The sequence below is a fragment of the Garra rufa genome, chromosome 25 (assembly GCF_049309525.1).
Source record: "Garra rufa chromosome 25, GarRuf1.0, whole genome shotgun sequence".
Taxonomy (NCBI): domain Eukaryota; kingdom Metazoa; phylum Chordata; class Actinopteri; order Cypriniformes; family Cyprinidae; genus Garra; species Garra rufa.
In genome coordinates, this window is record NC_133385.1 from 31197989 (window position 1) to 31264157 (window position 66169).

Here is a 66169-nt window from a genome sequence, read left to right on the forward strand (position 1 = left end):
AATTATGAACAGTCTGCCTGTCCAGTTCTTCCAAATGTGTCTGATTTTGAATGGTCTCTACCGCTTCAGTGAATGCATCTAAAATTCTAACCTTTTCTCTGTCCAGTAACTTCCAAAGAGGCCATCAATGAACTTTCAACACTGTCTGTCGTGGCCATGGAGACAATTAATGAACTCTCTGTGTCATCTACCTTGGTCCTTGGGAACGTAAATACACTGTCTGTTTCCTATGTTTCAGTTCCTCTGTGGTCTCAGTCTCAGCCTTGGTTTCCTGATCTGTCTGCTCCAATGTGGGGGTCTTCTGCTCCATCTGCTCCACCGTGGTGGACTTCTGCACTGTCTGATCTGCTGTGATGGTCTTCAGGTATGTCTGCTTCGCCTGCTCAGCCATGGTGGTTTGGTTTTCTGCCCTGCTCTGATGGTCTTCTGCTCCATCTGCTCTGCCCTGGTGGTCTTTTGCCGTGCTCTGGTGGTCTTCTGCTCCATCTGCTCTATCTGCTCCACCGTGGTGGCCTTCTGCCCTGCTCCGATGGTCTTTTGCTCCATCTGCTCTGCCATGGGGATCTTCAGACCAGTCTGCTCTGCTGTGGTGATCGTGAAGATCTTTGGACCTGCTTTGCCAGTTCCGTCATGGGTCTTTGCTCTGCCGTCTCCGCTCTGGCTCCTTGATCTGCTAGCTCCACCCTAGCTCCCTGCTTTGCCGGCTTCACTCTGGCTCCTAGCTCTGCCCTTGTTCCCTATTCTGTTGGCCCTGCCTCAGGCCCCAGGTCCTCCACCTCCACATGAACCTGGCCCTTCATCCCTCCCCCTGTTCTACCTCCGCTCCACAGCCCTCCTGGATTGTACAGTGTTGGGAGCATCTGAAAGCCACTCCTTGGGAAGTCACCCAGCACCACTTTTTTCACGAACTGTTACATCTCTCCCCTGACTGCATTTTCCAGAACCCATTGTACTACATTGATGACGGTCTCACCTGCAGCCAATCACACACACTATAAAAACCAGACTCAAACCACCATTCAGGGCTGAGTATTGTTTACGCTTATTTCTGTGTTTAGCAATAGCAACATTTCTGAGACATTCCGAGTTTTCTTAGTCGAGTCTAGTCTTGTTATGTGTTTCAGCCATGTTTTGATCCTAGCCTGTTTACCTCGTCTTGTCTCTTCTCTGCCTGCCCTAAACTACATTTCCTGTCTTGGATTATCTCTTTGCCTTGCCATTTCTGAGTTTGTCTGCACCTCGTCTGGACTATTGCCTGCTTGTGGGTTACCCATTTGTTACTCGCTTTGGTTTACTCTTTTGTTGTACCCTGTCTAGATCTGTTTGCTAGTATTGACCACTGCCTGTTTTGACCATGTCTTGAAATAAAGCTTTGCATATGGATCCGCACGCCTCTCGTGGCGCTGACTCTGTAACAATAAAAGACAAGGATGAGAAAGAAATGCTCAGCTACTCATCTGCAGTGATGTGTGTTGCTGTAGCACTGTCATGTAACATCTTAAAGTCTTAGAGTCTATAACACCCTCTCACACGTTATTTTTGTTTGTTTGTTTGTTTGTTTGTTTGTTTGTTTGTTTGTTTGTTTTTTACATTTTTTGAAGAGCAAAATATACATACTGTATATGGTTTCAGTAACTAGATGCATTTACACTTTTTTTTTTACAATTTTACCAAGAATGCATCTCGGACCACCTCCTGAAGTGGTTTGAGTGTTTGGATTTAAATGTATCTCAAAAGCGTTTTGAAGGGCTAAATGAGATCACAAATGCACTCGTTGACAGCAGGTGGTGATTTTGGAACAGCAGTGATAGTCTTTCCTCAGATACTGCTGTAAACAAAGCAGCACTACACTTCTAAACACTACTTTAATATGCATTATACTGAGGTAAGATGAAAAGAAAATACCATCTAAATTTTTCTAAAGACAGTCAGTTCCCCTCAGAGATGTATTCATATTAAGGTTTTTTTCCCCCAATATTTCTCAACAGTGAGCTGGTCTGCCTACTACACAGGCCTTTGTAAACACCCTGTTTACAGACTTCGTAATATGCTTGCAATAGAGTTTCTTTGTGGAACAGAGATTGGCATTAGCAATAAAATGAATAAAATACAGCTGTAAGTGTTTACCATTCCATGAATAATATTCACTTTTAGGAGGTGTTCGAGGAGATGTTTCAAACTCATTTGAAGAAATGCTTGGAGTGATAGGGAGTGCTGTGACATTTGGACATATAAAGAATAAAAACACATTAACTGCTCACAAGGGCATCTGTTCATACATTTAAGTACTGTGTTATAGTACATTATTTAAAAAAAAATGACATACAGGATATAACCATTTTAACTGGTGAGACTGATGTTTGATACCCATGATGTGATTGTAAATGTTAGTACTGACCTGTATCAGTCTGTGCATTTAACCCCTGATGACAGAAGCAAAGTACATAATTAATACATTTTAAAGAGATTTGAGTCTAGGTCACAAAAACGACTTACACTTTTCCTTTGACTTGTTAACAATCAAATTCAGATTTTACTTTAGACTTTAGTAAACAATGACAGCCAATAGCCGTATAGCCTTATAGCCTCCTGCAATACATTAACTTCAACTCAATAATATTATAAATTAAAAATTATATAAACAAAATCAAAATGTATTTAAAACATCAGTAGTTGACCACTGTGCTGTACAAAACTTTGCTAAAAAGACAGAAATAAATATATACAGTTTTGACCGCAATACACTAAAGAGGAGAGAAAAAACATTAATAACAAATCCCTATACCAGGGCTATTCAATTAGATTCATTTGAGGGCCGGATTATCGAACTGAAAATTTGAAGGGGGTGGGGGTCATCCCGATCTCTTTCTAGGGGGCCTATACAATTACATTGAAATGCATATTCACTAAAATGAACTAATATTGCCAACACCAACATCTATAAAAGGTTAACATTAATGCTGTTTGTCAATAAAATAAAATAAAATAAAATAAAATTAAATTAAATTAAATTAAATTAAATTAAATTAAATAAATAAATAAAAATCGCACATTTTTCTGTAATTAATCATGATTGAAAGACGTGACGTATTGTCAAGTATGGTGACCCATACTCAAAATTAATCGCATAAATTAATCTGATTAACTGCATATTTATATTGTCTTTATATATTATATATGTATTTATATACACCTCCAAATTAAGGTAGAAACATGTGTTTAATGGCATCTTTTTGCCAAGTAGCCTATGATTAATGAAGTATTGATATCAATACTGCTACTGGTGTCTCTATTAAATGAATTTTCTCTCAGTTTTACATATTAGTTATGTTCATTCAAAATTACAGTATAATTGAAAGACAATATTTTCAACATTTAATAGGCTTTGAAATATACAACAACTTTTTATTTAGGTGATTTTAAAACAATCCTCACATAAACTATAAATTGTATATGTATAAACTATACAGGTTATTATTGCCATATACTGGTTATAATCGTATACTGGTTATAATCGTTATTTTATGTATTTTCAATTTTAAATAAGTGTGTTTACCACAAAGTTTTGATTACCACAAAGATTTTGGCCATCCAAATAACACTCAAATTGTATCATAAGAGCTTTAAAGTGCTGAAAATGGTTGTGCAAAATGCTTAAGTCACTGAAAAGTGCTTGAATTTCTCTCTCAAAAGGTTGTACAAACCCTGAAATGTATACTGTAATAACATTCGACTACGCTTAAATTGGCGTTACTTCTGGTTTTCTGACATAGCCTATATCAGCGCTGTTTGTAACAGAATTCTGAGCAGGATTTGAATGATTCTCACTAGATCTTTCAGCAGACATAATTAATTCTGGGCAAATTCAAATACTTTTTACTGGCGAAATCAACTTTGGTTCCCGAGGCTGTTCTGAGCTCGGACAAGTTTGTTTGCGTTGCGGTCCGAGCTGATAAACGGTCCGCGCTGCGCAGCTCAAACGTGGTGTGCTTTGGTTTCTCTTTCGTTTTGTTTGCCGCTTGATGTTTCTCATGTGAAACAGAAATAGCAGCGCTAATGAGTTAAACAACGCGGTGGTCGCGCCAGTGCGACCGCTCACAAAAATTAGTCGCACCGGCAGAAAACATGCGACCATTTGGTCGCAGTCTGGAGCCGTACAGTACAAGCGCTTGTCAAATCTGCCGTCTATTCATGTTGCGGTCTCCGGTAGATTGTTGATCTGTTTCGACCTCACTCTGACCGTCACTAACGGTCTAAATAGAATGATATCCTTTGTTCCGCCTTCTCTCGAGACCTTATGTAAACAAAGTCATGCCCATGACCCCGGAGGCGGAACTCCCGCATGTATAAAAGCGGATTTTACTTCCGGCTCGTTCTCTTTACCTTTCTCGCCTTAAGAGACCTGGTACAGGTAAGAATGATCTAATATATATTTTCACCATTCAATTCTTCACCCAGACGGTGCAGGTGCCTTGTGTCCCTGTGAATTGTGTGTGTTTTGTGAGTATTGTAATTTTTTCAGACCCTATATCACTGTTCGCAGTTGTTGGGGTTCATAAAAGGCCTGCTAGGTACGTTCGCGTACTGGTGTGGGTCTTTGGATTTGTGTGAGCTTCATATATTTCACTGCTGTTCGCAGCTAGTGTATTGTGTGTGGTTTACCTGCTGCGCCAAGAGCGTTATGGCTTCCCAGAGCTGCAGGCTTTGCCACTCGGAGATGGACCCTCGTGATGGGCATAGGGAATGTCCTTCATGCTTGGGGGTTGGGCATTTGAAAGAGGATGTGGATAATCCCTGTGCTGCAGCTTGTGATCTTCCTAGAGACGAACGAATTCGCCGTGCTAATAGGGCATGCAATTCTGTACCTGAGCGCGGTAGGGAGAGGGAACGTTCATCGGACAGGCGTGGTCATAAACGCCCACGCAAGCACTCACGTGATCATCATGATTCCACACACAAATCTGGCCGTGAGACTGTGACTGAGGCCACTAAATGTCCAACCCCAGTTCCAACAACTGGAGGTGATAACACAGACACTCATCTGCAGATCCTGGCAGCTATTCAGAGTCTATCACAGAGAATGGATCAGTTTGAAGCTCGATCCTCCTCCTCATCCCTACCTCCTGGTAAGGAAGGCATTCCGAAAGGTGGGCAACATTCCCGTCCTGAGGGAGATGCGAAGGATGCTGACGTGTTATCACTTCTTGCTCCCTGCTCTCTTTTAGATGATGCACAGCAGTCAGAAGAAGGAAGCCAATGCGAGGGAACCCATTCAGATTCGGCAGAAGTTGATGACGAATCAACGTTAAAAGAAGACTTTCCTTCAAATACTCTTATTACTAGGGTATTTAGTGCAGCCAAGATTGTTGGCCTGCAGTCCCCATTGCCTGATCCTGCGCCTATTGGGGGTCTATGGGAAGGCATATTTCAGACTAGTTCGGTACCTTCTATTCCGGTGGCAGACGACTATACTTCCATGTTGAGAACAGCTTGGAAGAAACCATCTCAAAAGCCTCAATTTAATGCAGGCTGTAGACGGTTGGCTAATGCCCATTACCCTACTGAAGCTGGATTGGGAGATATGCCGCCAGTAGAACAAGTGATAGCGGCATGGACTGCCCTAGGTCCTGTCCGTGCTTCTGCTAACCCTCGCTGTCCCAGAAAAGAATGTGCCAAAACTGACCGTCTGGTTTCACGGTCCTTTAATGCTGCTGCACGTGCGGCTCGTACAGGCAATGCTTTAACGATCCTACTAGCAGCTTTGCGAAAGACATTAAGCACGGATGACCAAGATTCTAAGAATCTTGTGGACTTAGCTTTGTCCGCTCACTCTCAGTTGACACGTGATGTGGGGGAGGCAATGTCTTCAGCCATTTTATGTTGTAGACAGATATGGCTAGCACAAACTGCCTTGCCTGACGCTATAAGGGGTGAGTTTGCCAGTAACGCCTGGTCATGTGTTTCATCCGGACTCTCAAGAGGTGCTGGATAGAGCAGAACACTCTATCACAATGAGAGAAACTGTTCAGCGAGCCTGTCATAAATCTCCCACAGCCTCCAGACAGAAATCCCAGAGGACGCAACAACCAGCTTGGTCTAATCGAATAAATAGTGGTCCAACTGTTGTTCAAGGGCACAGCTTTCGTACTCAAAGACAAAATCCTACCACACATTCCCGGAGAACATCTCAGTCCCGAGGGGGGAACCAACAGGGAAGCTCACGGAGATATGCAGGCCGAGAGGGCAGACCTACATAGGGATCAGGGGCAGATCGTCGACTGTTCCTCCCAACTTTTGCGGGCCAGTTGGGAGAAAGTGGTCTCAGACCCTTGGGTTTTATCCACCATAACTCACGGGTACAGACTACAGTTTCGACGGCGCCCCCCACCCTTTTCAAAAGTCCGAATGACTGTCGTCAAGGACCTACTATTAAAATCCATACTAGTAGAAGAGATAGAAAATCTCTTACAAAAAGGAGCAATTTCGGAAGTGCCCTCAGACGCACAGCAGACTGGATATTATTCAACTTATTTCCTAGTGCCAAAAAAAGTCGGTGGTCATCGTCCCGTTTTAGATCTCCGGGGCCTCAACCAGTATTTGAAAGTTCTTCCATTCAAAATGATCCATACGAAAACAGTAATGCAGTCCATAAGTGCAGGAGAATGGTTCACATCTTTGGATTTGAAAGATGCTTATTTTCATGTTCCAATCTGTCCAGAGCACAGGCCCTTCCTTCGCTTTGCATTTCAGGGCCAAGCCTTTCAGTTCAGGGTTCTCCCATTCGGTCTATCATTAGCACCAAGAATCTTCACTTGGGCCTTAGCTCCCCTTCAGTTACGAGGGATCAAAATCCTCCCATATCTGGACGATTGGCTAATCTGTGCTCCTTCCCAGGAGCAGGTGTTTCAGAACACAGAAATAATTCTAGCTCATATTCAGTTCCTGGGATTCACAGTGAACTGGAAGAAGAGCAGTCTTCAGCCGAAACAGTAGGTGGATTTCCTGGGTCTACATTTCAATTCTATGACAATGGAGGCATGTCTTACTCCTCGGAGAATAGACAGCCTAGAAAAAGCAATAAGTCATTTCCAGCCAGGGAAGGTTGTGACAGCACACAGGGTCCAGAAGCTGTTAGGTATGATGACCGCAGCATCGGTAGTAATCCCCTTGGGTCTGCTGAGGGCACGCCCTATGCAACGATGGTTCAACTCTTTCCGTCTTCATCCAAGAAAGGACCGGAAGAAGAGCCTACGTGTATCTCAGGCCAGCATGCAAGCCTTACCCTGGAGGAACAGGAGCTTCCTTCGCAGCGGAGCCCTACTGGGCAATATTCCCCACAGGAGATCAGTGATCACAACAGATGCATCACTGACGGGTTGGGGAGCTGTGTGGGAAGGCAGGTCAGTGAGGGGGAAGTGGGAGTTCCCTTGGTCATCAGAACATGTAAATGTGCTAGAACTGAGGGCTGTTCATCTTGCTCTCGAGGCTCTATTACCAGTTATACACCACAAACATGTACTAATAAGAACAGACAATACCTCTGTTGTTTACCACATAAATCACCAAGGAGGGACCAAATCACTAAGAAGCCTTTAGGTGGCGACAGATCTATTAACTTGGGCATGTCCACGGCTGTCCTCGCTAAGAGCAATCCACATTCCAGGTATAGCGAACAGAGCAGCCGACATTCTGTCCAGGACGGGGCCTCTCCCGGGGGAGTGGCGGCTACACACGGAGGTGGTAGCCCAAATCTGGGCCCTATATGGAACAGCCCAGGTGGATCTTTTCGCATCCGCAGAAATGACCCATTGCCCGAAATGGTACTCTCTCACAGTACAAAACGGCAGTCTGGGCCGGGATGCTCTGTCACAAGAATGGCCGACAGGCTTATTGTACGCTTCCCCCCCCTTTCCTCTAATACCGCTAGTTCTTCGGAGAATCAGGGAAGGTCGCTACATGATTTTGCTAATAGCTCCTCGTTGGTCGGGAAGACCATGGTTTCCAGATATGATCCAGCTGATTCAGGGTCACCCGTGGCAGCTGCCATCACGGGCGGATCTTCTGTCACAAGTGGGTGGTCAAATTTGGCATCCGAACCCAATGGCTCTGCGCTTGTGGGTATGGTCCTTGCAGAGCCCATCCCTCAACAGTTAGATGAAACTGTGCAGGAGACTCTAAACAATGCTAGAGCCCCATCTACTCGTGCTAATTATGCCATTAAATGGAGAATCTTTTCAGAATGGTGTTTGGGCTCAGGAGTGGATCCAGTAAATTGTTCTGTGCCGTTTGTTCTTCATTTCTTGCAATCGCAACTAGACTCAGGGAAGGCAGCTAGCACAATCAAGGTCTATGCCTCAGCTATCTGTGCATTTCACGGGGGGGCGGGGGGGGGCTGACACACATTGGTATGCCAGTTTTTGAAGGGGGTTCGTCGCCTCTTTCCAAATTGCACTTTGCGGGCACCAAGCTGGGACCTGCCTTTCGTATTAGACTCTCTCACCAAGCCCCCTTATGAACCGATGGCTAACACAGATCTTAAAACCTTGTCTCTTAAAACAGCTTTCCTCTTGGCCATCTGCTCCGCTAAAAGAGTAGGGGAGTTATGTGCTCTATCTGTTAGCGACGATTGTCTACGTTGGAATCCAGATGGAACAGGAGTGTCACTTTGGCCAAACCCTGCCTTCTTGCCAAAAGTAATTAACACTCAGTTTAAGAATCAGATTCTGGAGATGAATCAGTTTCAACCTCCTCCGTCACTGACAGAGCAGGAGGGCTTGCTCACCCTATGTCCAGTTAGGGCATTACGCACTTATGTAAATGTTACTCAGCCCTTGAGGAAATGTCATTCTCAGCTCTTGGTTTGCTATGGAAAGAGTAGGCTAGGGTTGCCACTTTCAAAGCAGCGTTTATCACACTGGTTGGTTGAAGTTATCTCTCATGCTTATACAGTGAGAGGATTGCCAGTTCCTGTAGGAGTACGGGCCCACTCAACCAGAAGCATAGCTACTTCTTGGGCTGCACTAAAGGGAGTTCAAGTAGAGGATATTTGTGCAGCAGCGTCATGGTCTACGCCATGCACATTCACAAAATTTTACAGTGTTGATGTGACTAGTGCAACACCAGTGAGCACTGCTGTTTTAATGTCGGTTGCCCAGCGAGGATCTAATGGTACGGATTCTGCAGTTCCTCACGACCCTGTTGACACAAGTCATCCTATGTAGACCGTTAGTGATGGTCAGAGTGAGGTCGAAACAGATCGTGAGTTACGGATGTAACTGTGGATCTGTGAGACCGAAGGATGACCGTCACTAATCCTTGTCGCTTGGAACTCTGGGGCGTTCAAGGTAAGAGAACGAGCCGGAAGAGTCATGGGCATGACTTTGTTTACATAAGGTCTCGAGAGAAGGCGGAACGAAGGATATCATTCTATTTAGACCGTTAGTGGCGGTCATCCTTCGGTCTCACAGATCCACAGTTACATCCGTAACTCACGTTCTTGGCTCTCTTGCTTTTCTTTTTTGGCTGGCCCGGGCCAGTGTTGCCGCCTAGTGGACAAACTAATTAGTGCAAAAACAATTCAAGCCACCTGCGCGTACTTCTCCCTTGGGCTGGACGAAGATGATTGGCTGGCCGGATTGGGCCCACGGGCCACCAATTGAATAGCCCTGCCCTATACTCTAAGGACAGTTAAAAGCCTTGAAAAAAGGTAAGTGTTTAACTTAGATATAAATTTGGATTCTGAAGAAACTAATCGGAGGGAGAATGGAAAACTATTCCATAATTTTAGCCCAGCAATTTAAAAGGCATGGTCACCCCTCAACTTCAGTCTAGATCTAGGGACCATCAGCACTCTTTTCTCAGAAGACCTCAGTGGTCTAGCAGATGTATTTGTACACAAATGCATGGATCACTCTCTCTAACTCTTGAAATGACAAAAAACTATTGGCTTTTGATAGCAATCTTAATTGGAAGAAACTGGATTTGACTACAGAATTGATCTGTTTATCGAACCTGAGTGTAGAATCAAAGGTAACACCCAAAAATCCCACAGAGAGTTTTCTGCTGGTATCCAGATCTGGACCCCAGAGGAAGCATCTATAATGAGAACAGGGCCCGTATTCGCAAAACATCTTAAGGCTAAAAGTAGCTCATAACTTGCTGATTTAGGAGAAAATCTTAAAAATAATGGGCGTGTCAGTCCTAAATTTAGGACTCATAAGTTTTTGCTCTAAGTGTGTTTCACAAAGCGTTTAGCGTTAAAACTAGCTCCTAAATCTGTGCAACGTAAAGACTGATTTATACGCGTCCGCAAGTTCGCTTGGGTTTGTGAAATCACCCATTTCGCGTGGCGGTGTGCACGGCTTCTCGAGTGAACTGTTCGCGTATCACCCCATTGCTCACAAATTTTTTTTTGTTTTAGCTTAAGAGTTCTCCTAAATGGCAGTTTTTAGCTAAGAGTTTTCTTTTAAAATCTATTCACAAACCTGCTGAGACAAACTTTTACTAAGGAATAGAGAGAAGTCTTAAGCAAAGAGTAAGAGCGAGGTTGACCTCGTTACTATGGATGATGTCGACATGCTTAATAACTATGCACACAATGATTGGCTGACAGGGGAGGAGTCTCTGTCAGACATTTATTCATAGAAATATTGTAACGTGCACTATAAAGGTTTTAAAATAAAAATGATGCCATATTCAAATAAAAGTTTTAAAATGCAGGCTACAGTAAGTGTCACAAATTAAACGTGTATCTTCAGCCTCATGTGCGCTCCTCGTATACAGTTAGCGGCTATGCAAATAAACAGCCTTTTAATTAACAGGGTAGAATAATCATAGGTGATAGTAAGGCATGTAAACGTAAAAGAAAACCAAACTGGATGCGATAACAACTCTTACTTCTTGCCCAACTTGCCCAACTTGCCCAAGGATATAATCAAGGGAAAACCTCAAAAACGTCTAGTTTACGTATGTAACCCTGGTTCCCTGAGGACAGGGAATGAGACGCTGCGTCCTGGTGGACACTATGGGAACTGCCTTCAGCATGACCGGTTCTGAAACAAGCTATAGATCAACGACAGTGAACTTGACACTGGTCGGCGCTAACCTATGACGTCATCAACCAGGCACCTGCTAGTATAAAGATGGGTGCCTGTGAGCACATCACAATCTTTTTGTCTGACGGAGACATACGCAGGGCCCGAGGCATGGCCCCGAGACGCAGCGTCTCATTCCCTGTCCTCAGGGAACCAGGGTTACATACTTAACCTAGACGTTCCCTTCCGGAGGGAACTCTACGCTGCGTCCTGGTGGACACTATGGGAATGTTAATACCAACGCCGCCATGCCGAGGGATAAGTGATCAACTGACTGATTGAGGAGTCAATAAGGAACATCACCTCTGCTTCAGCGAAAGTCGCTGGGGCCCAAGCCTGAGCTCGACGTCACAGGTCAGCTCAGGGTGTCACGGCTAGCTCGGCTACCTGCGCACGGAACTCTTAAGCGTGGAGGCCTAGAGAGGACCTACACAAAGCTTACACAAAGCCTTCATACCGAGCGGAGTTCTAGAGAATGGAGGTTTCAGCAGAACAAATGTCTGCTTTAGTAAGAGAAAAAACCTAACAACATTCTGTGCTAACAGGTATAAAAGAGTGCAGACCTATCTACACTCAATACTGGAGGTAGTCAGTGAGGCTGAATAGCCTGTGCAACAGAACTACCTGAGTGGAGTTTCTGAGGAGTGGCGGCTTCAGCGAAAGGAAGCCTGGCAACACTCTGTGCCTCGCAACGGATAACTCTAAGAGTGGAGGTCTCATGACCCATCTACACTTCAACACTGGGGGTAGTCAGTGAGGCTGAATAGCCTGTGCAACAGAACTACCTGAGTGGAGTTTCTGAGGAGTGGCGGCTTCAGTGAAAAGAAAGCCTGGCAACACTCTGCACCTAGCAGAGGACAACTCTAAGAGTGGAGGTCTATGACCTATCTACACTCAATACTAGAGGTAGTCAGCGAGGCTGAATAGCCTGTGTGACAGAACTACCTGTTTCTAGTGGGATCTCTGGAGGCAGCGAAGGACTCTAAGAGTGGAGGTCTCATGACCTATCTACACTTCAACACCGACGGTAATCAGCGAGGCTGAATAGCCTATGCGACAGTACTACCTGAGTGGAGTCTGGAGAGTGGAGGCTTCAGCGAGAGGAAGCCTGGCAACACTCTATGCTTAGCAGAGAAAGACTCTAAGAGTGGAGGTCTCATGACCTAGCTACACTTCAACACTGAAGGTAATCAGTGAGGCTGAATAGCCTATTCGACAGTACTACCTGAGTGGAGTCTGGAGAGTGGAGGCTTCAGCGAGAGGAAGCCTGGCAACAGTCTGTGCTTAGCAAAGAAAAACTCTTAGAGTAGAGGTCTCATGACCTAGCTACACTTCAACACTGAAGGTAATCCGCAAGGCTGAATAGCCTATGTGACTACTACCTGCGTGGAGCTTTTCTGGAGAGTGGAGGCCAGCGGAAGCCTCGACACTCAATCCTGCTAGCAGTGCTACCTGGATTGGAGTTGGAAAAACTAAAAGGTTTTGTAAAAAAACAACTCAAAGATGGGAACGGAGGATCCCCTGCGTGACCCACACCATATAGGATTTAGAAAAGGACCCACCGGTCGGGGGAGACCTTTACCACTAACGTGGATTTCAGAAAAATGCCCAGTAAATGCATTTACCACTCATGTGGATTTTAAGGAGTGCCCAAAGACTTGCGTGAGAAAACACCACAAATGTGGGTTTGAAGAGGTGCCCAAAGCATAGCGAGAGGATCACCTAATTGCAATCTCTAGGCGGTAGCAGAGCCTGACAGCGGAGCTTCTGGAGAGGGGAGGCTTCAGCAGAAAGACTCTCTAAAGCGAGAGGAAGCCTACGACGCTCCCCTTAGGGAAACTCTTCATAGTGGAGGCCTCAAAGTAAAACGCTCTAAGCGAGGGGAGGCCTGACTACACTCGACGCTCAAAGAAGTGACAAAGCTCACAGTAGAGCTAAAATGCAGAAAGCATTTATTTTATAGCTCTGTGTAGTGGAGGCTCCGAGATTGCATCTCTAAAGAGAGAAACCTACAACACTAGATTTTTGGTGAGTGATAGATAGCACTCCCCCAAAAAACATAGTCAGCGAGGCACCCAGGGGCCTACCAGCTGCCATAACTGTGAGAGTGAAGGTCTCAGTACTGTGGCTGTGACAGAGAGGAGACCTATTACACTGTGCTATCAGTGGAGTTGAAAAAACGTAATGGTTTTGGAACCAACTCGAGGATGGGCACGGAGGATTCCCCTGCGTGGTCCACACCGTATAGGATTTCAGAAAGGGACCCCACCCTCATAGGAAGTGCCTAAGTAGTGCACTTACCACCCATGTGGATTTTAAGGAATGCTCAACGATTTGCGTGAGTAGTCACCACTAATGTGGGTTTGAGGAGGTGCTCAGAGCATAGCGAGGAAGACACCAATATTATTTCTGGCGATAGCAAAGCCCGGAAGCGGAGCTTCGGTGAGGGGAGGCTTCAACAGACAGACTCTCTAGAGCGCAACAAAGCCTGACAACGCTCAGCTAAGGAAGCTCTTCAGAGTGGAGGCCTCAATTTGAACACCCTCTAGAGGAGGGGAGGCCTAACTACACTCAACGCTTGAAGTGACAGGCTCACAAAAGGGCTCATATGCTAAAAGCAGAGCTATGCATATATATATATATATTTTTTTTTTTTGTTCTAACCTGTATTTCTGGAGGGTGGAGGCTAAACAGAAATACCTCAAGCAAGAGGGAGCCTGGCGACACTCAATCCAATAAAGCTCTCACGAGTGGAGGTCAAAGAGTGTGACCTAGCTACACTCAACGCTAAGAAGTATTATCTCACATACGAGTCCACACGTTAGTAGGACTCCGTAGAGAGGAGGCTTTAAAAAGACATCCCTGAGGGGAGAGAAGCCTAACTATACTCAATTCTGGCAGAGGGGCTTTAGCACGATGCCAAAAGGTAGTTTAGCGAGGCCCAAAACGGGGCCTACAGCCACAAAATGTGAGATTTTTAATTTTGGATCTACTTAAAAGCGGGGCTTTAAAGAGAGCGGAGGCTTCAGTAAAAGTCTCTCTCTCAGAGAGGAAGCCTGACAACGCTATGTTCACCCTATCACAGAAACTCCTAGGAGTGGAGGTCTCACTTACATGTATACCAAATATTCACAGGGAAGGGACCTGGCTACACTCATGCAAAAAGAGTATAACTTTTAGCAGGGTTTCAGCGAGCGGAGGCTTCAGCAGAGCGTTTTTTTGTTTTTTGTTTTTTTTGCTTGAAGCGGCCTTACAACGCTCAAGAGGGGTTTTCTGTTAACATTTTAATATGTATACGTATGCTAAGGTAATGTCTGTACCCAGCTCAATCTAGCGGAGGCTTCAGGCCTAACAACGCTTAACCCAAAGGGGAAATAACTACAAGTGGAGGTCTCTACACACTGCTAGAAACGAGGGGAGACCTAACTACACTCAGCACTTGGGGGCAGTAGAGCTCAAGAGGAGCTCGAAAACTACAATAACAGTCAGCCAAGCGGAGCTGGTAGACAAACAAACATACATATACACATAAAACATTTTTATTTCTTAAAGTGTACTGTTCACATACCGGGCCATCAGAGTATCAATCTCATCATCGGCCCAGCCCCAGAGTCTTTGGCGAGGGGAAAAAAGGAGGGGCAGGCAGCCAAACAGACGTGAGGGGAACCGGGAGAGGAGACTCTAGGTACCCGATCCGGGCCTGCCACCACGCCTGCTCCGGATCGTCTCCCTTAGATCCACTCTCCTATTCCGCGCATCACGCCTCCTCTGGGACCGACTCCTCTTGGGGGGAGGGCCCCGAGTGTCCACACTGGCAACCTGGCCTCGTCTCTGGCCCCTGGACCAAGACGGGCCTGGCTTTCCCCGGTGTTCGGGTGGGGGCATGGACCGGCGAGGGATGCATGACTTGAAAGCCGTGAGCGCGCCTTCGCCTCTCTGAATTTCTCGACCACCGCCTCGACGCATGTGCCGAATAACTCAGAAGGCGAGACCGGCGCATCGAGGAGAAAGCGTTTCTCTTTCTCCCCGATGTCCGCCAGGTTCACCCACAAATGTCTCTCCGTGGCCACCAACGCCGACATGGACCTGCCCACCGCGGTCGCTGTCTGTCTGGTGGCCCTCAGAGAGAGGTCCGTGGTGCGGCGCAGCTCAGCCACCTCCTCTGGGGAAAGCCCCAGACCTCGGTCCAGATCTTTCAGTAGATCTGCCTGGTACGCCTGCAACACTGCCACCGTGTGCAGAGCAGCACCAGCCTGACCCACTGCCGCATATGCCCTGCCATTCAGCCGAGATGTTTCTCTCAAAGGCTTGGATGGCAGGGTCGGAGCCTTCAGCGTCGATGTCCCTCCCGCTGAGAGATAGTTCGCAAACATCTGCTCAATAGGAGGCATCGACGTATATCCGCGCCCATGCATTCCCTCGACATCAGCATAATTCACATGCTGATGCCTGTGAATGCGGGCCGAATATGGTCTGTCCCATGACTTCTCGATCTCTTTATGCAGATCAGGAAGAAATGGGAGGCTCACGGGAGTTGGTTTGTTATGGCCGGGAAGAAACCGCTCGTCCAATCTACCCAGAGCGGCTTCTTCCCCGGCGCGCTTCCACTGGAGGTCTAATCGGGCAGCCGAGTGGTCCATAACCGACATCAACTCCTCATATGCGGGGCAGGAAGGCTGCATGGGCTCAGAAAGCTCATATTCTTCCATATCAGCCTCCTGCTCGCCCTGGCTTGAAGCCAAAAGAGCACTCGCTGCAGGATCGGAAGATGTGAGAGACAACACATCTCCCGCTAGCAGCGTGTCCTCGTTTCCGGCTGACGAGTGCGAGAGACTAATCCCTCTCTCAAACTCGTCAGCCAGCTCCACCTGTGATCCCCACGATCTCAGCCGCCGGGCAGCCTCAGCCGCCGCGGGACCCGAGCCGCGTGGGGCAGATGGATGTCCCAATCCCCTCGAGAAAAGAGACAAACAAGAACGGAGTTTCTTCACGGTGAAACTCTCACAATGAACGCACTCCGCTCCTTCTAGAGCAGAGCGCACGTGCTCTTCACCCAAACACACCACACAAAGGTCGTGTGCGTCATCAGGTGTCAGATTTCTCTGACACGGATCCGCACACTTCCTAAACAGTTTCTCTCTAGGCATCGCTGTACTCACTCGCTTAGAAAAAAGATGGTGATGTGCTCACAGGCACCCGTCTTTATACTAGCAGGCGCCTGGTTGATGACGTCATAGGCTAGCGCCGGCCAGTGTCAAGTTCACTGTCGTTGTTCTATAGCTTGTTTCAGAACCGGTCATGCTGAGTGCAGTTCCCATAGTGTCCACCAGGACGCAGCGTAGAGTTCCCTCCGGAAGGGAACTAAAAAAGATGTGTGGGAAAACATGTGTGCAAATAAATGCAGCTTTCCCACTTTTGTCCAGAAGCAAAGATGACTGTGAAAAGCGCTGGTATTCTTTGCAAAGTCAGGCAAATTAAGGCAGAGATTGCAGAATTTAAGTGACAAACAACTGCTACAGCTAAACGGACATTACTTTCAAGTTGCCGATAATGTGTTCATGTAACCTTAATCAGTGGCGGAGCTAGAATTTTTTACATGGGGTGGCCAGGGGGTGGCCACTGCTATTTCAGGGGGTCCTCACACACGAACTCTACTCATAAAATGTATAGGAATTCATAAGGAATTCTAAAGTTTTATTTGCAAAAATAATGCTGAGTTCATTTACAAAAACATTAGAATAAAGAAAAAACAACTAAACAAAAAATACTGCAATTAGAGCATACATCAAACTCGATTTGAAAACAAAAACACAATTTTAGTCATCACTTACAAACTTATCCTAGTTATGTTTAAAACAACATAATTCTGCTGTTCTGATGAGAACTGGCAAAACGTTTCACAAATGCATCCATGTTGAGGGAGCGTGCACTCCTTGACTCAACACTGAGAATCCCTAGGTGACTTAACCTGTCAGGACTCGGGTATGATCTGTCCGTTTTCTGGGGGATTTTTATATTTTTATTGTGTCTACTCATTTTATTCGTTTCGTCTCATTTTTATCCTTTATTATTCGTTTGGGTTTCCCTCTCTCCCTCTCTTTTCTTTTGGAGCTTTCCCATTTTTGTTTCGGCGCCAGCTGATTGCCGTCTGCAATCAGCGCGCTGCTTGTTTAGCGCACCTGCTTCGTCTTACCTTTTTGATTAGGCTGTCTATTTCTTCTGGCTGTTTTTATTGTTTGTTGTCAGTGTGTTTTGAGAGTTTGCGAGCTCACCTTCGTCTGTCTCAAGTTTATCTAGATTTTCCTCTGCCCAGTTGGTGTAACGTTTGCTTTATCTTCAGTGCTCGTTCTTCTCGGATTGTCTCAGTGGATCTGACCCGTGCTCTGGAATTCGACGCTGTTTCTGGCTACCGTTATCATCTCTGTCTGCACCTCTCTCGACCCTTCTCCGTTCGACTATTCTCCTGCCTGCTGATTCGGATTCGTTGCCCTTCTTCTCGCCTGGCGCTCTCGGAAGCTGAGCGCTCTGTCTGGACGTGGTTTTGGTTTTTTTGGACATTTTGGAACTGAGTTTTTTCTGTCTTCGGACTAGTTATTTTTTGCTCTTGCCTTTTGCCAGTGAACCGGCTAATAAATTTGTTTCTCTGCCTCATCTGCTCTTGGGTCCTTATCTGTCCTGACACCACACACTGACCAACAATGGACCCAGCGGAGGAATCGTCTTTGCAGTCTGCTCTGGAACTTCAGGGAGCGATGTTGGGCCGTCACGAACAGGAACTGTCATCCACTCGCCGTTCAGTGGACAACTTGTCGGCTCAGTTCGTGGGGTTGGTGGAACGCCTTGATCGACTCGCGCTTACTGGTTTCACCTCAGCGCCCTCGACGGTCTGCCCGCCTTCACTGTCACCTGAGCCGCGAGTGAATAATCCTCCCACGTATGCCGGTGAGCCTAAAAGTTGTAAATCGTTCCTCATTCAGTGCGAGGTTGTTTTTTCTCTTCAGCCTCGAACCTACGCATCGGAGACTTCAAGAGTGGCGTTCGTCATTTCTTTGCTTTCTGGCAGAGCGCGCGAATGGGGCACCGCTGTTTGGGACTCGCAGGACAGGTGCTGTTTTGATTTTGAAAGTTTTAAAGGGGAGATGATTAAGACTTTTGATCAATCTGTTTTTGGCAAGGAGGCATCCAGGCTGTTGGCGTCCATTCATCTGTGGCAGATTATTCAGTGGAGTTTCGTACCCTGGCCGCTACTTGTGGCTGGAATGCTGAGGCGCTGATTGCACGTTTTTTAGAAGGACTTAACGACACCTTCAAAGATGAACTGTACGCTCGCGAGGTCCCGGATCGTCTAGACGATTTAATTAGCCTTGCCCTTCGATTGGATGCCAGGAGAGAGCTGCGCCGTCGTGCTCGGATGCGCACCGAGCCTCTCGCTTCTACTCCTCTTGCCCCAAGCTCAGAAGAATGCGAACCCATGCAGGTTGACCGTTTGCGCCTAACAGCCAAGGAAAAACAGCGCCGCCTGCTGGAGGGTCTTTGCCTGTACTGCGGAGCTCAAGGTCATCATGTTCAGTCCTGCACTGTTAAACAGTCTCGTTCTCTACAAAGGGTTAATATGGGTGGTATGGCCATTTCCTCCACTCATGTGTCACGTACCATGCTGCCTGTGTCCATAATCACTAAACATTCTTCTTTTAAGGCTTCAGCTCTCATTGATTCGGGAGCAGAGGGCAACTTCGTAGATGAGGAGTGGGCGCGTGTCCGGGGAATTCTCTTCCAACCCCTTCCCTCACCAATCGTTGCTCATGGGTTTGACGGTCGGCCTCTCATGAGGCTCTCACACATCACGGACTCGGTGAGTCTCCTTACCTCGGGGAATCATCGGGAGGAGCTCAGGTTTTTAGTGTGCAGGTCCCCGTCTGCCCCTATAGTTCTGGGTCACCCCTGGCTTATTCGCCATGGGCCGTTCATTAACTGGGCAGACAGTTCAATTAATTCTTGGAGTTTATATTGTCATACACACTGTCTTGTGGCTGCTCCCTCTCCTGTTTCTGTTTCTGTGTCCCTACAGGAGGAGGAGACTGATCTCTCCCGAGTTCCTTCCTGTTACCATGATCTGCGGGCGGTGTTTAGCAGGTCCCGGGCCGTCTCTCTCCCACCCCATCGACCGTATGACTGTGCCATCGACCTCCTTCCTGGTACTTCTCCGCCTCGCGGTCGGCTTTACTCCCTCTCCGCGCCTGAGCGGGAGGCTATGGAGAAGTATTTAAATGATTCTCTGGCCGCCGGTATTATTCGTCCTTCCTCTTCTCCGGCTGGAGCGGGGTTCTTCTTTGTGAAAAAGAAAGATGGCTCTCTGCGTCCCTGTATTGACTATCGAGGGTTGAATGACATCACTGTTAAGAACCGGTACCCCCTGCCGTTGATGTCCTCGGCCTTCGACCTCTTGCAGGGAGCAGAGTTTTTCACAAAGTTGGACCTTCGCAACGCTTACCATCTAGTTCGGATAAGGGAAGGAGACGAATGGAAGACCGCTTTTAACACCCCCCGGGGGCACTTTGAATATCGTGTTCTCCCCTTTGGCCTTTCCAACGCCCCAGCGGTCTTCCAAGCACTTGTCAACGACGTGCTGAGGGACATGATCGATAGGTTTGTTTTTGTCTACTTAGATGATATTTTAATTTTTTCTCCCTCTCGTCAGGATCATGTCCAGCATGTTCGGCAAGTGCTTCAACGGCTGCTAGAGAATCAGCTGTTTGTCAAGGCGGAGAAGTGCGAGTTCCACGTTAAGTCTGTTTCGTTCTTGGGACACATTATTTCGGTGGAGGGGATTCGCATGGACCCTGCTAAGGTGAGAGCCGTCTCCGACTGGCCGACACCTGACTCCCGAAAAGCCTTACAACGGTTCCTGGGTTTCGCCAATTTTTATCGGCGGTTCATCAGGAACTTCGGACAGGTGTCGGCCCCTTTGACGGCATTGACCTCCACCAAGATCAAATTTTGTTGGTCAGCCGCCGCCCAAGCGGCGTTTGATGAACTTAAACACAGGTTCACTTCAGCCCCCATTTTAGTAACTCCTGACCCCTCTCGTCAATTTGTGGTGGAGGTCGATGCGTCAGAGGTGGGCGTTGGGGCCGTGCTCTCCCAGGTATCCCCTCAAGATAACAAATTACATCCTTGTGCTTTCTATTCACACCGTTTGTCTCCCGCAGAACGAAACTACGACATCGGTGACCGGGAGTTGTTGGCTGTTCGACTGGCTTTGGGGGAGTGGCGTCACTGGCTGGAGGGAACGGCCCTTCCTTTCCTGGTGTGGACTGACCATAAGAATCTCGAATATATCCGGTCTGCCCGCCGGCTCAATGCGAGGCAGGCTCGCTGGGCTTTGTTCTTTGGGCGCTTCGACTTCACCCTGTCTTACCGACCAGGCTCTAAGAACGTCAAACCAGACGCCTTGTCGCGGGTTTTCGCTCCTCCAGGCGAACCCCCCACCGACACCATAATTCCTTCAGGGTGTGTGGTGGGGGGGCTTACCTGGGGGATCGAGGAGCGTGTCAGGGAGGCGCAGCGGGGAGTCGGGGTGCCCACAGGATGTCCAGCGGGTCTGCTCTTCGTGCCCGAGTCGGTCCGTGCCGCCGTTCTCCAGTGGGGTCACTCGTCCAGACTCATGTGCCATCCAGGTGTGAGGTCGTTGGCTGCCATTCGCCAGCGATTTTGGTGGCCCGCCATGGTGGAGGACATTCGCCGGTTCGTGGGGGCTTGCTCGGTCTGTGCTCAAAACAAATCCTCTAATTCTCCTTCCGCTGGTCTGCTAATGCCACTCCCAGTCCCTTCCCGTCCCTGGTCCCATATTGCCCTGGATTTCGTTGTCGGACTCCCTCCATCCAGTGGTAATACTGTGGTCCTCACCGTGGTGGATCGCTTTTCCAAAGCGGTTCACTTCATTCCCCTCACTAAGCTTCCCTCGGCTAAAGAAACGGCCCGGGTGGTCATTGACCATGTCTTCCGGATCCACGGGCTTCCGGAGGATGTGGTCTCTGACAGGGGGCCCCAGTTCGTTTCCCACTTCTGGAGAGAATTCTGTCGGCAGATTGGTGCCTCCGCTAGTCTGTCATCAGGTTTTCATCCTCAGACCAACGGCCAGACCGAGCGCGCCAACCAGGATCTTGGACGGATGCTTCGCTGCCTGGCGTCCCACAACCCCTCATCCTGGAGTCAGCAACTGACTTGGGCAGAATATGCCCACAACTCCTTACCGGTGTCGTCGACAGGTATGTCCCCGTTCATGTGCTGTCTGGGTTATCAACCTCCTTTGTTTCCTTCCCAGGGCGCCGAGGCAGCTGTCCCCTCAGTTCAGGCTTTTGTTCAACGATGTCGTCGTACCTGGAGGAGGGCCAGGGAGGCGCTTATCCGGACGAGGGGACGTACCAAAACTGCCGAGGACCGTCACCGCAGGTTGACTCCCCCTTATGTCTGTGGTCAGCGGGTTTGGCTCTCCACAAAAGATTTGCCACTTCGGGCCCCATCTCGAAAGTTGGCTCCCAAATTTGTCGGCCCTTATCAAATTACCAAGGTTGTCAACCCGGTGACGGTCCGTCTTCGGTTGCCCAGTTCCCTTCGTCGTGTGCACCCTGTCTTTCATGTGTCTAAAATTAAACCTGTCTTGTGTTCTCCCCATTCCCCTACTGTGTCTCCCCCTGTTGTTCCCCCCCCTCCTATTATGGTTGATGGTTCTCCTGCCTTCAAGGTCAGGAGAATCTTAGACTCCAGACGTCGTGGCCGGGGACATCAGTACCTAGTGGACTGGGAAGGGTACGGTCCGGAGGAGAGATGTTGGGTTCCGGCCCGGGACATCCTGGACCGCTCGCTCATCAATGAGTACCTCCAACGCGACCCTTCCTCCTCTGGAGCGCCAGGGGGCGCTCCTGGGGGAGGGGGTACTGTCAGGACTCGGGTATGATCTGTCCGTTTTCTGGGGGATTTTTATATTTTTATTGTGTCTACTCATTTTATTCGTTTCGTCTCATTTTTATCCTTTATTATTTGTTTGGGTTTCCCTCTCTCCCTCTCTTTTCTTTTGGAGCTTTCCTATTTTTGTTTCGGCGCCAGCTGATTGCCGTCTGCAATCAGCGCGCTGCTTGTTTAGCGCACCTGCTTCGTCTTACCTTTTTGATTAGGCTGTCTATTTCTTCTGGCTGTTTTTATTGTTCGTTGTCAGTGTGTTTTGAGAGTTTGCGAGCTCACCTTCGTCTGTCTCAAGTTTATCTAGATTTTCCTCTGCCCAGTTGGTGTAACGTTTGCTTTATCTTCAGTGCTCGTTCTTCTCGGATTGTCTCAGTGGATCTGACCCGTGCTCTGGAATTCGACGCTGTTTCTGGCTACCGTTATCATCTCTGTCTGCACCTCTCTCGACCCTTCTCCGTTCGACTATTCTCCTGCCTGCTGATTCGGATTCGTTGCCCTTCTTCTCGCCTGGCGCTCTCGGAGGCTGAGCGCTCTGTCTGGACGTGGTTTTGGTTTTTTTGGACATTTTGGAACTGAGTTTTTTCTGTCTTCGGACTAGTTATTTTTTGCTCTTGCCTTTTGCCAGTGAACCGGCTAATAAATTTGTTTCTCTGCCTCATCTGCTCTTGGGTCCTTATCTGTCCTGACATAACCTGCCATCAGACAGTGTCCTAAGGTGGGTTTTAATAAGTTTTAACACAGAGTAGCTTCTCTCGCAAGTTGCATTGCTCACTGGTGTAACAAGAGACATTTTACAAAGTCCAAATAACATTGTTAATTAAATATAATAACTTATATACAGGGCACAAAATTCACTTTTTACCAAAAAAAAATAAAAATAAAAATAGGAGCACCCAATTTCTTTTTTAGTAATGCACCGATATTGATTCTTCATGGTCTATTCTGATTGCCGATGTTTTACAAGCAAATGGGCTGATTCTGAAAGACTTTTTTACATATTTATTTTATGCCTTAAGCAAGGGACAAGAAGCCATTTATAGGTACAGCCATTTTTAAATTTGAGACAACCACTGCATTTTTTAAGAATCTACATTAATAACAAAATATATCATAAATGACAAAAATAAACGACACAGTTCTTTCTTATTCGTGTAGAATATATGAAGCCATAATCAAAGTAGGCTACTCTTTCAATATTCAATGTGCAAATAGAGACCGAATCTTTCAAGATTGCTTTTGAATGCGGTGCGCGTTTTGGTTTCGTTTTAATGATCGCGCGAAACTCTCAGCAGCGCTGAGCGTGCATTCTACAATACAAGAGATTACTTTAACAAAACCATTTGAAAGTGGGAGGACACAAACGGGATTTTGAAAAACGTGTCCCCAGAGAAAATTACGTCTCCCGCTGAGTTAACATATGATGTGGATGTATGGCGCGTTGTACAGTAGCCTATTTTGACTGATACTTAAAATGTAAAAATGTAAAGATTAAGTTCAAATGGTTATGTAATGTTGGAGCGAACAGCAACCTGTCACTGCATCTGTGCTGTAGGCTACCGAAAGTTTTGTAAAGAAATGAAACCAAGTTGCACCACAACAATTTCTCACTCTTGCATATATAATTAGATTTTGGGAGCATATGCGACAAAACGCTCGCAATTTCGAGCCCTGTATGGTATGGAACATGGTATGTACATATAATACCATAGCACAGATTAAGTATAGCGTTAACTGTCTAAAGTGTGAATTGATCTCTCTAATCTCATTAAATTGACTGATGTCGTCGTCGCCTAGTTAATTTACACAACGGATAATAAACGTTACCCAGCAAACAAACCTTATGATAAACTATAAAACGTACGGTATTTCAAAAATGATGTTTTATTATTCGTCTTACATTGATGCTCATGTCCTTGGCTCGTCTTGATTTGGAAATGGCTAGCGTCACCGGCAAAATTCTAAAACTTCTTTAGACAAATGAGATGTCAATCAGCATCAGGTACTGCCAGCAGTATTTTGGGGTGGCACCCGGGGTGGCCAATCGGATGTCAGGGGTGTCCAGTGCCACCTCGGACACCCCTCTGGCTCCGCCACTGATCTTAATTGTTATGCTATTGCAGACTGAAATCCTTAGCCTCATTAAAATATTTATTGCATTCATAAGGGGCTGCCAAAGATTGTTAAAACCTTGATCTGTGGCGTTTTATTGGATTGTTTCTATTTGTTGCAATTCTGCAACTGTCATAATACCTTCGCGATTAATGCCGAGTTCAGACTGCACGATTTCCAAAGCAATCGTGTCACAGATGTTTTCACACTGCATGACTATCTGGGGTAGCATTCCATCGCTGCTTTGTTCACACTGCACGATGGATCGGCGACAGGGGGTTTCACACTGCATGACTTTACAATAGGAAGAATCGCCGACAACTTTGTCCTGGTCCGCAAATTACGTCTCACAACCAAACACACGCGAGAAGTGACATGGAAACATCGCGAGGTCAGGCGTGCAAGTTCTCACGTAAGTCTGGTATTATTATAAAAAAAAAAATGGTAGCCCGTAAGAAGCTTGTCATACAAATTGCATGTGCACTCATTTGCAGCGGAAAGAAGAGAAGCCGAAGCTATTCTTGTTAACTCTTCCCCCAACTTCCCGCTGGCCTGCATGTTGCCGTCTCATTGGCTGAAGGTAATCGCCGATGTGATTTTCAGTCAGATCACCTTTCACACGGCATGATTTTGAATCGCTGACAGGTCCAGATATTTAGCATGCCAAATATCTCACGGGTGTCGGCGACACGTCGGTGATTCTCTCAGATCGCGTCTTTGATAATTCACACTGTGTGATTGTCACTCACGTGAACGAGCACCGATTTGTCTGTGATTTTGGGCATTTGTCGGCGATTTCTCAAAACCTGTCGGCGAGTCAAAATCGGGGCTAAAATCATGCAGTCTGAACTCGGCATAAGACGTGCACCTTCTTAAAAGCTCATTATCATCATATGCTTCAAGTTTGTTTACATGCATATCAGCTAATTGTTTATTATAAGAAGCACACAGGTAAAAGGCTGTCAATCATTTGAACACTTGTTTAATAAGTGACACTTGCCCTGTATTTTAAATTCTTTATTTGAATGTGGCAACATTTTTACTAACTTTTTAAAACTTTAATTGAATATGGCAATATTTACAACAATATTTCTATGAATAAATGTCTGACAGAGATCCCTCCCCTATCAGCCAATCACTGTAAGCATGGTTAGTGAGCATGCTGACATCATCCATAGTGACGAGGTCAACCCCGCCCTTACTCTTAGCTTAAGACTTCTCTCTACTGCTTAATAAAAGTTTGTCTCAGTAGCTTTGTTAATAGGTTTTAAGAGAAAACTCTTAGCTAAAAACTTTTACTGCTATTTAGGAGAACTCTTAGTGCTAAGATAAAATGTTTTGTGAATACGGGCCCTGAACAGGGGCCAAAATAGAGCCCTGAGGAACTCCAAAATGCAAGATGGAGCTAGATGAAGAAAAACCATCAAGATAAACAGAAAACATTCTGTCTTCAAGATAGGATTTAAACCAATCAAGAGCAGAACTTGTAATGCTCACACATTTTTCAAAGCGTGATATAATGATATGATATGATATGATATGATATGATATGATATGATATAATATGATATTTCACACTGCATGACTTTACAATAGGAAGAATCGCCGACAACTTTGTCCTGGTCCGCAAATTACGTCTCACAACCAAACACAGGGAAAATACCTCCAAAACACTCTGCCTACTGTCAATTAAATATTAACTATATATGTAAAACCATGATAATATATTGCCATCAAACGCTGCATCTTTAAAATCAAATAAATTATGTCGGTAGTACCAAATTATTAATATTATTGTTGTTGTTATGTATTTTGAAATTAAGAGAAATGTCAATGACACTTAAAATTTTGTACTAAAATTTTATTGCAACCATGTATTGTGAATGAATGAAAGTACATATTTTTCAATAAAAGAGATTTGGTATTGGCTGCTTTTGAGACTTTATTGGTAATTTTGTGTTTTTATAATGGTGTCCAAGGTTAACAATATAGGTAGAAGTTATTTAAATGTAAAAAAAAAAAATATATATATATATATATATATATATATATATATATATATATATTAACTAAAGGTGACTTGCCTTTATGATCACATCTTCCTTCGGGTAGATTGTATGTTTTCTTGCTTGACTGGATGTTGGAATCTTGAAAAATATTCACTTTTTTTTTTTTGCATTTGCCGAAACTGATTCCCCGAAATCATAATTAGGCTATATTGACTACATAATTTTTTATCTTTTTAACTCAATAAAATACTTAAAACTCTAATATTTGTATAATTATTGAGAATTTTAGACTCCCAGTTTACAATACAATATGATTTACATTCACACAACAAACCTTTTTTTAATTATTATTTTTTTATTATTATTATTATTATTATTATTCATGAAATGCAATGATGCTAATAACTTTTAAATACCTTTTGGAACAACTGTATAAAATAGGTTATAACAGGTAAATTAAATACATTTTTACAATAACAATGTTTTGGTTAAATAAACAAAAACCCTGTTTTTGCATGCTAGACTTTAAAAACACAAGAGTAACAAGTGTGCTCAAATGTGAACTATTTTATCTAAACCATCAGTCATCATACAAATTCATTCATGCTAAATAAAGAAGGAATCTTACCAGAAGAATGGCAAAGAACAGAAGCGCTGTGCCTTTACAAATAGTTTTAAAAGAAAGACATGCCATGCTATTTAAAGGATTCTAATGAGTTTATCCAAAGCGTTTCTTAACAATGAACTACTCTACAACCTCATTAAATTCGCTGGTCCTGTCAAACCACACTGAGCACTGATGTGAGAGTTGTGAGCTCTTACTCAAGCTGTCACCAGAGTTAAATGTTACTAATGTGAATAGTGTTAATGCTCCACTTTGAGCGTTACGAAACTTGGCGCTTCGATACGTCATCAGAATTGAAAGCTGAAAATAAAACTTCCTTTTTAATGTTCCTTATTCTAGTTAACATTCAACTAAACATTTCCTAGTTTTCTAACACTGATCAAAGTGAGCTATTATGATGAAGATTTGCATAACTCCCACATGAAGAATGCAACAGCATCACGGTTTCAACATCATGTTTGGATAGATTTGTAATTAATAATATTATATTATAATACAAATTATAAAAGGCCAATGTAATATACTACAACATTACATTTTGACCTAGAACAGGTCTGTTTAGGTTTGAGGCTTTCATGCAGCTACTCTGCATGGAAACCCATTCAATGAAGCTCAAAGCCATACAGGTTCTGTGCTGATATAATTGCCAGTGGAAGTTTGAAACTGTTAGGCACCAGCCCTCCAGGACCGAGTTTGGGTACCCCTGGTCTAGATGCTTGATTTTATACATTTAGGGCAATGGGTCTGATTAAAACATAAGAATTCAATAATGAAGTGTTGTGTCCCAAAACTTAGATGTGTCCAAACTATTTCTGGAAGGCCAATCTCCAGGACTATCCAGCTTTAACTCTAATCAAACACAAATGAACCAGCTAATTATGGTCTTCCGACTGACTAAAAACTTTCAGTCAGGTTGTGTTGTGTCAGGTTAGAGCTAAAATCCGCAGGGTACTGACCCTCCAAGACTGGACACCCCTTATGTAGTCTATATTATAACTGTATACCTAAGAGATTGAAGTGGCGATCTGGAGGGCAGACGCAGAGCCTGAGGAAAAGTGGAGCTAGCTGGGGTCGTAGGGGTGGAGGGCTGGACGGTAGCGAACGGCCTGCAAGTCCATAGTGTGGGTAAGTTGATGTCAGACCCAGGTAGTCTTAGGGAGCCCGGCAAGGCTGAATGTTTGAAGGGCTACACTGGAGTTGAGAGAGGAAGAAGTGAAGGTGCGGGAATTAGGACAACGAGCTGAGGTAAAATAGAGGGATCCGAGGCTGGAGGCGGACCCTGGGATTCCCATGTCAAGTGTGTTGAATCAGGTTTGAGCTAAAATCTGCAGGACACTTGCCCTCCAAGATTAGATACCCCTTATGTAGTGTATATTATAAATGTATTTATAAGAGATTGAAGTGGCGATCTGGAGGGCAGAAGCGGAGCCTGAGGAGAAGTGGAGCTAGCTGGGGTCATAGAGGTGGAGGGCTGGAGGGTAGCGAACGGCCTGCAAGTCCATAACGTGGGTAAGTTGATGTCTGACCCAGGTGGTCCGAGGGAGCCCAGCAAGGCTAAATGTTCGAAGGGCTACACTGGAGTTGAAGGAGGAAGAAGTGAAGGTGCAGGTATTTGGACAATGAGCCGAGGTAGAATGGAGGAATCCAATGCTGGAGGCGGACCCTAGGATTTTCATCTCAAGTGTGTTTAATCAGGTTGGAGCTAAAATCTGCACTGGCCCTCCAAGATTGTACACCCTTTATGTAGTGTATATTATAACTGTATACCTAAGAGATCGAAGTGGCAATCTGGAGGGCAGAAGCGGAGCCTGAGGAAAGGTGGAGTTAGCTGGGGTCGTAGGGGTGGAGGGCTGGAGGGTAGAAAATGGCCTGCAAGTTTATAGCTTGGGTAAGTTGATGTCTGACCCAGGCGGTCTGAGGTAGCCCGGCAAGGCTGAATGTTCGAAGGGCTAGAGTGGAGTTGAGGGAGGAAGAAGTGAAGGTACAGGAAATAGGACAATGAGCCAAGGTAGCATGGAAGGATTCCGAGGCTGGAGGCGGAGCCATGGGATTCCCATGTCCAGGAGGAATTGGCTAACAGCAGGCCCGTGGTGTAACCACACTACTGAGAGGAGGTAAGGGAGGCACTGAGGGACTGGTGGGAGACAAGGAGGACTGGGCAACTGACTGAATAGAAAAAGAAAAACTAGGGAGAAACAAACTCACAGGAGAGCATAGAGTTGGTGGAAGATGGATGTTGAGTGGGATCAGTGAGTTTAAAACAAAAGTAGGCATGCTAGGGATTAAATAGAATTTAACATCCAATCTTTTTTAAATTCAAATATAAACCTTCATACTCCACACACATACCTTCAGCAATGCCCTGGACAGCCAGTTCACATACCTGGTCAAACAGTGTCCGCTCACACTTCATTGCATGACCATGTATTGCTTTGTCACTCCTGTCATTCCTTGCAGTTGGTGAGATTCTGGCTGGGCACTGGATTTAGAGAGGGACTGGCGTCATCGTCAATGGGTCTGACAGAGAGTGATGATCCACAGGATGCCAGCTCCCACTTCAGGAAATCGACAAAGCTCCCTCGAGGACCCTACCCTGACAATTGTGCCTCAGTGGTGGTGTTCAGGCTGACATACAGGACTGAAAATAAACTGTTGCCCAGGAAGGTAGTTTGATATGCAAGGTCGAAAAAATTAATCCAGTTGTTCCTCGAGAGAGCAATTTCTCTGCTTAAGGTGAACTGCAGGGATGTCCATGATGATGGGAAAACAGAACAAAAAATGTGAACCCAGTAACCAAAAAAATAATAAGGTCCTGCCTCTCACAGAAGAAAACAGTTTTTGTAGCAAAAATAAACCCAAAGAAGACAAATAAGGATCAATACTCTTTTAATATAAGTCTCAGGCAACAGAAACACAGGTCAATATTTACAAAGCATTGACAAGGGTAGAAAAACTGAACAGAAACTTAAATACTTGCAATAATGAGGTGCACACAGCTAACTAAATCAATTAAGAACCATGTCAACTAAAGGAAAAGGTGCAAAGAATGAAAACAGTCCAAACAGCGTGTGAGTGTGACATTATTCTTCTAAATAACTTTAAATATAGAAACATTTTATAAAACTTGGGATCCCATATACAATCATATAAGTAACAAAAATGTACAGATGTTGGATATTGCAGTAAAAATATTGTAAAATTATAAAAATATCTATTTTGATCTAATGAATAAAATATTATCATAGAAAATCACTCTATTTTTTTAAGTGCCTTCTTTTAAATGTATTCATTAAAATGTAAATATTGCTTAAAAGTTTTGAATATTGTGCAAGAAATAAATTACATCAAATTATATATAAAGGATGTACATGTATATGTGAAATGCACTTAAATTTTTGTAATTGTTGGACCATTTGTGAGCCTGGACCACAAAACCAGTCATAAGGTTAAATTTTACAAAACTGAGATGTATATATAATATGAAAGCTCAGTAAATAAGCTTTCTATTGATGTATGATTTGTTAGGATATGACAATATTTGGCCGAGATACATCTATTTGAAAATCTGGAATTTGAGGGTGCAAAAAAAATCAAAATCCTGAGAAAATCACCTTTAAAGTTGTCCAAATTAGGTTCTTAACAATGCATATTACTAATCAAAAATTACATTTTGATACATTTACAGTAGGAATTTTACAAAAAATCTTCATGGAACATGATCTTTACTTAATTTCCTAATGATTTTTGGCATAAAAGAAAAATCAATAATTTTGACCCATGCAATGTATTTTTTGGCTATTGCTACAAACATACCCCAGCGACTTAAGACTGGTTTTGTGGTCCAGGGTCACATTTTAAGACCATCTACATTTACAATTGTTGATACTTTACATCCTGATACACACTGAGCTCTTCTGCGTTCTGGTAAATTAGGTCCACGTTGGTTCCAGTTCTTGATTGAATTACGTCATATGCACACTGGTGGAGGTAAACATATTGCTCCTGTTGTAGAAAACAGAAAGAATAAAACAAAAACTGTGTAAAAATATGAGTCTTTTTTATTGTAAGTGGCAGTTCCCTTCCGGGAACTAAAACTGCGTCATCGACCCTTTGGGGAATGCCATTGGCGAACCATGCTCTGAACGTAGTCTGTAACCAATCAAATGACGGGAGTGACATCACCGGCGTGGTGACGTAAGCGACCAGGAAGTATAAAGCAGGTGCATTTGAAGCCAGCGCCAGCTTTTGTCATTGAGCGAAGCGCTGTATGTTGGTCTGTTTGTCTGTCGAGTATTGCTGTTTTTCTGTGCCAGTTTGCACAACTTTATTTTGAGCAATATGTCAACCAAGAAAGGGGGAAAGTTTGACTTTAGAGCGGTTGAGCAGCAACACAGATGGTGTGTTCCTCCCTGCCAACGTTTTATTGTTGGTGGGGATACACACGGTCTTTGTGTAGTCTGTTTGGGAGCAGAGCATTCTCAGTCAGCCCTCGAGGGGGCAGTGTGATCGTCTTCCACTGCGGGTGCTCCGTTCTCGGAAGGCTCTCTTTGAGGAGGGAGCCTTCACCAGCGTTCCTCGCGGATCTGGCCCCGCTTCCACTGAGGCGGAGCGGCAGCTCCACTCATGGGGTTCGCAGCTCAATCTGTTAGAGGGAATGGAGACCGGTGAACCCCTATCTCCCTCCTCACCTAGCAGATCGATTGACCTCTTACTGGATGCGGAAGCCCGCACTGCGGTTCCTTCCCTCCAGGAAGAGGCATCAATGCTTCTCCTGTCTTCCTCCGAGGAGGTTGATGTGGAGAGCGTTGAAGAAAACCCACAACCGCTTCCCTGATCCCTGCAGTATGAGGAGCTCTTGGAGGTGGTGACTCATGCGGTGGCCAAGCTTAACATCAGCAAACACATGAGCCGCAGAAAAGCAAACTTGATGAACGCTTTCTGTGGACTAAAACACCACCTCCAAGACGGAGCCTTCCGTTTTTCCCAGATCTCCACAGTGAGCTGTCTAAATCATGGGAAAAACCTTTTTCAGCCCGTTTATTCATCCCCTCCTCTGATTACTATGGTAATGTGGGAGGGGTGGATGAGCGCGGCTACAAGATGATGCCACGGGTTGAACGCTTGCCAGCCTGTCACCCGATCTGGCATCATCTTTGAAGGCTCCGTCCTTACCCTCCAAGCCACTCAAAACAACTTCAGCTTGTTGGGTAAGGGATACATGGCAGCAGGTCGGGCTGGTGCGTGCTTGCATACAATGTCCATCTTGCAAGCATACCAGGCCGACCTGCTGAAGGAATTACATGATAGTTAAGTTACGTCGAACAGCAGATCTGGCTCTCCGCACCACCAAGGAGACCGCCGGCGCTGTTGGGCGGTCTATGGCAGCCCTTGTGGCAGCGGAGAGACATCTGTGGCTGACACTGTCCGATATGAAAGAAAAGGACAGGGTCCTCCTCCTGGATGCCCAGCTTCAGCCTTCTGGTCTGTTTGGCGACTCGGTTGATGCAGTCGTCAACAGATACCAGGAGGCTCGTAAACAAGCAGCGGCATTCCAGCGATACCTCCCTCGCCGCGTCTATTCCTCTGGGGCTGCTGGACGGGAGCAGCCCCAACCGTTTAACAGCTCCTCACACTGCAAGGCGCAAAAGAGGACCTGAGGGTCGTGCTTCAGTCTAAGAGGTCCTCGGCTAAACGGCCCTGACCCTCTCGGGGGGGAATGGGGTTCACCACAGTACATGGTGCCCATTCCTCCTGGGGGCCCTCAGGAGACCAGTCAGCTAACCCTGCCAGTGTTACAGGATGAAGCAGTCTCCCGCGAACCTTTGCTAGTTTCTCCGCCCGGCATTGCAGCGGAACCAGCGGGTTTGCCACCCCTACGGGGGTCCTCAGAGCAGTTAATTCAGGTGTCTCCTGCCAGTCAGCTGTTGCAGGCCACCTAATTAATACCTCAAATAATACCAGAAACCAGTCTCGAGAGACTGGTTCCCTTAGTACACTTTCAGGCAGCGTGAAAACTACTGCCGAATGTGTCTTCATGGGTCCTGCGTACTGTAGAGAAAGGTTATTACATCCAGTTCAGCGCTCCACCGCCACCTTTCAACGGGGTGTTTCCTACTCTTGTAAGCCCCGAGCAGGGTCTGGTAATGGAACAGGAAGTAGAATCTCTTCTGAGGAAGGAGGCCATCGAGGTAGTCCCTCTTCAAGACAGAGAATCAATTTCATTGTTTCAAAGAAGGATGGAGGGCTGAGGCCCATTCTAGATCTCAGGCAGCTGAACCGCTCAGTCAGAAAACTGAAGTTCAAGATGTTTAATGTCAGTCAGGTCGTGTCTCAAATTAGGTCCGAGGACTGGTTTGTCACGATAGATCTGAAAGACGCGTATTTTCACGTCTCCATCCTTCCTCAACACAGGAAGTTTCTCAGGTTCGCTTTCAGGGGCGAAGCTTACCAACACAGAGTTCTTCCTTTCGGCCTAGCACTCTCACCCCGCACTTTTACAAAGTGTGTGGATGCTGCTCTGGCTCCTCTGTGACTCCAGGGCATCCGCATACTCAACTACATAGACGACTGGCTGATTTTAGCCAGTACAGAACAGTTAGCGGTTCAACATCGAGGTGTTGTTCTCGCTCACATGAAAGAGCTGGGGTTGAGACTCAACGCCAAGAAAAGTGTGCTGTCTCCGTTACAGAGAACCACTTATCTAGGTGTTGTATGGGATTCGACCACGATGCAGGCACGTATGTCATAAGCTCGGATCGAGTCAATCCTTACTGCAGCAAATGCGGTCAAGCTAGGCCTGTCACTCACTGTCAAACAGTTCCAAGTACTGTTAGGTCTAATGGCAGCTGCATCCAACGTGATACCTTTTGGACTGCTGCACATGAGGCTGCTATAGTGGTGGCTCAAAACCAAGGGGTTTTCCCAGAGGGGGAACCCATTCCGCAAAATCAAGGTCACGCGGGATGCCTACGTGCCTTGGACATGTGGCAGAAACCTTGGTTTCTATCTCAGGGCCCGGTATTGGGAGCTCCTTGTCACCGTGTCACACTAGCAACAGATGCTTCCCTCACCGATTGGGGAGCGGTCATGAGTGGACGCTCGGCCCGCGGTCTTTGGAGCGGTCATCATCTCTCCTGGCACATAAACTGCCTAGAGATGCTGGCTGTATTCAAGGCCCTAACGCACTGTCTCTTGGGCTTGAGAGACCGTCACGTGTTGGTCCGTCACGTCCTGTTGAGGCAGGGGCCGAGGCCCGGGGAATGGATGCTTCACTCACAATGTCCCCTCTGGTTCTCCTTAGTTCCTCAAGCTCCTCTGGGACTGGACGCTATGGTACAGACGTGGCCGAGGCTACGTCTGTACGCCTTTCCCCCGATCGCTCTGCTCCCGGGAGTTCTAGAAAGAGTACGCCGGTATGGAGTCTGTCTACTGCCAGTAGCCCCATACTGGCCGGCCCGAGTATGGTTCTCGGACATAATCGCCCTCCTCGACGGCTCTCCGTGGGAGATTCTCGTCAGGAGGGACCTTCTCTCCCAGGCCGGGGGCTCAATTCTTCAACCCCGCCCGGAGATGTGGAAGCTATGGGTGTGGCCCCTGAGCGGGCACAACTCACAGATGATCGTCTCTCAACTGCGGTGGAAATTGTTCACCTCGTGGTGTAGAGAACGCCAACTAGACCCAGTTCACTGCCCGATTGGTACAGTACTGGAGTTTCTGCAGTCTCGCTTTTCCGCAGGGTTAGCCCACTCCACCTTGAGGGTGTACGTGGCAGCTTTATCGGCCTACCACTTTCCTCTTGGTGGCCTGTCAGTGAGTAGGAACCCCCTGGTCACACGTTTCCTTCGTGGTGCACTCAGGTTGAGGGCTCGAGTAAAACCAAAGGTCCCTACATTTAACTATTAGGCAACAATACAGAGTATATAAAACTTTTTTTTCGCAATACATCCATTATATTTCCATGTTCCACTTTTAAGACGTATTATAGCTTGCATTCAGCCCGTCAAAGATCAAATGTTAGATCAAAATTATATTTTAGACATTCAATGGTGATTAAAAGAAATTGCAGCGCTGGTGGATACACCAGACCATGTTAGCATGACTACAATGAATATGATCAAGAGCGGCTCGGACTGTCCTGTCAGCAGCATTGAGCGCATCTTCAGCGCAGCCGGAAGGGTTCTGCGTTCAAGTGCACGCAATAGGCTAAAGCTTGTCACAAAGCACCGCCAAAGGTAATTACCATGACTGTGAAAAAGCAAGGAGATATTTAAATTATTTATTTATAAACTAGTGTTTTCTGAGTCAGTGATGATGAAGTTAACGATCCTCCTCATCCATCTCCTCATTAGATAGGGACACATCTTTACAGATTAGCTACATAATAAAAGAGTTTTTGTTTTCGATTTGTTTTATTTCGTTAAGTACTAATTTAAAGCTTTCTACATATATTTATCATGTCTGACCAAAAAATAATGGTTAAATAGTTTCCACTGAAAATGTAACTGATCACGCTGGCGCCTCCATATAAAACGCGTTTCCACTCTCCGCACAAACAATTGGAATGCGCGATTCGTGATTTGAGAAGGCCAAGTCAAACATAGAGTAGGTCAACTTTGGTCGTTACTTTAAGAAACAAAAAGCTTACGTTTAACGAACAAAAATGCTCCAAATGTTTTTTTTTTTTCTAAATTAACTTAAAGAAACGAAATTATAACCACTTTGCCATTACATGCAAAACTGAACTATTTTAATTGCCAAAACAGTAGTATAAGTTGTTTTGGCAAAGGGGGGAAAAAAAGAAAAATCGAAAAATCAGTCAGCATAACCTTATGAATATTCTGGCACTCCAAACATGGCTTTGCGCTCTGGAGTAACACTGATAAACTGATAAACAGTTGTCCACAGAAAAAACACCATCTGTACCCACACTTCCCGCGCCTATGAGACCTTGCCAATAAAATGCATGACGCAGAAAGCACTGGTCTATGAGTGCAGCGAGTGCATAACAGTTTTGAGCGCAGGCTATAGCCTACAGGTGCTCGATAAGAATGAGTAAAGCGCAGATTTGCTGTTCAGAAAAGACGTCGGGAACGGGAAATTGTTACCGCCCGCTCCCGTTTGAATTACACCAGAGTTACCGACCGCAACCGCTTTTATTTGGAAATTTATTCCCGCGCCGCAAGAAATGTGGTCAGGTCCCGTGGTTCCCGCGGGAGAGCCGCGGGAATGCAGACCTCTAGCTTACGTCACCACGCCGGTGACGTCACTCCCGTCATTTGATTGGTTACAGACTACATTCAGAGCGTGGTTCGCCAATGGCATTCCCCAAAGCGTTGATGACGCAGCGTCTCGTTCCCTCAGGGAACCAGGGTTACATATGTAACCTGGGACGCTTCTTTGTAGAAGTACAACAAATGTCAGCACCAATTTCTTTGTAAGTGTCACAGTGTTTGGCTAAGTAAGATAGCTAAGTAGAATATCTAAACAATAACATACAATATGAGAAAAATAGCTTATTACTGTTTCTCTGTGTGACATTGTATCCATATATACTTTTAAACAGAATAATTTTGGCTTTGGGTACATCATTGGTTCAGATGAACCATAAAAAGGTGCAAGCTATCCTGACCCACTCCAACCATCAATAAAGAATGGCTCAAGCCTTCCGGCAACTAAAGACCTCACCACACTATTTTCTCCAAAACTGTCTTTTACAAAGCAGAAGTATGATATTGGGAACTGGGAGCTACTTAAGCAAGCATTCATGGCACCACTGGCTTTTAGGGTTCCAACTATTTGTTCCAGGTCATCGCATTGCAACCTGGAATCCCTCTGTGATTGAACCCTCATCAGGCCTGGGGGCCCTTGTTCATCTCTAGATTCAGCCTTTTTCATTTATCATCCAGGGTTCAAAAATACTAACACAGATGCTCTTCTGCCTCCATTTAAATGGTTCTCCAGTCTCTGGAGATCCAGTCTTCCTAAAATTTGTTATTCATTTTTTCACCATTAGTCCATCCAGAGGAGTACAAGGAGTCCAAGAGTCCAAGACTCTCTGATTGCACTACTCTTCAGTAGTGTTCTATTCATGATTCCCTTGTCCATTTTTTTAAGGAGTATGAGCTTAATTTGTACTGATCCCCAATTACTCTACAGTCCCTTACCTCAGTCTGCACCATGAGAGGCCTGTGCATGCGCATATCATTAACGATTCTGTAGACATCCACCATACTGTCTCTTTCTATCTGTAACATCAAGTGGTCAATAGCAATGAAGGTCCCTGTTCTTCCCACACCAGCACTAAAAAGTGAGAGGGTCAAATAAAGAGTAAATCAGAAATTGTCATCTTTGCTTGAATATAAATTTATAATTGGTTGTTTATAGGAACCTAATTTACCTGCAGTGCACCACAGTTGGAGAGTGGCGTGAGTACTGGTCCATGTGTTCTCTCACCAGGTGTCTGAAATCAATGAGGACTTCAGTTGTCTTTGGAAGTCCATGATCCGGCCACGCCATGAAGTGGAACTGACGTACAAAGCGAGTTTCTGTTGTTTTCACCTGCAGAATGATCAGTCATATATAATATTACTGATTTACAAACAACAACAACAACAATTTTCCACTCCTACAGTATAAGGTATTGAAGGAATAAATGGATATCAGATGCAGAAACTGTTGCTTTACATATTTGATATTGAAGTCTCTTATGGTCCAACTCTCCAGTTCTAACTCTGAGGTGGTCTCCACAGAGATGTTTTGATATTGCTTAGTTCCAGAGGGCCAGTACTTCTCACATTTCACCTAGAGAAAATGATAGAGTGCTGGTTAGCTTTACTCTGAATATACATCACACTTTTCAATGTGACTAATAAAATTTCACAATGAAAACTCACTCGTCCCATCTCATTGCATCTGGTCAGCATCACTATGGTGTAGACATTCTTCTCCCAGACCATTCTCCAGAATTCATTCACTGTGACGGGCAACGGACCCTGAGCTGCTATAAACTCTTTTCTTGATTTATAGCCCTGAACAAAAATAAGTGAAATACATGCTTAGATATGACCCCAAAAAAGTTTCAGGAAATTTCACTTCTGTTTATATACTCACTGGGATATAGTTGGCATTGATGTAGTCATCAAAAGGACTGCCACACACTGATAACTTCACTCTTGAAATATCATCTGATAAAGGCAAACATGATGCAATTAGTAAAGTAGTGATTAATTAGGAACTAAAGGCAAATTAGCATTAGAGTGCAATTTCATAAAAGCGCTGGAATGTTATATCATTCATTTCAATACACTTCTTCCTTAAATTTTGCATCTGAAAGGGAAACTCCTGCAAATGCATATTCAATAAGGTCAGGCGCCAAAATAACTGTGTCCATGCCTTTTCAGTGCTTGTTCTTTTTCTAATTCTTGTCAGTAAATCCTGGCAGTACTATTTTAATGCCAAAAGATGGTTTGCACTGGTGCAAGCTGTTGGTAAATCTGGCTCTAAAAATTATGCATCTTATTTTGTATAAGGTCACTTTGTAGTGCCATACCTGTCATGTCTTGTTATACACCAAGTACCCTTATTTTGATACTGTTTTGTCACATATTGTCTAGATACATTTCCTGTTCATTTACTTAGATGATTCTATGGTTTCCGATTGTGACCATCTGTGTCTTGTTTAGATAATTATTATAATCATGTGTTTTTACATTAAATCTACTTTTCATTGTTCATTTTTGCCTTGTTTTTGTTTATTTCCTAAATAGTATGCAACGTTTGGCCCTCTAGTGATTACCAAATAATACTGCATGCATCTTGCAGAAGAACATTGTTTTTGCTGTGCCTTGGCTCTGCACCTCAGGAAACAAACTGAAAATATGTCTGAGTTGTACAATATGACTTCAGTGTGAATAGTCCGGGTACAATCCATTAGCCAGCTAATCATATTGAAGTGTGTGATTTGGGAAAGTCATGCCACTTTTTAGTACAACATGCAAAAGTCAGTCTGCTCACAAGGTAACACATTGCTGTAACGGTTCTTCACATTGTTTTCAATATCCAGGGCGGCGTTCTTTGACTGCGCCGTTCCAACCGTTTTCAGCTCCTGTAACAACACAGCACGTTTTTAGACATAGACTAAATGAATCTTTCTGACAAGTCCTGAGCACAACTGTTTGATAATATCATCATAGGAAGTAGGGTGTAGGGGTGAGCGGGGCACAACCTAACGCGGGGTTAATTGTAACACGTGTGGTTTAAATATTTCCACACATGCTAGCATAACCAAATTTACGGTGTTTACTAGTTGCCATAGCAACACTATGCAGAGAAAAAAAGAGCGCCAGAATTCAAAAGCCTTTTGAAGATATCGCTGAATATTTATTTTACCATAGTAAAAGTACATTTCTGGCTGAAGTAAACTTTTAATTTCAGTTTTTAGTATTCATTTAAAATTAGACAAATCTGCTATTATTTTAATCTCCAATTTGTTATTTATCAGTTTAGATAGTTTATTAATGCTTTGCAAACTAGCAGAAGACACTAACCTGTTTTAAACTCCAGTCGCGCAGATGGGGAACGATGTAACACTGCGTTACAATATGCCCCGCTGTTATTAAACTATGCTATTCTGTGACATTAGCGGTGCAGTTTACACAATTTACTTCTAAGGATTTTGATAAGATATCTCAAGAAACAGGCGAATAAAGGCTGACAATCAATGTTTAATGTTCAGAAGTTATTATTTCAAGTAATGTAAAGCATTTTGGCTCGTTTATGTGTGTCGTGTTCTATGAGAGCTGTGTGTGGAGGAGTTGAGTGTTCTTCTGAAATGTGTTTCATCTATCTGTCCACGTTGTTTTGAACTACTGTACAGCTGTGTGTTGCGATCAGGGCCGTTCCAAGCATTGTTGTGATGTGTCCATTGTCAAACTCCAAAATTAGATTTTTTTTTTTTTTTTTTAAACGTCATTACTTCATTTGAAAAAGTTAACACATGTATTTTACTGACAAAATATTTTAGTTTGTTGTGTATATTTTTTTTTTACTCGATCAGATAACATTTTAAGCTGTCATATGGTCGTGTTACAACGTGCCCCTCAGATGTTACAATGTACCCCACCTACGGGGCATGTTGTCACGTTTCACTTCCTTTCTTTTGAGGTAAATAACGAAAAACGTATACACTGTAAATATGAAACAAAGCTATATATTTGTACTAGACAAATGTGAAAATAATGTGGATAAATATTGTACTCTGAATCCCAAGTGGATTTACATAAACCGCGAAATTCAAAAAGTGTTAGGTTGTGCCCCGCTCTCCCCTAACTTAAAAACGTATATATGTGTGTGTCCCATGTGTACCTCATACTCTTCAGCAAAACCACAGTTTGAATCTGCACGATTCCGCTTAAAGTACTCTTCATAATCTTCTATTCTCAAAGAAGTATTACTGTGTACCACAAAACAAAAAATAAACATGTAAAAACATACAATATAGTGTAAAGAATCATGTTTAAATGTTAAAAATAATACATTATTAATAAAACGTTACTTACATTTTATCACTGGAAATTGAAAGAAAAAAGAAATGCATTAAAAATAGTAAGTTTTGTCAAATAAATATTTAACTATAAACATATAAAACAAAGTTACCTAATGGTGTGTACAAGGATGTCAGGACAGACATGTTTTTTGGTTCGTCTGGAACAGAGAGTAATAAAGAAATGTTACTTAAATGAATCTAGAAAACTTCTGTATCTTGAGCTTTGTCCAGTATTTACTTATTTGATAACACTAGGAACTCACCTTCTTAAATAGAAGATAATGAGAGGGATGATAATTAGAAAACTGATTACTGTCAAAACTATACCAGCAGTCTGTCCATGAAAGTCAGGTGAAGGCTCTTTGTTAGTGGAATGTACAAGGGAATATGATAATAAGCGTTAACATGTCCCCAATGAAGAAACAGCAGTTATGTGTTTAAAGTTACTTTTTATCAGAATAAAGCCCATGTTTATTATGTTAATGTTTCAGATTATTAAATGAAACAAGACGACATGCTAGTATACACTGAGATGCAATAGGTTAGCCTTTCAAATCACATTACCTGTTTTATTTCATTTCTGATGGAGACTACAATGATAGTAGCAACATTAGTATTCACCATGGGAGTTTTGGACTGTGATCAGATTTGTAAAAAAGGATAATATTTATAATAATTAGTCTTTAATAATTGTACATACTGGTACGTTGTGAGATGCAGATGGCTTGTCCTTCTGCTGATTTATCTGTTGCCACAGCAGTGATGCAGAATGTGTAACTGACTCCAGCGGTTAGATCAGTGATGAAATAGGAAGTGTCATCAGTTTCCCTAATTGTCCTTTTCTCGCTCCATTGAATTTTAAATAAATCTCTGTTTCCAGCTGGTTCATCCCATTTCAGATACACAGATGATGTTGTGATTTCAGCCACTGTGAGATTCCTGATCACATCTGGCTCTGTGTGGGGAAGAGAAAGATAAATAAGTTGGTGAAAAAAGTGGGAATTATAATTACACAATAACATGGCATCTGTAGTTACACCAGAATGATTTCTCAAATATTTTCTCTGTAGCTTTTGCAAATTTGCATGGAGATTTGGACACAGTGCTTTTACAAATTAATAGAACATTCTGGTGGGTCAGTCTGTTTAAACATTCTATTTAGCATAGAACAGATCATTTATAATTTTACATACTGGTATGTTTTGAGGTGCAGAAAGTTTCTCCTTCTGTTGAATTATCTGCTGCCACAGCAGTGATGCAGAATGTGTAATTGGCTCCAGCAGTCAGATCAGTGATGTTATAGGAAGTTTCACTAGTTTTGTTAAGTTTGTCTGCTTATCAGTCCAATGAAGTTTAAAGAAAGATCTCTTTCCATCTAGTTCATGCCATGTCAGAAACAGAGATGATGTTGTGATGTTGTTCACTTCTATATTTCTGATCACATTTGGCTCTGTGTGGGGAAAGAATGGCAAATTATTAGCGGTAATGAAATTATCTAAAACAGCTGTTGAAAGAATGTTATTAGAAATGAGAATATTTGGTTTTAGATTAGAGCTTACTGAATAAAGCTACGTCAGTCAGATGTAATTGTATGTAGTTAAGTTTACACTATGAGAGTAATTATAAGGTGGCTTAGAAATTTGCTCATTCAAGTTTAAAACTACTAAACAGAACATTGTACAGAGTAAATACTACTGAAATGAAATATTGTTTTGATTAATAAGCTACAATGATATTTTAGTATATAATTTACACTTGTAATTGTTTGTGGGTCAGAAGTCAAGCAGTTGGAGAAAATTTAAAAAAAAGGACAAATGTTTTGAAAGTCTACATACTGGTCCATGCTGAGATACAGACGGAGTCACTTTGTGTTGATATATCAGCGGTGATGCAAAATATGTAATTGACTCCAGCAGTCAGACCAGTGATGTTATATGATGTGCCTGTTACTTCTTCTTCAGATGTTTTATCAGCAGTCGATTGAACTTTAAAGTAAGATGCCTTTACGAGTGGTTCATCCCATTTCAGAAGCACAAATGATGTGGAGGTTTCAGCTGTGAGATTCCTAATCATATGAGGTCCTGTTTTACAACAGAGGAGCAAATGATTAGTGATTCTTGCACCTGAAACAGCTGTAAAAATCATACAATTTCCTGTTCTTATGATGTTCATAGGTAGTCCAGAGTTCTGGGGTGGGTTTCCCTGAAACCTTCTTAACGCTACAATGTTCTTAAGTTATACCACTAGCTGTTCCTTATTGTTAATACGTTTCCAGAAATATTCTTAGTTAAAGGGGTCATGACATAAGAAACCAAATTTTCCATGACCTTTTGACATAGAAGAGGTCTTTGTATATTTAATACATCCTGCAAGTTTCTAAACTTAAAACATTCTCCTCATTATGAACAAAGAATTTATGTAGTAACCCTTAGAAAATGGCTTGTTTTGGATTTGGATTTCTGCGTTCACGCCATATTGTAATTATCATGATTTCGAGATGACAACACGTGGCGTTCTACTCGGAGCTGTTTGGAGCACATCTTTGGATTCAGATTTATGTTTTTTCTCTGGCAACACTATCAACGAGCTTTAATGTTTCGTAATGTTAATGTTTACTTTTTTTAGCTGCGTTCAGCTGCATTTAGCCATGTTAATCAGCGAAACTTGCCAACAAGCACATTATTAAGAAAGGTCATTTGCAAAGATGCATAAAAAGCCTTATATTCACTTCTGCTGTGGGTGAAGCTGCATCACTAATGATTCACACAAACATAGACGCATATGTAGATCGGGATCGTCATTTTCCTTTAAAAAATGAAAGTATGCTAGTAGTGTGCTATGTTCATGATTACATCCAACAACAGAACATCTCAATCGCTCAATTAGAGTCTTCCTCTGCACCTGAGTCGACACAATGGCAATCGTATTCAGAATGTTTCGGCTCGGTGAGGGCAGGGCTGAGGTAAGATGCTCATGTCAAACAACTGTGTTTCGTCACAACGACAAGAAGCTGAGAATGACCTGATTTCAAAAAGGCGATATTACTTTTATAGATTAAAAAATACCACTGGGTAGATTATCATTGTCGGGTGGTTGTGTACACAAACTGTCAACACACATTAATGTTCAAACAACATGTAAAAGTTAGTTCCCTTCCGGAGGGAACTTTACGCTGCGTCCTGGTTCAGGACACTATGGGAACTGCCTTCGGCATGACCGGTTCTGAAACAAGGTATAGAACAATGACAGTGAACTTGACACTGGCCGGCGACATGCTATGACATCATCAACAGGCGCCTGCTAGTATAAAGCAGGTGCCTGAGAGCACAACACCATCTTTTTGTCTTCAGAGTCCTCTGTTCTAAACGAGTGAGTACAGCGATGCCTAGAGAAAACTGTTTAGGAAGTGTGCAGATCCGTGTCAGAGAAATCTGACACTTGATGACGCACACGACCTTTGTTTGGTGTGTTTAGGTGTAAGAGCACGCGCGCTCTGCTCTAGAAGAGCGGAGCGCGTTCATTATGAGAGTTTCACTTTGAAGAAACTCCGTTCTCGTCTGGCCCTTTTCTCGAGGGAATCGGGCAATCCATCTGCCCCACGCGGGATCACAGGTGGAGCTGGCTGACGCGCACGTCAGCCGGAGACGAGAATGCGCTGCTAGCGGAAGATGTGTTGTATCTCACATCCTCCGGTCCTGCAGCGAGTGCTCTTTTGGCTTCAAGCCAGGGCGAGCAGGAGGTTGAAATGGAACAAGATGAGCTCTTTTGAGCCCATGCAGCCTCCCTGCCCCGCATATGAAGAGTTGATGTCTGTTATGGACCTCGCGGCTACCCCTTCTGTGGAAGCCTGCCAGGGGAAAGGCCGCCCTAGGCAGACTAGACGAGCGGCTTCTTCCTGGCCATAACAAGCCAACTCCTGTGAGCCTCCCATTCCTTCCTGATCTGCATAAGGGATCGAGGGGGAATGGGACAGGCCATATTCAGCCCACATTCACAGGCATCAGCATGTGAATCATGCTGATGTCGAGGGAATGCATGGGCGCGGATATGTGTCGATGCCTCTCACTGAGCAGACGTTTGCGAACTATCTCTCAGCGCGAGGGGCATCAACCCTGAAGGCTCCAAAGGCACATATGCGGCAGTGGGTCAGGCTGGTGCTCCTCTGCACACGATGGCAGTGTTGCAGAGGCGTACCAGGCTGATCAGCTGAAAGATCTGGACCGAGCCCCGGGGCGTTGCATCCCTCACCGGTCCACACCTCCACCTGAACACCGGGGGAAACCAGGCCCGTCCTGGTCCAAGGGCCAGAGACGAGGCTAGGTCGCCAGTGTGGGGCTACCTGCCCCTCCCTTTTCCCCTCGCAAAGACTCTGGGGCTGGGCCGACGATGAGATTGAGGACTCAATCTGTTGGCCCGGTATGTGAACAGTAAAGACACTTTAATAAAATATTCAAGCGTGTATGTATATGGTTTCTTTTGTCTACCAGCTCCACTTGGGTGATTGCTATTGCAGTTTCGAGCTCCTCTTGAGTTCTACTGCCACCAAGTGCCGAGTGTAGCCAGGTCTCCCCTCGTTTTATAAAAGAAAACAGTGTGTAGAGACCTCCACTCGTAGAAATCCCCTCGTGGGTTAAGCGTTGTCAGGTTTTGAAACCTCCGCTAGAGTGAGCTTGGTATAGACATGATCCAACATACATATACATGCGAGAATATGTAAAAAAAAACCTCTTGAGCGTTGAGAGATGTTTTACTGAAGCCTCCGCTTTGAAGTAGTTGCACTAAGTGCACTACTCAGGCACTTCACTAAAATCCATACTTATGGTAAGGTTCCTCCCGTAAAGGCAGGTTCCTTCTTCAAATCCCTCACGGGTTGGACCACGCAGGATAATCCTCCGTGCCCATTTTTCGAGTTGGTTCCAAAACCCTTAAGTTTTCCAACTCCTTTGATAAGCACAGTGTAATAGGTCTCCCCTCTGTCACAGCCAACAGTACTGAGACCTTCACTCTCACAGTTATAGCAGCTAGCAGGCCCATGAGTGCCTCGCTGACTATTTTTTGGAGGAGTGCAGTCTTCCACTCACCAAAAACTAGTGTTGTCAGCCCGCATTCACAGGCGGGCTTAGAGATGTAGTCTCGGCGGGCTCTCCTTAGAGATGTAGTCTCGGAGCCTCCACTACACAGAGCTAGATGATAAATGAGAATTTTTCATTATTGGCTCTACTGTGAGTATCTGCCTTTTCTTGAGCGTCGAGTGTAGTCAGGCCTCCCCTCGCCTAGAGCGTTTTACCGGAGGTCTCCACTAAAATCCATACTTATGGTAAGGTTCCTCCCGTAAAGGCAGGTTCCTTTCTGAAATCCTATAAGGTATGGACCACGCAGGGTTCCTCCGTGTCCATCTTCTGAGTTGGTTTTTCTTAAAACCTTTTAGTTTTCCAACTCCAATCCAGATAGCACTGCTAGCAGGATTGAATGTCGGCGCCTCTTCAGGCCTCCACTCTCCAGAAGAGCTCCAAAAACGAAGGTATTTCTGTCGCACAGGCTAGTCAGCCTCGCAGATGACCTTCAAGACTAGAGTGTAGTTAGGTCATGAGACCTCCACTCTCAGAGTTCTTCTTTGCTAAGCACAGAGGTGTGTTAGGCTCCCTCCTTAGAAAGCCTCCACTCTCCAGACTCCACTCAGGCAGTACTGTCGCTTAGGCTGTTCAGCTTCGATGTGTAGTGTAGAGTGTTGAAGTGTACTAGGTCATGGGACCTCCACTCTTAGAGTCCTTCTGCTGCTCACAGAACATTGCCACTATTAGAAATCTCCAGGCTCACTCAGAGTCCTTCATTGCCTCCAGAGATTCACTAGAAATAGGCGGTCCGACTGCACAGGCTATTCAGCCTCGCGGACCACCTCTGGTGTTGGGTGTAGATAGGTCACGGACCTCCATCCTTAGAGTTGTCCTCTGCTGGGTGCAAAGTGGTACTAGGCTTCTTTCTTACCAAAGCCGCCACTTTGCAGAAACTCCACTCAGGTAGTTCTGCTGCTCAGGCTATTCAGCCTCGCTGACTACCCTCAGTGTTGAAGTGAAGTGGGTCACGAGACCCCCACTTTCAGAGTTTTCCTTTGCAAGACACAGAGTGCGTTTCTGACTTCCTTTGGAGCAGTCACTCCTCTGAACTCCCTGTAGGTAGTTCTGCTGCACAGGCTACTCAGCCTCACTGACTACCCCCAGGTTTTGAGTGTAGAGGCGCCACGGCACCTCCATTCTTAGAGTTGCACTCTGGAAGGCACAGAGTGTTGCCAGGCTTCCTTTCGGCGAAGCCTCCACTCCTCAGAAAATCTCCACTTAGACAGGCCTGTTGCACAGGCTATTCAGCCTCACAGACCATCGTCAGTGTCAAGTGTAGTTAGGTCATGAGACCTCCACTCTGTAGATTCCCTCTGAGCAGAAGCTCCACTCGGGTAGTGCTGGTTGCACAGGCTATTCAGCCTCACTGAATACCCCCAGTGTCGAGTATAGGGCCCTCCGGGCGTGAGTGTAGCCAGGTCTCCTCTCACTGCAGGGTTATTTGAGACCTCCACTCCTAAGAGCTAGTGGATGGAATGTTGTCAGGTTTCCTCTCTTTTTAGAGAGTCTTTCATGAAGCCTCCGTTCTCCAGAAGCTCCGCTTTCAGTACTTTCAAGCGTGAGTGTAGCCAGGTCTCCCCTCACTGGAGGGTTATTTTGAGACCTCCACTCCTAAGAGCTAGTGGATGGAATGTTGTCAGGTTTCCTCTCTTTTTAGAGAGTCTTTTATGAAGCCTCCGTTCTCCAGAAGCTCCGCTTTCAGTACTTTCAAGCGTGAGTGTAGCCAGGTCTCCCCTCACTGGAGGGTTATTTTGAGACCTCCACTCCTAAGAGCTAGTGGATTGAATGTGGTCAGGTTTCCTCTCTTTTTTAGAGAGTCTTCTGTGAAGCCTCCGTTCTCCAGAAGCTCCGCTTCCCCACCTATACCTGTTAGCACTGAATGTTGTCAGGTCCCTAGAGCAGACGTTCGCTCTGCTGAGACCTCCATTCCCTAAACTCCGCCCCTTATGGTCAGGGCGTTTATGAGCTCCTTCACTTAGAGAGCTAAGTGTAGTAGGCTTCCTCTAGGCCTCCACGCTTGAGAGTTGCGTGCACAGGTAGCCGAGCTAGCCGTGGCAGGTCACTGGGCCCCAGCGACTCTCGCTGATGCAGGGGTGATTTCCTTCTTGACTCCTCATTCAGTCAGTTTGATCACCTATCCCTCGGCATGGCGGCGTTGGTATAAGCGTTCCCATAGTGTCCTGAACCAGGACGCAGCGTAGAGTTCCCTCCGGAAGGGAACGTCTCAGGTTACGTAGGTAACCCTAGTTCCCTGAGGACAGGGAACGAGACGCTGCGTCTCGGGGCCATGCCTCGGGCCCTGCACAGACCTCCGTCCGACAAAAAGATGGTGTTGTGCTCTCAGGCACCTGCTTTATACTGTTGATGATGTCATAGGCTGGCGCCGGCCAGTGTCAAGTTCACTGTCGTTGTTCTATACCTTGTTTCAGAACCGGTCATGCCGAAGGCAGTTCCCATAGTGTCCTGAACCAGGACGCAGCGTCTCGTTCCCTGTCCTCAGGGAACTAGGGTTACCTACGTAACCTGAGACATTTTCCATCCGATGGCCCCTTTAAGGCATCACCAATCAGTCATCTTGAAATAACATTCGCTTTGACGCGTTTGGTTTAAACCGTTCATTCGTGTCTTTGTACAAATATCAGAAGGATCCCAGAGTAAGAAACAAGTAGATTTTTAATGGCATTCCATATTGTGTCAGAGGATTGTTTGGGGTTGTGGCTAGAAATTCGGAGCATGTTTTTTTGTGATCGAGGCACAGTGTTGTGGAAAGTTCACAAAGAACTTTTGTTGAAAGATAAAGCAGTATTACATCTTACTGCAGCTGTATCACAATTGGTAAGTAAACTATTGGAGACGTGAAGCAGGCAGATCCATATGCAAAGCATTATTAGCAGACATCAAAACAGGCAGGGTTAAACACTGGCAAACAGGTATACAAAGGGCAGGACACAAGAGTAATTCAGGGACAGGCGAGGGTCGATCAATGGTGAATGTAACCTAAAAGGGCGAGGCAAGTGGGTAATCCAAACAGACAGTCGGTAGATCAAATGAGGGGTGAACAGAGTCCGAAACAGCAAGACAAAGGGTAAATCTAAAACAGGCGAGAGATACAGGGCAGGTGGTGAAACAGACAAGACGAGATAAACCAGGCAAGGAAATGAAGACACGAATAACTAGACTAGGTAACAAGACTAAACGGACTCAGGAAACTAACAGTAGTAGAGTGTTACGCCGGTTTCACACTGTAAGCGTAAGCAGGGCGTGCACAGCGCATGCACAGCGCGTAAGCAGAGCAGAAGCAGCGCACAATCATTGGGCTTTCACACTGGCAGCGTTTGTCGCGCGCAGCTGAACCGCAGCTTGTGTACTGCAAATATTGACGAGTATCATTCATTCGGTCACGCATTTCAGGTGTTCTCCGAGAACTGTCTGTCATGTGCATTGAATTGTGATATGGTTGTATGTTGTAGATTTAAGTAGAAAATAAGAAACTAAAATATTTAATATATTTTTAGACAAAGATCTTAAAGGTCTTAATGATTACCAGTTTGGTTTAAGATAATTAAAGCAACAGTTTTTCAACAACGAAAAGAATATGTAAAAGTATTATATTTGGGGTACTAATCGCCCCGGCTGTTGGTGCTAAAGGCACAATAATTTACAAGATAAGTAATAGATTACTGACTTTAACATTTGTTGACTCATATGGTATATCATATTTTTTATGGTGGTTGTCCAACTTTGAGATAATGAAACCATCATATTTAAAAACATGATAAGACATATCATATAAAAATATAATTTGTTGTTACTACTGTAAATCTATATAAAATTATTATAGGATCTCCTTCAATACTTTCAGAATCTTCACTTTTAAAAATGATTTTGTTTCTGTATTTTAAAATATGTTTTGTATTAACATTTTAATGGCAGTAGTATGAATTTATTTATTCTTGTATACATCAAAACAAGCAGTAAATAGTACAAACTTTGCTAAAGTGATTGTTTTGAACAAGTAGGCAAACTAGACATTATTTACAAAAAGAAAAAAAAAAACATTTTTACTGATGAGCCTTTTAAACCATGATTGTGTAACATGTGACACATGATTTTATGGTGAAATTGTTAATTTTCGTGTTAATCAGGCCAGTTTTGATCAAGATAGATGCACTGTGGCTTTAACCCAGCGTAAGCGTCGCAGCAAAAATAGACTCTGCGCCAAAACAATCGCGGCACTGACGCTTCTGCTCTGCTCCTGCTACGCGCTGCCGCGCCGTCCCTGCGTGCGGTCTGAATGCTCTAATCTGTTAACATGGGCGCCGAAAAAAATATGTGCTGCTTACGCGTGCAGTGTGAAACCGGCGTTAAACGCAATACAATACTCGGCCCTGAATAATCATAATGCCTTGTATATGCTGCATAATGAGTGAGGTGGAACATGGGAAGTGTAGTCCAGGGTGACATGTAACTGTCACAGCTGTGCGGGAGGTGGATTGGTGGAAATGCAGAGAGACGCCGGGAAACAAAAGTGCAAAACAAACACTTATTTAAGAAACTAAAACAGAAATCCAGGGACAGAAAATACATGAAGCAACTTCATCAACGGACAAAAAACACTAGGTGAACAGAACAAGACAGGACAAATTACTGCCATTACACCCCCCTCCCCAAAAGGCGCGTCTCGCGCCGTCTAACATCCATAGGTGAGGTGGGCGCCCTGGAGACCACTAGACAGGGATACAGGAACCAAAGGATACAGGGGTGGATCAGGGACCAGGGCAGATCAGGGAGCTCTGGAGGCCATGGCCGGGTAACCAGTCCAGGAGGCCATGGTGGGTCTGGGAGCTCAGGGGGCCATGGCCGGGTAAACAGTCCAGGAGGCCATGGCGGATCTGGGGGCTCAGGAAGCCATGGCCGGGTAAACAGTCCAGGAGGCCATGGCGGATCTGGGAGCTCAGGGGGCCATGGCCGGGTAAATAGTCCGGGAGGCAATGGCAGATCTGGGAGCTCAGGAAGCCATGGCCGGATAAACAGTCCAGGAGGCCATGGTGGATCTGGGGGCTCAGGAAGCCATGGCCGGGTCAATAGTTCAGGAGACCAAGGCCAGGTAAACCGTCCAGGTGGCCATGGCTGAGTAAACAGTCCAGGTGGCCATGGCTGATTTTTAAAAAAAAAATTATTGGGGAAACCTAGGGCATAGTCCACCCAGGAGAGCACGGAAAGGGTAGCAGGAGAGAGCTCCGGCTCTGGAGGGCGCGCAGGGGAGAGCTCCGGCTCTGGAGGGCGCGCAGGGGAGATCTCCGGCTCTGGACGGCGCTCTTGAGGAGCGGGCTCTAGACGGCGAGATTCAGGAGGGCTGGCCGTCTCCAGCGGAGACACTGAAGGAGCAAGCTCTGGGCGAGCGGTCACTGGAGGGCGCTCTGGCGGTGCGGTCACTGGAGGGCACTCTGGCGGCGCGGTCACTGGAGGGCGCTCTGGCGGCGCGCTCACTGGAGGGCCAGGGATTCAGGTTTGGCGGCCATCTTGGCCGGGAACTCAGGAACGGTGGCCATCTTGGCCGGGAACTCAGGAACGGCGGCCATCTTGGCCGGGGATTCCGGCTTGGCGGCCATCTTGGCCGGGAACTCAGGAACATCGGCTCTCTTGGCCGGGGACTCAGGCTTGGCGGCCATCTTGGCCGGGAACTCAGGAACGACGGCCATCTTGGCCAGGGATTCAGGCTTGGCGGCCATCTTGACCGGGAACTCAGGAACGGAGGCCATCTAGCGTGCAAACTCTGACGTGGCAGCCATCTTGCTTGCAGAATTTGGCATGGCAGCCATCTTGCTTGCAGACTCTGGCATGGCAGCCATCTTGCTTGCAGACCCTGATATGGCAGCAATATTGCTTGCAGACTCTGATATGGCAGCCATATTGCTTGCAGACTCTGGCGTGGCAGCCATTTTGTGAGCTGACGTTGCCGCCTGAGGTACTGGGCTGAGGACCAACGTGGGGCTTAGGAGGACTTGGGGACACGTGGGAGGCAAGGAGGGGGTGAGGTCGCTGGAGTGATATGCGGAGGGTTCTGGCTTTTGGTGAGATGGGGTGATGATAGGCTTCCAGATGGGAGGAGGATTACTATCCTCCACCATGACTTGGAACGAGGAACCACACAAATCGAGAACGAAATTTACAAAATCTGCTACGGGACGGTGGCAATCATTTGGAGTAATCAACTGGAACAAATAATCATCTTTGAGTCCCATCTGGAAGCATGCGTTGATCATTTTATCACTCCATCTCACCAGATGGTAAATACTCAGAAACTCCTCCACATATTCTTCCAGTGAACGCTCACCTTGCTGGAGGTTCCATAGTTTGTCCTCAGCCCAGGTCATATTTCTTTGTCTTGGTCCGTCGATCTGTCACAGCTGTGCGGGAGGTGGATTGGTGGAAATGCAGAGAGACGCCGAGAAACAAAAGTACAAAACACTTATTCATTAAAGAAACTAAAACAGAAATCCAGGGACAGAAAACACACGAAGCAACTTCATCGACGGACAAACGGGGAGTGCAAACACAGAACCTTAAATACACAAAGGACAGGGCGTGGTTACAAACGAGATAACAAGGCTAACGAGGGGGAAATACAAATATGGGCAAGAACAAACCAAATGGAAACAAAACTAGAGGGGAAGACAAGGACTAAACCATTAGAACTGGAAACATAGGGGGAAAAACACTAGGAGAACAGAACAAGACAGGACAAATGACTGACAGTAACAGTCTGTGTAGTGCGAGAGTCAATGGAATGGTATGGTGACCATAAACACTCAGAATGAGGATTAAAAATAACCAATGTTCCATATATTTATTGTTTTTGTTGTTGTTGTTGTTGTTGTTGTTGTTGTTGTTGTTGTTGTTTTTGTTTTTTGTGTGCAAAACAACTTTAAATATTAAAAATAAATAAATAAATAAATAATAATAATGTCATGACCCCTTTTAAGTATACCTTTTGCAATTCAGTGGCCACTCTCCTCTTTTTATTCTCTGCCATAGTAGCTGTTGATTATGTGTTGGTTTCATTTTATTTTGATAGTCCCTTTAACACATTCTGTTGCCTATAAGTAACATTGCACCAACATGTCTACTAACTCTTATTAGAGTGTTAATAGTGTATTAGTAGGCTGGTAGGGTCAGGGTTACAATAAACTGACACTTGCAAAGTTAGAGGAGACATTTACAATAAAGAGTTAGCAAATATTAAGCAGACAGTCTACTAATACTCTAATAGGAGTCAGTAGACATGTATAGGTGCAAAGTTACTTATTGTCAACAGAATTCTCAAAAGGGACCATCAAAATAAAGTGTTACCTATATGTTTTTGTGTTGCTTTAGAGGGCTGCATTGGAATTGGGATCCTGCAGTACCCAAAACAAAGCTTGTGGGAGCCAGCAGTTTTACTTTTACTGTGGGTGGGAGAGGGCGATCCCGCTGTCCTGAGATTTGGTGCCTAACAAGAATTATGGAGATACATTAATACAAGGCTTGCTGCAGTAGTCTGTGTTACACTGTGTTTGGTCTACAATTCTAAACTGGAAATTTCTATGCTCTGCTTCATACAACCAGGGCTGCCAGGTCTGCATGAATCAAACTATTTAAGAGTGTAAATAAGTCAGAAGACATGAAATAGCATCCCCTTTAAGCAACCTCTTAAGGTATACACGCCTGGAAAAAAGTATACCTTTAGTTAAGGTATACTTTAACATTCTTCATGCTTTGTGTGCTAAAAAACAGCATTATCAGGAAAAGCACCCCTGGATTCTGGAAGCAGCTGTGCAGTTTTCTGCTCAAAGAAATGGTGATATGGCATCAAATCTGAGTCCCATTTAAATCCATACAACATTCCAGGTTAATAATAAACTGAATTTCCATTTTGCATTTATCATGTTTACCCAGTTGTCCATGAATAAAAATACTCACTTGGAACTGTTGTTTGAGACTTGGAGTTTGTTGTATGAGCTAGAGACCTGCGCACGACAGATTTTTCAGTCCCGCTCCCGCAAGATTGTGTCCCACGCCCCCCCGCTCCCACGGAAATATATGTTATCTCGTCCCGCTCCCACCCGCGACATTCATGTTTTGTCCCGCTCCCGCCCGCAAAAGCCCGCATAAAATTAGCCCTTATAGATTTTTTTCATTACATCAATTGAATTTACATGAAACAGTTCTGTAAAATCTCGTAAATTCCACTAGACCCCAGCATAAACACTCTGGATAAAATATTTGTTATTTAGGCTAAGCATCAACGTTCACAAACCACTGTTATTCTTAACAAAAAAGCAAACAAGAGCTACTGCGTGCATCCACGGCAGAATGCAAACAAACAAAGCTCCTTTAAAGCTGACATCTCAGTACATACGCGATCTCATAAAGCTCTTATAACACAACGGATATTATGCACAATAAATCTTTCATAAATGTCTACACTTTTATGAAATTCGTTGAAATGTGTTGTAATTCGTAAGCACGCAATATTCAGCACTGTGCAAAACTTTTGAGCAGTGAGTGGACTTTAACTTGAACACCACTGATTGGCGATACGTTCCAGAAATCAGCAGATGGCTACATTGCTCACCCTGCAATAAGTTTTAAATCGAAACTGCCTATTCTCGTGCTTACTAATCATATTTATGTTGTTCTTGCTGCTTTTGTGCAATAGATGAATAACAATTTTTTTGTTTTTAAATATTTTATGTTTAGATATTTCTATTTTGCGGGAGTCCCGCAAATCATTTTATTTCCCGCATCTCGCACACACACGAGTCTCTACCCGCCCGCACCCGCACTTGCTCATCAAGTTTTGTACTGCGCTGCACTCTGTTACGTTGGGTCCCGCGGGTCCCGCAGTACTCCCGCGGGATTGCAGGTCTCTAGTATGAGTTGAAGGGGAGCTTGTAGTTGCAGGGGCTGCTAAAACATTTACATGTTCAAAACAACAAACAAACAGGTTTTTTTCATTTATTATGATTATTATTATAGAATCAAATTTTATATTGCAAGACTTGTTATTAAAATACATGAAATTGCTGTAAAATGTATAAGTACAACTTTCTCCTACTGTTTACTATTTCCTGTTTTCCAAACGAAAAATTTTAACTGGTAAACTGATGTTTGATACTTAGAATTTGACATGAAATAATCACAATTATTATTACGATATACCTGTCACTGTTTAAATGTTGTTTGCACCATTTTCTCTGTTTAGTTAGTTTTAATGGTCAATTATTTGAATTCGGGAGAGACACAAATTTTTTTTTTTTTTTGTGAGGGAGTTTTGTCGCCTGGCAGTCGCCAGCTCCCTTGACAACGAGACCTTCCAGACACCAGCAAATTAAAATAGGGGAAAAACCATCATGGAGAGTGTCACTGCCCGGTTTAGAATACAGCCAGACCCAGAGCCCAGCCAAGTATCACCCCACCCCACTATAACTCTGTATTGCAAGAATTATTAATAAAAGATATGACAGCTGTAAACAGTAAAAAAAAGTGAATTCAATCGTCAGACGAGAAAGAACGACTGCGCGTAAGTGATACTTTAATACTAGTTCAATAGGCGTTAGTTATTTTGAGCTGCTGTTAAAAGCACTCTGTCATTCTATTTATTTACTTATCCGTTAGTATTAAGACTGAGTTGCTGTTAAAAGCACTCTGTCATTCTATTTATTTACTTATTCGTTAGTATTGAGACTGAGTTGCTGTTAAAAGCACTCTGTCATTCTATTTATTCACTTATTCGTTAGTATTAAGACTGAGTTGCTGTTAAAAGCACTCTGTCGTTTCTATCTATTTACTCCTGAGTTTTTTATTTACATAGAGCTGTTGTTAGAAAAGGACTCTTTCTTCCGTGATTTGCCTTGCTAGTGTTTTGTTTTTTTTTTTGCTTTAAATTGTAGTCTTTATTGCACTCATTAAAATTAATAACTGAGCAGACGGCCAAGGGAAGCTTTTGTTATTTCATCTCGTTCACTTCTTGAGCAATTAAAAGTGTGAAGCTGTTGCTTCAGAGTTTCGATTGAGCCTTTTTGCGTGTGGGCGATACATTTGCGGCTGACTGAGCTGAGGAGGCGTCCCTAGCTATTATCAGTAAAGCATTGTTGGTTGTGTATTTATCTGCGAAGCGTCAGCGGAAGCGTTCAGCCTCCTAGCGTGAAGACCGATGAGAGTAAAGCCCTTCGACTTTTCCTGCGCGACTTTAACCGAGCAACGAAACCGACAACGCACTTAAGTACAACTTTCCTCTCTCCTACTCTTCTTTCTGTCCTCCTCTATCATGTGTTTCCAATTAATTCCGGTGATCTCTACACATCGCTCTAACATCACACGCACATGTCAACGCAATCTTACTAACCTGCGTCCTATTAACATCTCTTCCACTGAACCGTTCTCTTTCACGTTGGTCTCTGGAACTGCCAGTCAGCTGTCAACAAAGCTGACTTCATTTCAGCCTTTTCTTTGCAATCTGGTCTGAGCTTCCTAGGCTTAACTGAGACCTGGATTCATCCAGAAAACTCTGCAACCCCGGCCGCTCTATCTACTAACTTCTCCTTCTCTCACACCCCTCGTCAGACTGGAAGGGGTGGGGGTACGGGCTTGCTCATTTCTAACAACTGGACATACTCAACCCATTTTCCTTTATGCACTTATAACTCATTCGAATCTCATACAATTACTATAACATCTCATATCAAACTCCATATTGTGGCAATTTACCGCCCTCCTACTCAACTTGGCATCTTCTTAGAGGAGCTGGATGGGCTGCTGTCCTCATTCCCAGAAGATGGCAGCCCACTTCTAGTCTTTGGTGACTTTAACATTCACATTGACAGACCTAATGCTACAGACTTCCATTCACTCCTAGCTTCATTTGATCTCAAACGCATTGTCACTACATGCACTCACAAATCTGGCAACCATCTTGACCTCATCTACACACGCAATTGTATTACAGACAACATCTTGGTCAAACCCCTACACATCTCTGACCACTTCTTCATTTAATTTGAACTACATCTTGCTACTTGTGCACCCCCAACTTCCCTGCCTGTCACTTTTAGACGAAACCTATGCTCTCTTTCTCCCTCCCACCTTTCTTCACTAGTACCCTCCTCTCTTCCCTCTCCAACCCACTTCTCATCCATGGATACTAATGCAGCGACTGACACCCTATGTTCGACACTTACTTCTTGTCAAGATGATTTATGCCCTCTCTCCTCCAGGCCAGCACGGGCTACTCCCTCAAACCCTTGGCTATCCGATGTTCTTCGTGAGCATCGGTCCAAACTGAGGGCAGCCGAGAGAAAATGGCACAAATCTAAAGACCCATCTGACTTGAGTATGTATCGGTCTCTGCTTTCATCTTTCTCTACTCATGTCCATACTGCCAAATCTTCATATTTCCACAACAAGATCAACAATGCTGCGGACGCACGGAATCTTTTCAAAACTTTTAACTCACTGCTCTGTCCCCCTCCACCTCCTACAATCACTTTTATAACACCTGATGATTTCGCCACATTCTTTACACACAAAACTACATCTATCTGTAGTCAGTTCTCAGCTCCACACTTACAGGAACTAAAATCGACCACACCCACAACCAAAACTCCCCTCTTCTCCTTCTGTCCCCACTCTGGTGAAGAAGTATCCAAACTTTTCCTCTCCAGCCATCCGACGACATGTCCCTTAGATCCTATCCCCACACACCTTCTCCAAGCAATCTCTCCCACAATCCTACCAGCGCTCACACACATCATCAACACATCTCTTCTCACAGGCACTTTCCCCACTATATTTAAGCGGGCCCGGGTAACCCCACTGCTCAAAAAACCTACACTTAACACTTCACTCATTGACAACTACAGACCTGTCTCCCTCCTTCCATTCATAGCAAAAACACTGGAACGAGCTGTCTTCAACCAGCTATCTTTATTTCTCACTCAGAACAACCTATTGGATGCTAACCAGTCAGGTTTCAGGAGTGGTCACTCAACTGAGAATGCACTACTGTCTGTCACTGAAGCCTTGCGGCCTGCAAAAGCTGATTCCAAAATATCAGTACTTATTTTGTTGGACCTATCTGCAGCTTTTGACACGGTTAATCACCAGATCCTCCTGTTGACCCTCTCATCGCTGGGCATCACAGGGACACCACTTTGCTGGTTCAAATCCTACCTCTCTGGTAGGTCTTTCAGAGTGGCCTGGGGAGGTGAGGTATCTAAAACTCATCAACTGGTCACTGGGGTTCCTCAGGGATCAGTTCTTGGACCTCTCCTCTTCTCCATATACACTACATCTCTGGGTCCCATCATACAGGCACATGGCTTTTCCTACCATTGCTATGCTGATGACACACAGCTCTATCTTTCATTCAAACCAGATGATCCATCGGTAGCTGCACTGATCTCAGGCTGCCTGGCGGATATCTCTGCATGGATGAAGGAGCACCATCTACAGCTCAATCTGGCAAAGACTGAGCTCCTTGTCTTTCCTGCCACTCCAACTCTACAGCATGACTTCACCATCCAGTTAGGTTCATCAACAATTACCCCATCGACTTCAGCCAGAAATCTTGGTGTAATCTTTGATGACAAATTAACTTTCAAAGACCACATTGCTAAAACTGCTCGATTTTGCAGGTTTGCGTTGTACAACATCTGAAAGATCAGGCCCTTCCTAACAGAGCATGCTGCACAACTCCTTGTCCAGGTCCTGGTTATTTCTAGGCTGGACTACTGCAATGCTCTTTTAGCTGGTCTTCCAGCATGTACAATCAGACCTCTACAAATGATTCAGAATGCAGCAGCACGGCTGGTCTTCAATGAGCCCACAAAAGCCCATGTCTCACCTCTCTTTATATCCCTGCACTGGCTACCGGTTACAGCACGCATCAAATTCAAGACACTGATGCTGGCATATAGGACAGTCACCAGCTCTTCACCTGCCTACCTCCGTTCACTACTACATATAGGGAGTTAACTAGTTAACTGAGGTTCGGGAGCAGGACCACGCCTCACTCACCACACATCCAATCGCCGAACAACCTAACTTACTTAGTCACACCTACACATCAGCATTGTTCATCTCGTTTCTCTCGAACCCACCCTACCCAACCCCAATTCTTCTATACAACACCCTCACTTCTCTTTAGGTTGAATAGGGGGGTCCGAATCTCTCGGCCACTCCTACCGAGACATTTCCCCCATTCTGAGTCTCACGGGCCACCATCGGACTCCAGACCAATCATCGTCCCTTCCCTTCTCTTCCCTCTCTCTATTCACTCCCCCCCCCCCCACTTACTCAATAAAGATACCTTCTGAAACACCTTGGTAATGTGGCGTGGTCCTTGATAGTGAACTACACTCCTTCCAGAAGTCTGAGATCCTCTAGTGAAAGACGCCTCATTGTACCACCACAGAGAGGCATGAAATCACTTTCCAGAACATTCTCGGTCACTGTTCCTGCCTGGTGGAACGTTCTTCCCACACCTATCCGGAATGCTACCTCCTTAACAGTTTTCAAACGACTGCTAAAAACCCATCTTTTTCAAATCTATCTGACCCAATAAAAAAAAAATGAAAATAAAAAAAAAATCTTTCTTGATCTTGTCTTTATAGCATGTACTCATATAACAATGCCTGATGTATGGTATTTTCGAGCACTTCCCGCTTCGATCTTACTCTTAGGATGAATCGCTTGCTGTTCTCCCCAATTGTAAGTCGCTTTGGATAAAAGCGTCAGCCAAATGAATAAATGTAAATGTAAATGTAAACAGCATAAATTAAATTTTCTCATGCGGACTCTACCAAGCGTTTTTCCTAGTTTCCTCTGCATTCACCGTGGGTGTGGTGGAGAACCACAATATGGCCACCAGACCACAGCCTTCTACTTTCATGGATACCTTTTCTGAGTCTCGCCCCGTTATGTCCGCCAGAGTTTATCTACAAGATGGCCACCAGCCCAGAGACTTTTTACAAAATGGCTGCCAACTCAGTGGCTGTTCAAAATATGGCTGCCAGCCCAAAGACTGGCATGATTTCTGAGCCTTCTCTAGTCCTTGAGTCTGCTCCAGCGCTCACTCCAGCCCCTGAATCCACTCTAGAGAGCCAAGAGATGGCTCTTGTCTCTGACCATAGCTGAAAGATGGGTCCTGATCTCAAGTTCTACCCTAAAAATTTTCCAGTTCGCAAGATTAGCCGAGGGAGGGTTTCTGCTCCTGAGTTTAGCCAGAGATAATTCCAGCCCCTGACCACATCCCAACGTCTGTTTCCATCCCTGATCTCAGTCTTGCCTACTCCCAGAGCCTACTCAAGAATCCGCTCAATTCCCTGAACCTGCTTTAGTTCCCGAATCCATTTCCAAGCCTCCTTACAAGTCATGGGCACCCACTTAAGAACTCACTGTTTGCCCTGTCATGGTCAAAGAGGCCGTTCCTGAACTCTCTGTTTGCACTGTCCTGATCTTTCTGTTTGTCCTGTAATGACTAAGGAGGTTATTTCTGAGCTCTGTGACTGTCCTGTCATGGCCAAGAAGGTTGATTCTGAACTCTCTGTTCGTCCTGCTATGACCAAGGAGGTAATGTCTGAGCCCTGTGACTGTCTTGTCCTGGCCAAGAAGGCCAATCCCAAACTCTCTGTATGTCCTGCAATGACCAAGGAGGCAGTTCCCGAACTCTCTGTTTGCCCTGTCTCTAAATTGTCTGTTTGTCCTGTCATGACCAAGGAGGTCATCTTTAAACTCTCTGCTTGCCCTGTTATGGCCATGGAAGCCACCTATGAACCCTCTGATTGTCCTGTTATGGTCAAGGGGACTATTTATGAACTCTTTACCTGTCCTTTTACAGCCAAAGGGCTGCCCCTGAACTCTCAGCCTTGTTTTGCCACAACCAAGGAGATCGTCTTTGAACTCTCTGCCTGTCCTGTAGAAAAAAGATCTGTCTCTGAACTTTCTGCTCACCCTGTAATGGCCAAAGATGCCATTTCTGAAGTGTCTGCCTGTCCTGTTATGGCTGCTGAGGCCATTGTTAACCTCTCTGTGTTCTTTGTTGCAGTCATACCTGATCTGCCTTTGTGTCCTCTAAACCATTAGCTCCACTGAAGTGGTCCTCAGCTCCAACCTGGTGCTCCTCAGCTCAATCCTGGTGGTCTTCATCTTCGCTCTGTTGGTCATCTGCTCCACCATGGGGATCTCCGGACCCATCTGCTCTGCTAAGATGGTCTTCTGCTCCGCCCTGGTGCTCTTCAGCTCAATCATGGTGGTCTTAATCTCAACCTGCTCTGCCATGTTGGTCTTCAGCTCCGCACTGGTGATCGCCTGCTCCACCCTGGCTGCCTGCTCTGCTGGCTCCGCCCTGGCTACCTGTTTTTTTGTCTCCACCCTGGCTGCCTGCTCTGCCAGCTCCGCCTTGGCTTTCTGCCCCGCTGGCTCTGACTCAGTCCCCTGTTCCTTCCCCTCTTCATGGACCTGGCCCTCCATCCCTCCTCCTGTTCTGCCTCTGCTCCAGCTCCCTCCTGGACTCTGGTCTATTCCTGTTAAGAAGCCTGCGTGTTTATGATCCTGGACTGTTTCCTTGTTTATAATTGTTTTGCTGGCTGTCCTGACCATTGCCTGTTTGTGGATTGCTCCTTTGCATCTTGGATGTATTGTTTGCTGCCTGTTTTGACCACGCTCTTTCCAAGTCTGCACATGGATCCCCATATCACTGTCACTCCTCCCTTGTTACAGAAGGGCGGGCAATCCCAAAAAAGAAGGTAACAGTCCAGGATCAAAACACGAAGGCAAGAAAACTAGGAAACTAGGACTACATGGAAAGGCTATACAACGGAAGGCTAAACAATCACCAACAGAGTATGTGTGTGTGTGTGTGTGTGTGTGTGTGTGTGTATAAGTCTTATAGACCTCCTGATTAGAAACAGCTGGAGTTCGATAACAAGTTCCTAGGCAGAGGGCTATGGGAAATGGAGTCCAGGGTGAGTGGCAAATGTATCAGGTGGAGTGCCCTCTAGCAGAGCTCATGAGGTAGAGATTTCCCAACGTAAAATTTTTACTGGTAGACAGTGTTGTTTGAAACTTATTTGACATTAAATAATCACAACAGTTATTACAATATACCACACTAAATAAATATAAACAAAATACAGATATATATACAATGTTTATTATTAAAATACATTAAAATTACTGTAAACTGTATGAGTACACTTTTGTGTTTTGTTCACTATTTTCTATTTTCCAACGTAAAATTTTAACTGGTAGATGCTGATGTTTCATAATTAGAATTTGACACAAAATAAGTAAGGGATAATTAAGGGTTTGCCGTGCATTAAAGGATTTTAAATGCACGACATGGAGGCTAATAACCGCCAGATGCGAAGCGGAGTATCTAGGCTATTTTAACAATAAGAATCACAGGGAAGCGCTGACAAGAAATTTATGTATGTGTGTAGCACAGTGCGATCTCCGACCTCTCTCTCTCTCCCTCTCTGTCTCTCTTTCTCTCTATGTGCGTTTGTGTGCATCAATTAAAGCAGCGCATTAATATAGAACGTGATTAAACTGACTTGGAACAACCTGTGCATTAAACGGTTTTACTGCATACCTGCCAGCCAATCAGAATAAAGTATCCAGACATTCCATGGAATAATCACAATTATTACATTATACCATATTAACGATAAATATGAACATTATGAAAAATACTGATAGTAACACATACTCAATTGTCCATGAGCAAAAATACTCACTTGTAGGAGCTGATGTTTGAGACTCGGTTAAAGGAGAGCTTGTAGTGGCAGGGGCTGCTGGGACATTTAGATGTACAATGAATTTTTTTTTTTTTTTTAATATACAATCATGTTTTAGATTGCAAGACTATTAAAATACATGAAATTGCTGTAAACTGTATGAGTTTAATTTTGTCCTACTGTTTACTATGTCCTATTTCCCAATGTAAAATTTTATCTTGTAGATGCTGATGTTTAATACTTACAGTTTGACATTAAATAATCACAGTTATGATTACAATATACCACATTAATGATAAATGTGAACAAATTACATATATTATTTTCTTATTAACACATTTACTCAATTGTCCATGAATAAAAATACTCACTTGTAGGAGTTGATGTTTGAGACTCAGTTGAAGGAGAGCTTGTAGTGGCAGGGGCTGCTGGGACATTTAGATATACAATGAAAAATTTATATATACATACCCGGGACCACAAAACCAGTCATAAGGTTAAATTTTACAAAACTGAGATGTATACATCACATGGAAGCTCAATAAATAAGCTTTCTATTGATATATGGTTTGTTAGGATAGGACAATATTTGGCCGAGATACATCTATTTGAAAATCTGGAATCTGAGGGTGCAAAAAAATCAAAATACTGAGAAAATCACCTTTAAAGTTCTCCAAATTAAGTTCTTAACAATGCATATTACTAATCAAAAATTAAATTTTTGATATATTTATAAAAGGAATTTTACAAAAAATCTTCATGGAACATGATCTTTGCTTAATTTCCTAATGATATTTGGCATACACCGCGTTCCAAATTATTATGCAAATTGTATCTTTCCCTGATTTTTATAATTAGTCAATGTAAATGACAGTCAGTATAATTTTCAAGTAATCAACCATTCGGGTATAATTCGAATTTTATTGAACAAACCTCCTAATGATCACAGTATTTATTTCAAAAATAAAAAACTGAAAATGCACTGTTCCAAATTATTATGCACAACAGAGTTAAAACATTTTATAGGTTGTAAAGAACTGAAAACAGGCATTTGCTGAATTTGCAGCATTGGGTGGTCATATTTACTGAAATCAAAAGCTATTTCAATCAAAAACATCCTAACAGGGCAAGTTACAACTTAACATAGGACCCCTTCTTTGATATCACTATCACAATTCTTGCATCCATTGAACTTGTGAGTTTTTGGAGAGTTTCTGCTTTAATTTGTTTGCAGGCTGTCAGAATAGCCTCCCAGAGCTTCTGTTTTGATACAAACTGCCTCCCACCCTCATAGATCTTTTGCTTGAGGATCCTCCAAAGGTTCTCAATCTGGTTGAGGTCAGGGGAGGATGGTGGCCACACAATGAGTTTCTCATCTTTAATGCCCATAGCAGCCAATGACACAGATGTATTCTTTGCAGCATGAGGTGGTGCGTTGTCATGCGTGAAGATGATTTTGCTACGGAAGGCATGGTTCTTTTTTTGTACCATGGAAGAAAACGGTCAGTCAAAAAATCTACATACTTTGCCGAGGTCATTTTCACACCTTCAGGGACCCTAAAGCTCTCTCCCTATGATTCCGCCCAAAACATGACTCCACCACCTCCTTGTTGAAGTAGCAGCCTTGTTGGGACATGGATCATCCACTACTCCAACCATTAGGAACATTCAGGGATGCACGACACTCATCAGTAAACAAGACTGTTTGAAAATTAGTCTTGATGTATGTCTGGGCCCACTGCAACCATTTCTGCTTGTGAGCATTGGTTAGGGGTGGCCGAATAGTAGGTTTATGCACAACTGCAAGCCTCTCGAGGATCCTACACCTTGAGGTTCGTGGGACTCCAGAGGCACCAGCAGCTTCAAATACCTGTTTGCTGCTTTGTAATGGCATTTTAGCAGCTGCTCTCTTAATCCGATGAATTTGTCTGGCAGAAACCTTCCTCATTCTGCCTTTACCTGCACAAACCCGTCTGTGCTCTGAATCAGCCACAAATCTCTTCACAGAACAATGATCACGCTTAAGTTTTTGTGAAATATTGAATGTTTTCATACCTTGTCCAAGGCATTGCACTATTTGACGCTTTTCGGCAGCAGAGAGATCCATTTTCTTTCCCATATTGCTTGAAACCTGTCGCCTGCTTAATAATGTGGAACGTCCTTTTTAAGTACTTTTCCTTTAATTGGGCTCATCTTGCAAATTATTTATCATAGGTGTCTGAGATTTATTTCAGTGGTCCAAAGGCCATTAGACACAATACCATCCATGAGTTTAATTGAAAAACTAAAAAATGTATGTTTATGATACTTACATCCAATTTGCATAATAATTTGGAACGCGGTGTAAAAGAAAAATCAATTTTGACCCATACCATGTATTTTTGGTTATTATTACAATATACCACATCAACAATAAATATGAACAAAATACAGACAAAATGTTTATTATAAAATGTAAATTAACACATTTTCGCAATTGTCCATGAAAAAAAATACTCACTTGTTGGAGCTGTTGTTTCAGACTCAGTTGAAGGAGAGCTTGTAGTGGCAGGGGCTGCTGGGACATTTAGATTTACAAAGAAAAAAAAATAAAATTTTTTTTTGATAAAATCTAATTTTATATAGCCAGACTTATTATAAAAATACACAAAATTGCTGTAAACTGTATGAGTACACTGTTGTGTTACTGTTTACTATTTTCTATTTCCCAATGTAAAATATTAACTGGTAGACGATGACGTTTGATTAATTAAATAATCACAATTATTATTACTATGTGCCACATTAATGATACATATGTACAAAATACAGATAAAAATGTTCCTATTAACACATTTACTCAATTGTCAATGAATAAAAATACTCACTTGTTGGAGCTGTTGTTTGAGACTCAGTTGAAGGAGAGCTTGTAGTGGAAGAGGATGCTGGGACATTTAGATAGTACAAAGAAACTTAGAAACAAGCAACAAACATTTTTATTTATATATATATATATATATATATATATATATATAAAATTTTATATAATATAGCAAGACTTATTAAAATACATGAAATTGGTTTAAACTGTATGAATACATATTTGTGTTACTGTTTACTATTTTTTTTATTTCCCAAAGTAACATTTTAACTGGTAGACAATAATGTTTGATACTCAGAATTTGTCATTAAATAATCACAAAATTAATATTACAATATGCCATATTAACAATAATTATGAACAAAATATAAATAAAATGTTCATATTAACATATTTACTCAATTGTAAATTAATAAAAATACTCACTTGTTTGTGACTCAGTTGAAGGAGAGCTTGTAGTGGCAGGGGCTGCTGGGACATTTAGATTTACAAAGAAACAAAACAACAAACAAACATTTTTAGTCATTATTTTTTAATATATATATTAAATAAAATTTTATATATCAAGACATCAAATTGCTTTAAACTGTACGAATACAATATTGTCCTACTGTTTACTATTTTCTATTTCCCAACGTAAAATTTTAGCTGGTAGATGCTGATGTTTGATACTTACAATTGATATTAAAAATAATGACAATTATTATTACAATATGCCACGGTAACGATAAATATAAACGAAATACAGATATAATTTTCCATTAACACATTCACTCAATTGTACATAAATAAAATACTCACTTGTTGGAGCTGTTGTTTGTGACTCAGTTGAAGGAGAGCTTGTAGTGGCCGGGGCTGCTGGGACATTTAGATTCACAAAGAAACAAAACAACAAACAAACATTTTTATTTATTATTATATTAAATCAAATTTTATATATCAAGACATGAAATTGCTTTAAACTGTATGAATACAAATTTGTGTTACTGTTTACTATTTTATTTCCCAAAGTATCATTTTAACTGGTAGATGATAATGTTTGATGCTCAGAATTTGACATGAAATAATCACAA

At 44.0% G+C, this 66169-nt stretch overlaps 1 protein-coding gene across 1 annotated transcript; it reads right to left on the reverse strand.

The window, feature by feature from the left end:
- Window positions 1–28871: 28871 nt before the first annotated feature.
- ptprjb.2 (protein tyrosine phosphatase receptor type Jb, tandem duplicate 2) lies at window positions 28872–59388 on the reverse strand. The gene is made up of 10 exons (XM_073831666.1): window positions 59300–59388; window positions 40161–40248; window positions 38811–38901; window positions 37908–37981; window positions 37691–37825; window positions 37482–37598; window positions 37195–37355; window positions 36962–37097; window positions 30690–30800; window positions 28872–28964 (listed from the first exon to the last, which is right to left on the reverse strand). Exons 1-10 carry the CDS (start codon window positions 59386–59388, stop codon window positions 28872–28874), a joined length of 1095 nt encoding a protein of 364 aa, XP_073687767.1.
- Window positions 59389–66169: the final 6781 nt, after the last annotated feature.

Coding starts and splice junctions, on each gene's coding strand:
- ptprjb.2 (XM_073831666.1), bottom strand. CDS start 59,388: ATGAAAGTAGAAGGCTGTGGTCTGGTGGCCATATTGTGGTTCTCCACC. Junction 38,902..40,160: donor GTTTTGCTGAAGAGTATGAG/GTACACATGGGA, acceptor GTGTTGTTACAG/GAGCTGAAAACGGTTGGAAC. Junction 37,098..37,194: donor CCAACTGTGGTGCACTGCAG/GTAAATTAGGTT, acceptor CTCACTTTTTAG/TGCTGGTGTGGGAAGAACAG.